The 67,152-nt window shown below is 49.8% G+C and overlaps 9 protein-coding genes and 3 non-coding genes across 19 annotated transcripts in view; 5 read left to right on the forward strand and 7 right to left on the reverse strand.

The window, feature by feature from the left end:
* Positions 1-363: 363 nt before the first annotated feature.
* LOC120646979 (deSI-like protein At4g17486) lies at positions 364-4,673 on the reverse strand. Of its 3 annotated transcripts, none has more exons than XM_039923547.1 (4): positions 4,423-4,673; positions 2,984-3,205; positions 1,416-1,703; positions 364-879 (listed from the first exon to the last, which is right to left on the reverse strand). In XM_039923547.1, the coding sequence occupies exons 2-4, from the start codon at positions 3,195-3,197 to the stop codon at positions 638-640; spliced, it is 744 nt and encodes a 247-aa protein (XP_039779481.1). In that variant the 5' UTR covers positions 3,198-3,205; positions 4,423-4,673; the 3' UTR covers positions 364-637. The 3 variants fall into 3 exon arrangements, with proteins under 3 accessions (XP_039779481.1, XP_039779480.1, XP_039779482.1); XM_039923546.1 differs by lacking the exon at positions 4,423-4,673 and adding an exon at positions 3,995-4,319; XM_039923548.1 differs by lacking the exon at positions 4,423-4,673 and adding an exon at positions 3,801-3,943.
* A 2,303-nt stretch (positions 4,674-6,976) lies between these two features.
* On the reverse strand, positions 6,977-12,215 carry LOC120646981 (serine--tRNA ligase-like). Its single transcript, XM_039923555.1, has 10 exons — positions 11,755-12,215; positions 11,595-11,665; positions 11,335-11,502; positions 10,821-10,926; positions 8,724-8,917; positions 8,185-8,288; positions 7,911-8,094; positions 7,630-7,809; positions 7,303-7,524; positions 6,977-7,212 (listed from the first exon to the last, which is right to left on the reverse strand). The coding sequence occupies exons 1-10, from the start codon at positions 11,885-11,887 to the stop codon at positions 7,198-7,200; spliced, it is 1,377 nt and encodes a 458-aa protein (XP_039779489.1). The 5' UTR covers positions 11,888-12,215; the 3' UTR covers positions 6,977-7,197.
* Positions 12,216-12,537: 322 nt separating this feature from the next.
* On the reverse strand, positions 12,538-18,167 carry LOC120646980 (J domain-containing protein required for chloroplast accumulation response 1-like). 5 transcript variants are annotated; one of them, XM_039923553.1, is made up of 11 exons: positions 17,857-18,166; positions 17,051-17,238; positions 16,074-16,675; positions 15,489-15,811; positions 15,222-15,327; positions 14,785-14,846; positions 14,690-14,713; positions 13,936-13,995; positions 13,767-13,844; positions 13,410-13,586; positions 12,538-12,915 (listed from the first exon to the last, which is right to left on the reverse strand). In XM_039923553.1, exons 1-11 carry the CDS (start codon positions 18,010-18,012, stop codon positions 12,877-12,879), a joined length of 1,815 nt encoding a protein of 604 aa, XP_039779487.1. In that variant the 5' UTR covers positions 18,013-18,166; the 3' UTR covers positions 12,538-12,876. The 5 variants fall into 5 exon arrangements, with proteins under 5 accessions (XP_039779487.1, XP_039779486.1, XP_039779485.1 ...); XM_039923552.1 differs by lacking the exon at positions 14,690-14,713 and having other exon boundaries at positions 14,761-14,846; positions 17,857-18,165; XM_039923551.1 differs by lacking the exon at positions 12,538-12,915 and having other exon boundaries at positions 13,035-13,586; positions 17,857-18,167.
* Positions 18,168-19,079: 912 nt separating this feature from the next.
* On the forward strand, positions 19,080-19,172 carry LOC120653055. The gene has a single exon (XR_005666746.1). It is a non-coding gene; the product is annotated as a small nucleolar RNA R16 (small nucleolar RNA).
* Positions 19,173-19,247: 75 nt separating this feature from the next.
* On the forward strand, positions 19,248-19,332 carry LOC120653056. The gene has a single exon (XR_005666747.1). It is a non-coding gene; the product is annotated as a small nucleolar RNA R16 (small nucleolar RNA).
* A 7,264-nt stretch (positions 19,333-26,596) lies between these two features.
* LOC120646982 (transcription repressor OFP7-like) lies at positions 26,597-27,813 on the forward strand. The gene has a single exon (XM_039923556.1). It carries the CDS (start codon positions 26,683-26,685, stop codon positions 27,550-27,552), a length of 870 nt encoding a protein of 289 aa, XP_039779490.1. The 5' UTR covers positions 26,597-26,682; the 3' UTR covers positions 27,553-27,813.
* Positions 27,814-35,194: 7,381 nt separating this feature from the next.
* TRNAF-GAA lies at positions 35,195-35,267 on the reverse strand. The gene has a single exon. It is a non-coding gene; the product is annotated as a tRNA-Phe (tRNA).
* Positions 35,268-39,452: 4,185 nt separating this feature from the next.
* LOC120648230 (transcription initiation factor TFIID subunit 4-like) lies at positions 39,453-40,016 on the forward strand. Its single transcript, XM_039924964.1, has one exon. It carries the CDS (start codon positions 39,453-39,455, stop codon positions 40,014-40,016), a length of 564 nt encoding a protein of 187 aa, XP_039780898.1.
* A 5,832-nt stretch (positions 40,017-45,848) lies between these two features.
* LOC120646983 (zinc finger protein ENHYDROUS-like) lies at positions 45,849-48,854 on the reverse strand. The gene is made up of 4 exons (XM_039923557.1): positions 48,461-48,854; positions 47,930-48,326; positions 47,598-47,830; positions 45,849-46,981 (listed from the first exon to the last, which is right to left on the reverse strand). The coding sequence occupies exons 1-4, from the start codon at positions 48,570-48,572 to the stop codon at positions 46,098-46,100; spliced, it is 1,626 nt and encodes a 541-aa protein (XP_039779491.1). The 5' UTR covers positions 48,573-48,854; the 3' UTR covers positions 45,849-46,097.
* Positions 48,855-54,853: 5,999 nt separating this feature from the next.
* LOC120646985 (COP9 signalosome complex subunit 4) lies at positions 54,854-59,683 on the forward strand. Of its 2 annotated transcripts, XM_039923561.1 has the most exons (14): positions 54,860-55,145; positions 55,233-55,384; positions 56,587-56,690; positions 56,778-56,838; positions 56,909-57,001; positions 57,099-57,199; positions 57,485-57,593; positions 57,937-57,981; positions 58,078-58,146; positions 58,227-58,318; positions 58,402-58,444; positions 58,833-58,892; positions 59,032-59,091; positions 59,276-59,683. In XM_039923561.1, the coding sequence occupies exons 1-14, from the start codon at positions 55,010-55,012 to the stop codon at positions 59,348-59,350; spliced, it is 1,200 nt and encodes a 399-aa protein (XP_039779495.1). In that variant the 5' UTR covers positions 54,860-55,009; the 3' UTR covers positions 59,351-59,683. The 2 variants fall into 2 exon arrangements, with proteins under 2 accessions (XP_039779494.1, XP_039779495.1); XM_039923560.1 differs by having other exon boundaries at positions 54,854-55,384.
* Positions 59,684-59,838: 155 nt separating this feature from the next.
* On the reverse strand, positions 59,839-62,573 carry LOC120646984 (vicilin-like seed storage protein At2g18540). Its single transcript, XM_039923558.1, has 5 exons — positions 61,967-62,573; positions 61,680-61,870; positions 61,493-61,573; positions 61,062-61,406; positions 59,839-60,953 (listed from the first exon to the last, which is right to left on the reverse strand). Exons 1-5 carry the CDS (start codon positions 62,268-62,270, stop codon positions 60,009-60,011), a joined length of 1,866 nt encoding a protein of 621 aa, XP_039779492.1. The 5' UTR covers positions 62,271-62,573; the 3' UTR covers positions 59,839-60,008.
* Positions 62,574-66,405: 3,832 nt separating this feature from the next.
* LOC120646986 (polyol transporter 5-like) overlaps positions 66,406-67,152 on the reverse strand; it is a 1,947-nt gene continuing 1,200 nt past the window's right edge. Inside the window, exon 2 of the mRNA XM_039923562.1 lies at positions 66,406-67,152. This exon is cut by the window's right edge and continues 845 nt beyond it. Coding sequence (XP_039779496.1) covers positions 66,559-67,152 — 594 coding nt within the window. The 3' untranslated portion in view covers positions 66,406-66,558.

Below are 67,152 nucleotides of genomic sequence, written 5' to 3' on the forward strand. Positions count from 1 at the left end.
GGGGACGCAGGCAGGGCGTGCGGTGCGGACGCCAGCCAAAGCCCAAAGGGACCGTCACCACCAGGCGACCACTGCTACCTTTGCTTACTCCTGGAGGCATTCTTATCCGGTGTGCTTCCCTCCTGGAATTGTGCTATGGGATTGGAACAGGCATCAGAATTTTCGGCACCCATTTCGGTGCTACCGCCCACTCGAGCCTGGTCCCGCCGTCGCAGAATTATGCACTTGTATGATTGGGGTGGAGAACCGGAACTGAATTACTTTTACAGTGCACACGAGTGATGCTACTCTGTAAAGCAAAGCACTGGTAAACACAAGCTGGGTGAGAATTCCAGGGTTGAACATGACAGGGCGTTTTTTTTTCAACGGCTGAAAGAATAATGGATTAATATACAAATCACCGATACATAGGCGGGTAGAATCGAGTGGCATTCACCCCCAACAGATCTTTCCGAGGCGAATCAACACACGTCGCTTGGGTTTTACATGATACAGCAACATCAGGCATCAGAGACTTTTACGGACCAAAATGAAGTACCTGACAGCGAGCTACAAGCACGGGGCGCACCGTGCGGTCCGGATGCTGACACTGCACGAATTAGCACAACTTGGTATCAGAAGTTACACGGGGGCCAGGCTACCTATTTCTCAGGGAAGCGGTGCTGGATTTCCTCGACGAGCAGTGGGCGAGATGCTCCTTCACAGGGGATGGTGGGAAAGGAGAAGATGACGGCAGCTGTCTGTGGCTCGAGATTGAAGAGAAACAGCTAAATGGGTTCCTCAACCGCCTTTTCTCTGAATCTTCAGATTGACTATTCGGATCATGGCCGACTGGAGAGATCTTGAGCGACTCTGGCAGGAGGCAGTTGCAAATGGCACCTACAAGGAAAAGATGCACACGTTCATCATAACATGAACCCCAAATACCAGAAAGCTCACATCAAAATGTCACAACAACAACTCCATGAACATATTGAACAGTCCTACTTAGTCAAGTACAAACACAAAGCCTCAAATAAAACTATATGGTCAAAACTGCCACCGTCCCCTTACTTGGCATGCTGCTGAATGCAACAACCTGCTGAAAACATATAGCAAAATTTCGTAGTGCTCTTTGTGGATGCACATGTCAGGTGTGCAGTTACAGAGTACATTGTTATATGGTGTGACAGAAAAAGTACTCCGCTTTGCAGAATGGCCACATGACATTCATAAAGTCTGTAACCAGGGTAAACCACAGTTCCAGAAAGTAAAGTGGAAACAATTATATAGACCAAAACATGGTGCCAATGACTGTTAAAATTGCTCAATGTATTCTGACTATGCACAATAGGTTGCACTAAAATCACTATCACCTTTGCTACATAATTGTTAAACTAGTTAATCATTAGCACGCATGTATAAAGCTGTAGTACCTATTCTGGCAAGACGGTTCACCCATTTGGGGATTTTGTTACCGGTCAACTTGTAACACATATCCTTGCAAAAATGGTTGCAGTTCTTCGTGATAAGATGGTAAGTATCTCCATTGTAGTTTACTGACTGTAGCTCCATGAATTGCCTAACTTGGATAGGATCCAAGCATGTTGTACCAAGAAATATTGATTTCCTGAATCTGAAACCAGGGCATTGACGAGGTTCTACCTCAAATACTCCACTTGTAGGAAAGTCATGAGCTCCAAATGCATATTCAACACCATGTACTGCAAACAAAAAAATAGAGGCCATCAAAAACAGTGATCTGAGAAATTAGTTCTAAAATCTTATATTTGGGAAAACATCTATAATATAGGCACAGCAGCTACAATACTCTAGCTGCAGCTTTTTGTTTGTGTGTGTGTGGGGGGGGGGGGGGGGGGGGGCTGGATGCTACTCAGTTTATTGCCACCATTTTGGAAGCAGATGTTTGAGGTGGTCAGCAAGGTAACTACAGATATCATTCTCTGTCCAGAATACTCGGAAAATTTGAGAAGCATTCACAGTTCAAAACTCACAACGCTGCTACTCCATTTAGATGTGACAGTTTCAGGGGCGCAAAGACAGCTGAACCTGAAGAGAGATCTATGCTAGGCCCAAAAACCTGCCCGTTGTGAAAAATGTCTTGCAGGATTAGACAAGACCTAAAACCCCAAAATGGATCATGTGGATGTAAGTTTATTAATAGGTAGCTGGTCGTGCCTTATAGACCTCATCCGTATCTGGCCGACACAACTCTAGCTCCTCCTAACAAAACTGGATTCTAGATCTGGAAAGATCTCTACTCAAAAGGTCCATGAGATGCAGCAATGGTATTAATTTCATCTTTTTAACCAAGCTGTTTCAGATTATAAAGAAGTGTTTGGCGCCTGAAATAAATTGGGTGCACCAAAATCAAGAAAAACAACCATCTTCCAAGTTGGGGTATATTCATAAACAATTTTCCCGCCAATTTTGTTTGTTTTCTTGTTTTATAAGGGACCAAAGTAGCATAAACCCAACCATCTTGTCCGTATTTTTCTATATGGTAAACTAATACATGTGTAAATCTAACAATATCAGCTGAACAAATTTATTATCTAGCTCATCTAGGCAAAGTGAAACAACGTATACAAAATTCCCTTTCAGCAACGATTGGATTTAATACTTTTAGGCAGGTTACTACTGTGAACCATCCAAATGCACATAAATTAATTTATGCAACAGAACAAATCGATATGCAGGTACGGATCATTGATGTAGTTAAAGAGTTGTCTTCTCAATACATATAGTTGAGCAAGTAACAACTTCATAGAATGAAATAGCATAGGTCACAGTACTAGATAGCAATCATTTAAAAAAAAGAGTAATGGATAGCCATGTTACTGGATTCTGGATTTCTAGCCCTATAGTTTCTCAAAGATCAAGCTAAAATTACATGAACAACAAAACACCAGAAAACAAACCAGCATTTGGTTATATGTTAAGTGGAAGAAAAAAGATAGACACAAGTGGCAAAGAGAAGAACCTTCAATTCCCGAGTGAAATATGCCAAGGCCTGCCCAATATATATAACCATTCATGGGTGTCAGATCGTACACGTTAAGATAAACTGGAGTATCATCTGGTGATTGACCAGCCGACTGAACCTTGGGGAACAAAAAGAAACACATGGCAGATTTCCTGCTTAGTTGTAGTGGCATGAGGGACTTCCATTCAGGCCGTTTTGTCCTTAGCTTCATAGTCCTCCCTTCACACAATCAAGTGAGATATCAAACATATGAACAACCTACTTCAACAACCACTAGAAATGGTAGCATTGTAACAAAATGAAATAAGGCAATGCTGCCATAGTTGTTATCTGAAATTGATTTCCAAAGAAGCAATTTAAAAAGGTTATACATAAACAAAAGTGAAAAGAGCAATGATTTTGGTAGAATTTTGTAGACACAGAATGTGGTCTTGCAAAAATATCCCTGGAAAAATTGTTATTAGCATAAGTTCTATCAATATTCTTAGAGATTTATACCTTCTAAGAAACAAAAGGAAATTAGCTCACCATAATCTCCAGTTATTAATTAGCTCACTAACTACACTGTATGCATCGCATCATGTGAAATACCAAAAGTATTAGGACATGCTAAGAGCCTATGAGTTCTTCAGTTATCGCCCCAACAAGAATAATTCGCTCCTTGCACACTCATGTGAACCTGTCAGCTTCAGTTTGTAATGAACAATGGGCAGTAAAACCAATACGGGTAGGGTCACACTGCAGTTGCAATTTCGAAATCCAGCACTGCAATGAGTCAATGTTGACAGAAGAGCTTGGAAAATTGCTGACATACCTATGTTTGAAAATTCATAATGCTAACTAAAAGAGACTCGGCAGATCAGATCTGTTTGCCTATTTCCACACATCTGCTAAACAATGCTTTCTTCTCTGCATCTTTGTTGTGGACAATGCAGCATGTTTATTCAATCTAGCAAACAACCAGGGGGGGGGGGGGGGGGGGGGGGGCGTTGCAAGGATGCAACTAACCAGAAGCCAGTAGGTACCAAACTGCCATTCATGTATCGTACCACCCCAGTACCACGAACAAAAGCTTGCAGAGAACCCTAAGACATGCATGTACCCATCATGGCACCACCTAAACTTGAACAACTGTTTCAGTACAAGCAGGTAAGCCGCACTATTGCTAAGAAAGCAACATCTGGTACTGCTACCGAACTAAACCCCCGGAAATAATTCCAGGGCCGTACTCGTTCCGGATGGGGAGACGGAGCACAGCCGACGTTGACACGAGAGACAAAGCCAAATTCCCCCGCCGGACCCAATCCATATAACCAAGAAGCAAGCAGCTGCCCAAGAAATCAAAAAGACCAAGAAATCCAAGAAAGGAGGCGAGCGCAGATCCAATTCAAGATCTTGCGGCATTGCTTTCGCCAAGAAAGCGAGCAGCGGCTTACCGCGGGAGCGGAGGCTGCCGGAGCTCGGAAGACGAACGGCGCTGCCGAAACTGGCAGCACAGTGCAGGCGGCTGCGGGAGGACGACGGCAGCGGGGGAGCCGGGAGCTGGGGAGGGGAAGGAATCCGAGGAGAGTGGAGGGATTCCAGGAGGGAGGCGAGGCGCAGGGAGGTAGCAGTAGTAACTGTGGTGGTGGCGTTGGTTGGTTTCGGCGAGCGTGGGGGAGGTCTCGTGATGGCTGGGGAAAAGCACCGCGGAAGCAGTGGGGGGCCCGTTGGGGGTGGGGTTGTTTTGTAATTTATCACCTTGTCTTTTTTATTTTATCTTTTTCTCGGCCTTTTTTGAAAGCTCTGCAGCATTTTATTTTATTTTTGTATACATCGAGGGGAGAGAGAGTGTAGTGGCTAGTGAGAGAAAGGACAAGTGGTCAGGGTCCATGGGCATGCAGAGCTGTGCTTGGGCGGGTTTCAGGGGCAAAGTGCCAGAATCTCTTGACTCTTCTCTTTTGATTTACTTGCTTGTTTGAACGGAGATTTAAGAAAGTTTTGTCGAAAAGAGCATGCGATCCTTTTATTTTAAAATAAAACGACTCAATTAGTACTAGAAAAGCCGAAATTCTTAGATCAGTCTTAGTGGAGAATATCATCGTACAGTTACCAAGATTGAAAACTGGATAGCCAAACCGGAGGAGTGTCGTGCTGATAAAACTCTTGCACTTTGTCTCCTGAAACTACCCTCCTCTTTCCCCACAAAATGAGATATAAAATTTATTAATTATAACACTCTTATAAAATTCCTGTTGAGATTGACCTTAATATACCGTAGAGATGATAAGAAAAGTAGTATAATACCAACAGAAACTAGTTAATTACTACTACTAGAAACAGCGGAGAAAAGTTTACATGATCTTGAATCCAGCTGGGCGGCACCTTGGTGCACTGATTGTCTTTGTCTGTAGAAGTGATGCGAACGTCACTGCCATTTGGGACTTCGGTGGCTGATCCCACTCTTTCCTTTGAAACAAAAAACCAAGGGAAGCCATTTGGAATCTTCGGCCATGTGAAACTCAATAATTGCAAAAAGAAAGAATCTGAAAATTAATACAACTTTCATCAGAAAATTAACACACTTTATTGTGGTTTGAATTAAAAATTTGTTTTAGAGCAGACCAGAGGAAGTTCCTGAACAATTACTCGCCCACCCATATTCATGCCAAAAAAAAAGGAAAGAAAACTCGCCCTCCAGTTGGTTTAACTTGATTGCATATAGAGTGTAGCTTGCTTGGTTTATACTCCCAAGTCTTAGCATCGTACATTCGTTGTACAAATGACGTTGACAAAGCAGTCTATACCTAGGAGTTGCAAGTTCGTAGCATGGAACGGGAAACAGAATTATTGAGGACGGAACCATCGAAAATCATTTCTGTCTAGAAAAGCCAGACACCATTCCCCTTCCCCACATTAAAATGCCACCTAGTTGACTGATGAGGGGAGCAGGGAGCTATCATCATAACTGGAATCCCGGAACGTGGCCAGCACATCTGCCGAGCTCCCGGACCCCCCAAATCACAAGATCAAATTTGGCCGCCAGTCTTGATAGCACACAGCCTCTCTCCTCTTTTTGTCTCAGCTTTTGCTCAGCATTTCTTTTCTGTTAAAGAATTAACAACATGCCTATTGGAACGAGTTTATATATACTATACATGTAGAGAGAGAGAGAGAGAGAGAGAGAGAGAGAGAGAGAGAGACCCAATCTCTCCTTAATCATGGGCAGTTTATGATCGCTGATCAAGGAGGCCATTACGCTACCTGTGCTGTGCGTCGGTCCTCGGATGGTCCCTTCGTCCCCGTCGGCAAACCATAAATTTCCCTTGGCTTTACCCTGGCCAGCTGGCTGGCTGCAGGCTGCCTACCCTTGCTTCCGGGGAACCTCGTGGATCCGTGATCGCTCCTGACAGGTCTCACCGTCCCAAGCACGTTCATAACAACGCAAATGAATAATCTAACACTGCTTGCAGAACATTGCAGGATCATTAGCAGGGAAATGCCAATGTTTGGATGCTGTCGTCACAGCAATGTACAGCAATTCAAACGTAACCGAGGCACAAGCTTGAATGCTCTTGTTGCAGGCGAGGCGAACAAGATAGAGACGCGGTCAGTTACTCGGTTTGAAAGCTTGCCGAATCCAAGGGCTACAGTCACGCTGAGCAGTGAAAGCCTGAAAAGCATGGCCAGCAGCATTCAGGATTTGGCCTATACGCTTCGCAGTCGTGCACTCGCGTTGCAGGTGCCCAAACAATGCTAGAATCCAAGAGCAAGCGCATGCGGCGTCAGACACCGCAACGCGTTTCTCAGTTCCACCCACAACCGCACTAAAAGCCACTAACACAAGATGACCCTTCAGAATCGACCAAATACACCAACCCACCACCGCTCCAAAAAAAAGAAAAAAGAAAGCAATCTATCCACCGGCAAAACGGAACTGAAGCACTACAAAGGCAAGACAGCAAACACCAATAACAGTGCCTCTAGAGGCACAGCAACAGCAGAGAGGGATGATGGTGCTCAAACATTATAGATTGCAAGAAACCCTATGCAATATCAGTGTGCAAGTACGCAATCAGATAGTGTGGTAAACCAAGAAACCAAAATGGGTACAGAAAAATTGCAACGTCATGGTCATGCTATAAGTACTGTTACTCCCCAAAAATTAATACAAGGATGCACAATGTCCATCACTTCCGCATCGCATGCATTTGACTTGTTCCTCATCCACCTCAAGCAGCATTTCCCTGTCAGGAGGTGCCCCAAAAAGATCAGATAAAATAAAGTTTCAAAAACTGTTTTTTTTTGGAAAGGGGCCAGCAGAGGCAGATAAAGACCTTAGATTTGGACTTGTTTGATTTCGAGTCAGCAGCTTGTTTGACATCCAGAGGTTGCTTGAAAGGAAGGAAATCTATTCCACCCATGTACGGTTGCAGCGCCTTTGGCACTTCAACACCATCCTCCTTCTGGAAGTTTTCCAGAATACAACACAGTGTCCTCTCAGTGGCAGTCAACGTAGAATTGAGCATATGAACAAACTGCTTGGACTGCTCGTCATTCTGAGTTTTCCATAAATTGGTAATGTCAAGTGTCAGAAACTGGGTCAAACATTTATATCTACATTGGATGAACATCTACAAAATCCATGTGGCACGGAATCTTACCTTTTTCTGTCCATAACCAATTCCAAGCCTCCTCGCTTGAAAGTCAGTGCAATTTGAACAGGACACCAATTCTCTAAAGGTTTTCGATGCAGGGAACCATGCTTCTAAATCATATTTTTTAGCTGCAGAATCATTAAGTGCACCAGAGACAATGGAGACAACCTGATATGGTAGGCCAATCTGCAAGGCAAGCATAAAATGAATGTTTATACAAGTTTGTAAAGACAACAGTCCAGTTCGTAAATACAAATATTTAAGATTAGCAATGCGCCAATGCACACCTCCTGATAGAAATCTTCTGAATTTTTTAACATCTCTTCATGCACCTCCCAAGAATCATTGCCATTTGGGCTTGTAACACAGAACTGTTCAATCTTTTCAAATTGGTGGACTCTGAAGATGCCAGCTGTGTCCCTTCCATGCGAACCAGCTTCTTTTCGGAAGCAGGTAGAGTAACCAGCATATCTATACACAAATAATTTATTTACGGTTAAATTACTAGTGCATATCAAGTATCAACAGAAGGAAAACTAACTTAAGTTATAAATTACCCACTTTATTGGAAGCTCAGCAGGGTAAATTCGGTCACCTAAATGATAAGCACACAATGGCTGTTCAGATGTGGCTATGAGGTATTTATCCTCACCGTCACCTGTTACCTGTCAAATTAAACTAAAGGTCATGCACTTGTAACAAAATGTATTCTCTTATCAAAGATCACAGATGAAACATTCGTCCAACTCATCACATAATTGTGAGTACCCACAGTAATCAAAATGTATCTTGGTAAGAGTAATCTTGCTGATATTATTACCCCTCAGCAGTATGCAGGTTGCAGGAATTAGGTTTCCTTAATAGCATGAATTAACCTTAGAGCTGAATGGATAGTTACCAGAGGACAGAATTTACCATTTAATTGATAGTGGAAGAGAATGTGGTATCTTTTCCTCCAAAAAAACTAAGAAAGCATTAATTTATGTACATTAACAAAACTACAAGTTCGTATTTAACATAAAGTCATAAAACTATGAGTGCAGGTACAGTTGCACTGTAAAAGCATGACATGTGTATAGGGAATATTTCATGAGCCTTACCTTGTAAAGCTCCTCATCGAACTGTGCCAGCTGGGCACATTTTCCCATAGTTTCCTTTCTCATGAAAAAAGGAGTTTGCATTGGCTTAAAGCCCCGTTTTCTCAGGAAAGCTAGCCCGAAATTTATCAATGCCAGGTTCAGGAGGACACCTTCATCCTTCAAATAGTAACCCCTACCACCAGCCACGTCAGCACCTGCAGAAATTGAGTAGGGAACAGATTGTGAGAGGCGCCCTCAAGAATAAGAGAAACAAAACGCAACGGCAATCCAAGGTTATATACCAAAGGTTTTATATCCTTAAATTCCACTTATTAATATTAATTATACATAGATAATGTACGGGTATATCCATGAAGGCTCTTGGAGGGAGTCCGACAGAAAATACTATTTCTGTTGGGTGCTTAGATTATTCAAAGTTCCAGATACAACAGGCAGATGAAATACAAGTACATTTCCATGGCAGTAGAGGATATATGTTCCAGAAAAATGTTCTTAAACATGGCAGTGAAGTAAACAAAGAGCATGAATTATTGTTGAATATAAAACCTATGGGCAGGCGGCAGCACACAACCACGTGCAGACATACTAGAATGGCAGCAAAGAACTATGGGTGATGGGTGTGTAATTTTGAAACAGGCTTAGACAAGTAATTATTGGCAGTAGGAAATCAATCATAAATAGAGAAAAGTTGAGCGAATTATAAGTAATTATTGGTTATAGGCAGAATTATCGAGTGCTGACCAGAGGTACAAAGCTACAATCTACCGGCTAATGGAGTGGATTGAAGAGCTAAAGGAGCAGATGTGGTCACATAAGAGCAATTTTAATAATTAGCCAGCTTCCAATCAAGCAAAGAATGCTATCAGAATGAGTAACTGCAAGCCATGCTCATTTATTCTGAAAGGGTAAATAAAGGTTACTTTGTAACACAGGCCAAATGGCACACTATTCTCTACAAAATGCAACGAATAAAGATTGCTACGGCAGAATTATTTTCAAAATTTCCTTTTAGCCTTGCTTACACTTAACTTCATACTTAGCTTAATATCTATCCATCTAACAGTGTTTGAACACAGGAGGGGAAAGTCAGGCAAGTGGCTGGTTCTATGTTTTGACGGTTGCATCATCTACAGCAAGTAAACAAGGTATGAACGCAAAGCCACTCGCTTCTACCGCCGGCTCTTTTATTCAAAGTTCGTGCACTAGCTGCTATGATCTAGAAAAGGATTCTCTATTTACTCATTCGATCACTACAACAACAAACCTAGGAATCTACCTAGCTGTGTAGTAATAGCTATTCCTACACTCATTGACCAGTATTTGCTTCCACAAATGATGGGACTAAAATATTGTTCAGCATCAGGCACTACAATATGGAGGATCCATACAATTTAGAATGGCCACATCTCTACTCCTTCAGCTGGTAGAAAATTTACTAATAAGCTTCGTAGGCACCATTGAGTCCACGTGGTACAAATTTGAACCTTATTTAGTAAGATTCTGGTACAAACTGACAAGCTGTTTATCTCATCAAGACCAGTGAAGAGGATGATCACCTCGACCTGTGATGTGTCCTTTTGTTTTCTGGTATAGTGGTGATAAAATCTTCTGAGTACAACTTCCTTGCCTTAGTGAAAATCTGCAAACCTAACTATTTTTTTGTTCCTCCAAATGCAGTACTACGGTAAAATGGAACTGAACTAAACAGTGCATCTGAGAATTCCTGGATTAGTGTCTGGAAAAGTTCGACCCCAAGAAAAGAGTTTAGGTCTGAAGTTCGATATTATAGCAGTGATCGCCTTCGATAAATAGAGAGAGAAGGATGGTGAATAGAGAGATAAGGATGCATGCTGGAAATACCCTCCGGATTTGATTACTACTGTTCTCATCAATGTAAAATCATCCATTACCTTATGCAAATAAAAAAAATATCTTGTATGTGTTCATCACGCTTACTGTTTCATTCCATATGCATACGATCCAATGATTTCCAACACTACTAACTATATTAAAAACCACATTTATACGGAACAAACATGAGTGTGCGCGATAGCGCGCGTCATTCACTAGTATAGAGAAAAGTTGAGAGACTTATACCCTTCTCCAATGCAACAATGTCAAGCATCCTGCAAAGATCCACGTGATTCTTCAAATTTTCCTCCAGTCTCTTCTCTCCCCATGTCCGTACAATGGCATTATTTGCCTGCAAATAAGGAAGTGGCTACTAAATCAGTTCAGCTAAAATTTACAGCTATTAAGTGGAATTCAGAGGACCAAAATAATCATTGTCATATGCAATTTTGAGCTATTAAAGTAATGCACTGTTGTTCCTTATCCTTGTATAACAGTTATATGACTACCACATTACAGTCCAGTCCCTCAGGTTCTTTTCACAAGCCATATTTCTTTTCGTTAGTTACAACAAGCTTTTTACTGACAATTATACAAAATGTAAAAAAAATATCAATCTTTGTTGCCAAAAAATAATAGAAAAACTGTTAGTCACAAGGTATGGGTAATACTAATAAGTGAATAGTCGTTTATTTGTCAAAAAAAAAGGAATTTGCCTAGACTGTCTCAAGAACAATCACAAACTGAACTGCCAGCGCACCTCGTCGTCGCTGATGGGCACGGACGCATGCACGATGTTGCCAATCGTGGTGAGCTTGGCGTCGAGGGTGCTCTTAGCCTCCTGCACCTCAGCTTCCTTGGCAGCCAGCCTCTTCTTAATCTCGTCCGTGCTCTCCATCAGCTTCTTTGCTTCCTCTTCTTGCTTGCTCTGCAACGAAGCAGACCACCATCACATGAAACCCGAGCCCGCCGAAAAGTAGAGGGCCAAAACGAGCATCGCAAATCGAGACGTATACGTACAGCCTTGAGCTTGCCGATCTTCTTGCTGGTGGCGTTGAGCTCCTGGCGTATCTTGTCCAGCTCGAACTGCCCTGCAGCAGCGGCAAACCCCTGGGGGTGAGAGACCGGCCGGAGATCCAGATGAGTTTGGAGGGGGTTAGGGCAGTGAGGATAGACTTACTTTCGCGCCATGCCTTGTCGAGGGCGATGACCTCGTCGACGAGCTCGACGGGCGCGAACCGGCTGCGCTGGGACTCGCGGATGATGTCCGGGTTGCCGCCCTTGTCGGTGCGGAAGAGGTTGATGTCGAGCATCTTCGCGTGCGGCGGTGATGGGGCGGCGCTTGGACGAGGTGGGGATTGGTGGAGAGGTCGAGGAGAGCAATGGAAACAGCGGCAGCGGCGGCGCAGACCCCCGCAGCGATTAGGGGTTAGGGCAAAGGGGATCCTATTTTTCTTCCGACAGGTGGATAACGAATCATCTATAAAGCCCACCAAGGCCCATGATGGCCCATTCAACCGGCCGCGCCTTCTTCTCTGGCTCCGGCGGCGGCGCAGCACGCGGCGGAGCGTGCGGCGGCGGAGCAGCGGCGGAGCGGGCGCGCCGCTGTGGAGCGCACGGAGCAGGGCCGCGGCGGCGGAGCAAGCGGCGGAGGTGGCGCAGGCGGCGGTTGCGCAGCAGCAGCGGGGCGGGCGGCGGGGGTGGAGGAGGCCGGCGGCGGCGGGGTCAAGAAGGCAAGGGAGGGGAAGGTGGTGTGTGTTAGGGTTAAGTGGATCCAACGGTGAGAGTTGTTTGCACGGAAGAAAAAAAAAAACTCTTCTGAAGATTCCCCGTTTCCCTTTGCTTTGGTTTTACATCGTGGGTGAGCCGGCCGGCCGGGTCGTGTTAGTTGGGCCGACCAGGCCGGGTCGTGATACTACATCTGACAGATATGGAACACGACTAAATACCGACAGGGTACTGATAACATTTTTTTGCCCGATCTTCAACAGTATCGAAAAACCAGCACATGAAGCATTCCTCGTGTGATATTCCAGGCCTCTGGATACAATAGACCTAACAGATACATATTATACATTTATACTTGTTACAATCGAATATTTTCAACAAAGGGCGGAGGGCAGCATTGCCTGTGACCGCAGTAACATCTAAATTCATAACGCTCGACAGCAACTCTCTTGAGTTGCCTTTTGCTATATATTGTCGTAGACTCATAGGCTGTTTCAACCAACCAACTGCTGCAGACACTGGGAAAACATGTCTGTGTGATGGGAGTTGATTGTAATAATTGATTAAGCTACTACTATCCAAAAGTAACTGAATTGAATTCATTCCATGATTCCTGCAGGCATCATAGAAAATATGTCAGCTGTTTTCGTTGATAGGAATGTGTGATATCAATATTTTAGACATCAATACAAATGCACAATAGGTCTACGAATTGAGTGTCACAACATGACATAGACTGGGAATCCATAATTAGACTGCTGGAGTATTTAAACATAGGAAAGGATAATAGCACCTAAAAGGCATTCAGATAAGTATGCTAATACTTAGAAGCTTAGAGCTGGATGGTTATCAACTATCGTAGCTGGGATATGTACATCGCATTTAATATGGTTTCAGGATCATCTACATACTGCTCGAAAAGGAAAAAAAGGTCCATACACCGAAGCTCAATGAAAAAAAAATGTTACTAGATGGTGCCAGATATGACCTGGAGGCAGTGTGTGCCACCATAGTTCCATTGTCAAATACTGTATGTCTCAAATCAGCTCATTCCACTATCCAACTCCTATGTAAATCAGAAATATGCTTGTGATAAATCCAGTGTACCTGTAGAATGTCAAAAACCTTCTCTGCTATATACTTCTGATGCGTGGCAGCTCCTCGTTGCTGTAACTTATCTGGATGGAGGCATAATAATGCTTTCTGGTAAGCCTTCTTGACTCCTGCTCCTTCGATTATATCAACAAGAGGAACTGGTTTCCATCCACTCTCAGGCCACAGGACCTAGAGGGGCTCAAAAGTTTCAGTTTATAGAAGCAGAAGTAGTGGGAGGCATTATTTGTATATACTTCAAATAGATAAAATAACACAAACATTTGGCATTGCTATATCCTATTAGGAAGAAAAAGAGTTAACAATACTATACAGTAAGAAATCACATACGGTTGATAATCTAGCACTTACATATTGCAGTGTCGAAAGCAATGACCTAATATTTCCTTCTTTTCCCCTTGACCATTCACGGATTTTAGATTCAGACATCTACAATCAAGGAAGCAATAAAATTGGACAAAATACAAAAAATGTGAGGCGACCAACACACAGCATCCCCAAGTTGTTGTCCATGCAGTACCTTTATTAGCTCCTTTTCCTGATCAGCCTGAAGAACAGGACATTCAGAGACATGCTCAACCTGGTTGGTAAAATATAGTACATTTGTTAGGCAAAGAATACATAACAAGAGGATTCCATACAGCAGAGAACAGGTTAAAGCGTGCACTTGTCAAAGTGCAAGTCTCTACTTTACAAGCATTGGAAGGTACTGTATGTAATCATCTTCTAAACTACGAACCAGCACTAATTTAGCTAAGATTTCAAATCATATGCATGCTATTTTTATTACTACATAAACCACTGTAGGTTTCTATCACAATTCTCTGCCATAGTGCCCTTCAGTCAATTTGCTAAATACAGCAGTAGATGACACATATAGGGTGCAAATTTTGACTCTTGGGGGAATATTTATAGATTCTCCGGTGCTGGAGGCATATATATCAGAGGTGCACCTGAACCTCAAAACATGGACCATGTATTGGATGTGCAGCAACTAAATGCCAAATGCCCCTACAATGCATATTAAAACACCAGTAGGCTTGGTAGTAAAAACGTCAGAATAGTCCAAATCATCCAGACGTGGAGTTATGGCCAGGAGTTTGTGCCGTTTTAAGATAAGTTGTACATTACAAACATAACGAATTTGTCCAGTCATCCAGAGTTGTAAGTATTTAGAGATAAAATCAGGCCAGTTCCTTGCTGTTATGACCTCTGCTGCTATGTGCTAAAATAATCAACCTCAGTAATATAAAGATTTTGTTGTTTACACATACCACACAACCATCAAGATCTTCAATGTAATAATCAATCTCAGTAATCTAAAGATTTTGCTGTTTACACATACCACACAACCATCAAGATCTTCAATGTATCTTTCATCTTGATCTATTGTGGTGTCTGCTTTGTCTTTTGTATCATCATTTATTGACTCTGGAAACAGAAGAATGAGAAATACTGTATTTGTGATTTGTTCTTGGGATGAAGAACATAAGTTTGTGATAAAAAAGGAACATCATAGAAAGCTTGTAAATTAATCTCAAAGTCACTTATGGGCCATCTACAAACACACAGTTCTGCACAAATAGCTAGTGTAACTGATAACCTATGCACCATGGTCACCAAATGTTCACAGCAAACACAACAATAAGAAAGCATGTTGTGATCTCTGATCTTTCCGTTGATGTACTGAGAAAACAGTACATTGTTAAGCTAACTTTAAAGTTTCTTCTTGAAAGTGAGGCGGATATTTTTACTTGTTCACAAGCACACTTAATCCCTCATTCATTCCTCCCTACCAGGACTCACCATTAAAAGCAGCTTCATTTCTCCCTGAAATTGTATCCATTTTTGTCTCCATTTTACTATCATCGATCAGGACTGGTTTGTCTATCCTCGCTTGCGCATCACTCACCTGAAATAATCCAGATATTAAACCAACATGCATATCTGTCTAATGACAAAAACTCTGTTTTGGCAAAGATAAAATTCAAGGATTTTAATACTTAAGATTCATAAATTAGTATTCGGAGAAATATATGTATCCAGATAATACATAATCCAGATTTGACGTACTGGATAAGGTGCAGGTATAAATGCATTCTGATTGTTCATTTGGGCTATTTCAACATTCTCCTTGGCCTCCAGATTGGAAATGCTAAACTTATCTTGCAGTTCACTTTTGCTTCCATTTTTCCCCACAGATGTCTGGTCTGGTGTTTCTGGTGCTCTTTTGCGCTTCGGTGAACTCTCAGGGCTGAATAATTTTATGAAACCCTTCACCTTTTCCTTTACCCTGCTACTACGACTTTTATCTCCTGAAGGTGATCGAGAACTTTTAGTGCTCAGGCTAGCTGATGAAGCGTCATTCTTTGTAGAATCATTGCCCTGTTTCATTCCTGCACAGAACTCTCATCAGCTGGATTCCATTTAGTCATGAGGAGGGGGGAGCCCTTGGCTACCACAAGAGGTAGATAAGCTTAATGCATTTTTTACTCTAGCTTAATAATACAAATCCTGTTACTGCTCTTTCTAACTATGCAAAGGGACAAAATATTGCATAGGGTTCAGTGTTCTTAGCTTCTGAAAACATAGTTCATTAATGAAACGTGTCCAGCATTCTGAATATAAAAAAAACACATGCTTCTTCCGTATTATCACCTTGCATGTAGTCATCAAAGAATAAAGGAATAGCTCCTTCCTTGGTTGCTGAATTTGTACTATGTTTTCCTGATTTGGAATCTTCATAGTTTGGTTGACTCTTTGATGCTCCAGTGGCAGTCGACATGGTATCTTCGTCATCGACTAGGTCAATGCCTTGCACAACAACTTGAGGAAAGTTTCTCAGTCCAATAATGTCTCCAGAGTTTTCTCCTGCTGTAGCTGGCAGCACTAACAAGGCTCCTTTGCCCGCCCACTTATAGAATGAAAAATGGAACCTGTCATTAGCCATAATACTTTCCAAGCTAATAGGAGTCCCTTCATATTCACTGTCAATGGAGCTGACATAATTAGATGTGTTTTCCTTTTTTCCACTTTGAGAACGGAACCTAGATAGGAATGGATAGCGATGCCATGAAAAGGGCTTATTCCTTGAATCTTGTTGGGGTGCCCCTTGGGCTAAATAATTGTCCATGGATTCATTCGGTGAAGTCGGAACACTGTAATCATAAGAAGTCCCGTCATCATTTCTGTTGGATGTTTGCGGAGAGGGAGAAGTAGGCATTGAACTGTCTGTGCCTCTGTTGAGCCTCATGGAGAAGCTGCAGGAGGGAGGTGTGGGTAGAGTCAAGTTAATAAGCACATAACACTATTTGAATTCGAAATATTAAATGTTAGAGCTTGATCTGTCATTTTGTACAGAAGCAAAGCTAAGACGTGGTTTAAAAAAGACTTAAGGAAATGATCAGCTACTAGTGATGGACTCATCGTCTCCATTGCCTCCCTCTTGAATTTGGAATTTGGGTTCCAATTCCCGAGGCCTTCAGAATTTAACACCCATATCACAATGACATGTGAGGTTAATCTCAGTCATTGATACGTGTATGAGGGGTGTGAAATCCTGAAAGGATTGCGAATTGAAACCCAAATTCTAAAATTTCTCTGGCATCACTTCGCTGAAAAAACTCGCTCGTTACCTCGATCGCGGGTGGGCCGTGGAGCCAGGCGACGCCGGCCCGCCGAACACATCCCCCCAATCCCCGACGCCGCCCCGTCTGGGCGACGCCGCCTCGTTCCCGGGGAATATGTCCTTGTAGAAGTCCTTCCCGAGCTGCCTCCTCCTGTCGGAGCTGACGCGCTCCCCGAACACGGGCGTCTCCGATCCCCCGTGTTAGGAATAATCACGCCATGGCATGTTCGTGGTGTGTGTATGCCGCGCTGCGTCGTGTCGCGCCGGGTGTGTTCGCGCGTGCGTGTCTGTAGGCAGCTGCGGGGTCGTCGAGTCCAGGGCTGGTGCGGCGTCGCGGTGCGTCCGTGACGTGTAGAGAGTCCAGGTCCTGTACGTGTGTGTCACGTACAAGAGCCCTGTTAGTGTACGTGTGTGTCACGTATAGGTCTAGGTTGTGTTTGTTTAGGTTGAGTCCAAGTCCGTTGAGAGGGATGGGGTGCGTGTCCTGATCTGCAGGGAGGAGTGCCGCGACGTGCGGAACGAGCGAGTGGATCTCGTGCCGTCGCTGAGCCGTTCATGCAGTTCGTGGGCACAAGGGCCGGCTTGGAGATGAGCTTCCCCTAGCCTATTTAGCCTGTGTACTCCTACGGTTGTGACTTGCCGAGTCCATTTTTAGTTGAATCAAGGCCAAGATACAGGAGCTATTGCCTCCAAGGCGTTCGTCGCCGAAAATCACTGTTCATCTTCCTCCTCGGGTTCCCTGTGTGTGAGCGTTAGACAGAGCGAGGCAAGGTGTAGGCAGGTGGAACTTGCGTTCCTGGGCGTAGCCAACACCCCGCTCCGCGCCCTGGCGAGCGCGGACGACCCGAACGACGACCTGTCCAGCGAGCCGCGGCTCGAGCGGTGCTCGTTCCCCGACGAGCGGCGCGGCGGGCCGCCGAAGACGTCGGCGAAGTCGAGGTCCGACCTCAGCGGCGGCGCGCCGGCCATGGTGGCGCTGGCGCGGCGGCTGCGGTGCTCGAGCGCGTGCGGCGGAGCTGCCTCTGGAGGGGCGAGGCCGTGGCGGTTTCTCGGGCATGTGGCGGGGAGCGGCGCTGGGGATTTCGCATGGCTGGCGTTCCTGCAGCGGCGCCCCGGCCGCCCCCATCGGCGGCCCGGATTCGCTTATCCGTTGCGCGTCCCGTCTGCGTCGGATGGCGAAACGGCCACCTGCGGCTCAGCGGCCGCGCAAATTTCTTCGCGGTGTTTTGGCAACAAAAGGCCCATTCGGCGTGGGCTTAATCTTCGCGTGACCTTTTGGGCCTCCAAAAGACGGCCCATCATCTGAAACCCTAATCTATGACCTCTATATACACACACCCAGGCGCCGAGACGCCTTCCGGCCGCCTCCGTCCTCCGTCTCCTCCCCGCGGCGCGCGCTCTGTTCCTCGTCTTTGCCATTGCTATTTGCTATTCCATCGATTCGCATACCGAGGTTTTGCTGTTGGATCTTTATAGTCGTGTGCGAGTTTTGCTGTTGGTTCTTTCTCTGTGAAGAGAGTCCAAGCAGACGGGCGGTCTGAATCTGATGCCGTGTTGATTCGTCTGCAACTTCCGTGCCTTCCTTCCGGGTGGCATCCGAGAGAAAGCAGCAAAATTATCTCGTTCCATCTGCTTGTTAATTTCTTTTCCTTCGATCTTCATACTTATGTGTTTTTTTTTGAACGAATGTGCTGTGATGAAGATGCTTAATTATTTCTATGTCTGGACATCTGAGATCAATCTGTGATTGGTTTATGCATCAATCTGAGCCCTGAACAAGTTGTCTTTTTTTTCTTTTACTTCAATTTATTGTTGCGCCTAGCTTAACTTCTTCTTGGGTAGGATTCAGTCGTTGATTGAACCCGAGGAATCTAAGAAAACAAAGCTGGTGCCGAGAGTCAGATGGTTAACTTACCAACCCTTTGCACCCTTTGCATTGCTCTGGAGTCAAATGGTTTAATCAAAATTTCTTCTGAATTTATATCCTATTCAGCTCTTGACTATTTGTTGCATTTTGAGATTATGCGCTTAGATATGCTGGCAAATGATGTGCAAAACTTTATCCTACACACTTAATGGAATTACTGCCATGTGTGGACAATAATCTCCGCTTATTATCTGATGCCTGATGTTAAAGCGCTACTTTTCTCTTCTTTTTTACGTAGTTTTTTTTTTGTTGAAATCCTTTTAAATGCAAAGGCGATAGTGGCAAGTGACGATGAAATTATTTATATGCTAAACACTGAATCTTTTGTGGACTAAAAACTCCGCTTATTATCTGATGCCACTTCCCCGCTACAAATAGCTTTTGACCGTACTCTCTGGTCTTATAAATCCTACTTCTATTGCTTATGTTTTTGTACAGCCCGATCTGATTCGACACTGGCACTGAGTAGCCTGACAATGTCCATCAGTAAACATGAAGCCGATGGCCAGTTTTTCCAAATAATATCCAAATAATAATAATAATTGACCGCCAAGTTCTGGGGCTATTCGCCAAGCCATCAGTAAATTCAGACATCCTGGTGGAGCATCCTCACAGCTCCGTTCGGGAGCGCGTGCGGAATCTGGCTAGGGAAGGAGAACTTCGTTCGTGCCCGATCCACTCGCGCTGCTTCGTCCGGAGCTCGGTAGGATGGGCGACGTCGGAAATTACTTAGTTCATGCGCCTCAACACGTTCTCCCTCCGGCATTGGTCAGAGGCCACCACTAGTTCACGGCCGGCACGACCAGTGCCACTCCGGCTTGTCATTCCCTCGGAACAAATTGATCATCCGATCCTGCCGGCTGCAGTTTATTTACACCCAACTAGAATGCTTGTTGCAATGATGACGTAGAAAGATGAACGTCTTTTCACAGGCAGTAAACTCCGATGGAATCTGCTTTTGTATAAAAGAGCCAACCAGTTCAAGCTCCCGGCCCATTAGCCCAGAACTAAGAGTCTAAGAAGCCCGCGGAGCACACGTAAAAAAATAGGTTAATTGTCCTGCCTAACAGAGCTGAAGTGTTGAAATGAACCCATAGCTATCAATTGAGAGGCTGATTTTGGGTTCATGAACTTCATGCCCTAATTTTTTTTTCGTTAGATTAGATTCAAGAAATGGTAAATCCTTTGGGGAAAAAATAGTTCAGTACAGGGGGTTGGTATATTGATTTTGCCATGCCCATCAAATTTTGCAGCAGCGATGAAACGCATTGAACATGTTTTCCGTGTTTTTTGCAGGGATTCTGTGATAGGGAATTACGAATTAGGTAGGGATGACATCAAACAATGTATGGCATTGACGTTCATGCAAAGAAGGATGGATAATTTTTTTCCTTGATCCAAATATTTGATGTTTATCTGAGAAGACCATCGCTGTGGTTCTTCTTTCTTGTTTACCTTGTTCGTAGGACACAACTCTTCTGTTTTCTGCGTTGCATTGGGTGTAAAATGATCCAAATAGTGACTTTTATTGATCTTTCTGTGGCTTTTCAAATGTCGTATAGAAATCATTGGGTGTAAAATGGCTGGTAACCCAAGATACTTGATGATGTATGTGCCGTAAATCCTTCTCACACACACTGCAGTTCTAGCTGCAGCTGACCAATGTCCTTGGGCAACTAGGTGCCACAACAAGGCATGCAAATCCTTGCGCTTTCGCTGCTGTTCTTGAAAAAAAGGATCTACTTTTTGGTATTTTAAACTAAATTCTTTTATTCCTCGATGCTCAATAACACCATGTTTTTTTAAGATGGATTCTTCCTCCAGGTTCCTATATTCGTCTTCTGAGTCTTCTTATTAGTCCTATATTCCTTTTCTAAACCATATATTCCTTTTCTAAGCCATCTTTAGAGTTCCCATGTAAGTCTTTGTCTAGAATCCTATATTTGTCTTCTAGAATTTCATATTCGCACTCTCCCTCTCATGTCTTATATTCGTTCTCTAAACTATCGTATTTTTCCTCTTAAGTCTTTCTCTAGAGTCCTATATTCGTCCTCTAGGATCCCATATTCATCTTCTAGGGTTTCATATTCGTTCTTTAGAGTTTATTTGTCTTCTAGGATTTTATATTCACACTCGCCCTTTGTCCTACGTTCGTTCTCTGTGCTCTTATTCGTCCTCTCTACCAGGGGCGGGCTCAGTATTGATTTTGGTAAAAAAAAAATTATATACATAGTATATAACATGAATATGAATAAAAATAGAAAATAACATCGCAAAACAAATTTTTCAATCTCATATTGCCTCTTGGGTTCAAATAGCTCACTTCTCAATCTCATTTTGGTATTTAATTATGTGCTATAAATCTATACTTTGCTATCATTTTTTCACCCTTTGAAAATTTTGAATACCCAAACCACAAATCATGAGCTCTGCTCTCATCCTTCCTGCTCTTCCTCTAGTGTCCTACACTCTTTCTCTCGAGTCCTATACTCTCTCGGTCACGGGTGTTCAAAATCCCGCGGGCTGTGGATGGAGGAACACCCATTCTATTGCCTTCATCTCAAAAAATTTTCAACGAACCAACGGGGGGCAAGATGCCCACCTGAAATTGTATTCGAACAATAGTTGCCGGGATAGCTGATTGTTTACAAGCAGTCACCCGTTTGTTCTGGGCAAGCGCAGGATCCTGTGCTAGAGAATATAGTAGGGGGGAGGAGTGAACCCGGAGGAGGGTCACGTTACATTACTAAGAGAGCTACACCAGAGCAAGAGGGGGCGGTGTCGACCCGTCGTGGAGCTTGGTGGACCCAAAGCCGGAGGTGCGAGCTCATTGACGCAATGATGCCATCCGTGCCTAGGGTGATGTTGTCGAATATCATCCGGCTGCTCTTCCACACACACCAAAGGACGAGGAGCATTGTTGTGTGAGTGGAGTCTTCATTCAGGCCAAGAAGAAGGCATGAGAGGTGAGCAATCAAGCCAACCCGATCGGGGCGTGGTGACAAGGGAAGACCCGCCCCCAGAGCCCCAAGAGGTGAGGGCATATCACGAAGAGGTGTTCAGCATCTTCAGCCGAGGGACAGAAGGGGCAGATGTTGTCGTCGAGGCAGTTATGCAAGGGGGCCCTTGCCCCCACCCTCCCCCCAAAAAAAACTCAAAAAAAAAGAAGAGAAAAAAATCCAACTCAGCATCTTTATTGTCATTAAATTTGTGATCTCATGGTTAATCAAGGTATCTAATTTACCCTCGTTGGAAATACGTGTTGTTCTGCAAATTTGAGGTAAATTTAGCCTACCCATGGTAGTCCGGAAAAAATAGAGTTTTCGTCTAATTGTGTTAATCTCCAAGTTTGAGGTAAATTTAGCCTACTTGTGTTAGTCTAGATAAAATAGATGTTCTCGCCTCTCAACTTTACCTTAAGGTTACTTCGTTCATCAACTTTTACATCAGCCGGTCTAATTCCTTAACTTTCATTTTTCATTTTGTCAAACTACTCATCCTACGTGGATCTTCACGTTAGTATGAGAATAGTATGAAATGTGCTTTTTGCTCTTTCGTCCTTTCTACCCTCCACAAATTCCAATGGCGTAATGTGTATACGTAAGGTTACACATTTTATTAGTTGCGTTAATTTACCTTTAATCTCATCCATCCGTGTGGTACGTATAAATACTGTAAGGGCGTGATTGGTTCACGTTGGAATTCAGCCAGGCTCGTACCTACCCAGCCTGTCTCTCCAGCGCTAGGCTCGTTACATGCAATCAGTTTGTTTGTTTGGATGGGAAGTCGAGCGGAGCCAGGCCAGAACGCGCAGCTGTATGGATGGACGCACGAAGCAGCTTTTTGGCTCGACGACTGAAGAAATCGGACGCCCATATACGCAAGCTGCGCCCGCGCGAGCCTGGCCCGGAGGAAACGGACTTCGATCTCGTTCCTCCTCAGCCAGGCCGAGAGGCGGCTTTTGCATGCGCGCAGCCAGACCCGAGCGGCTGCACAGGCATCCAAACACCGAAATTCTGCATGCCATGAGCCAGGTTGGGCCTCATTCGAGCAACCAAACACGCCCTAACATCGAATATTTCGAACACATACATAAAACATTAAATATATTTTGAAAATATAACTAATTACATAGTCTAATTGATTAGCACGAGATAAATCTTTTAAATCTAATTAGTCTATGATTTAATATTATTTGTCAAGTAAAAAGAAATATGCGACAGGAACAAAACCAGCAATTTTTCACCGACTAGACAGGACCTGGTGGCAGCCAGCCCAGCCCGGGATCGGTGGACCTTGATTGACACGAGAGCTAACCTCGAAACTCCATCACTGACGGGCGCGCCAATCAAACCACCATGAGTACTCTGATCGACGCCCGGCAGGGTCGTGCTGCCCGCGAACGCACGGTGGTTCTCCGGGTGCCGCCGCCCGGAATCTGGATTGACCCCGTCCCCTGCGGCCGGCGTACGCACGAAGCGACCCGCCCGATAAACCCGGACACGGCCCCCCGGGTCGAAGGCTCCATCCACTTGGAGAACCGCGAGCGCGCGCTGGCCTGGCACATTGACGTGGGCGCGCCCGACAAGCGAGCGCGGACAAGAGGCTCGCGACAGGTCGGGGATCCGGGGCCGCGTCCGCGTGCACGTGTGCTCTCCTGCGCCTGCGCCAGCGCGCGCACGGGCGCTCGCACTGTCGCGCTCCGGTCGCTGGGGCACGAGTGCTGGCCGAACCTGAGCGCCGGGCGGCCCATCCCGCGCTGCACCCGGCGCCGGCCGGTCACGAGCTCACGCCCCGGGAAGCGGGAGGCATGGCAAAGGAGGCGACGTCGTCGCGGTGTGCTGCCTCGTTCTCGCAAGGAAAGGATCGCGGGACGGACTGATCGTGGGCATTCGTGCGTGCGTGGAGATGGCGACCGTCGTCGGAGCTCGACTCGGATCCAGCGAGGCCGTCGTTTCTTTTAAGGGCAGCTCCAGTCTAGTCATCTAAAATGTACCGAGGAAGACACATCAGCTTTCAATTTTATAGCTCAAAATGGTCCAACGTGTAGCACCACCATAGCACCACCACGCACCTTATGTGGGGCCCGCGCCGCAGCTTTCCCCTTTCTTCCTCCTCCCCAGTTCCTCCGCATCTCATGTCTTCCCCTCCCCTGCTTCTGCTGCGCCGGTGGCAGCGCTGCAGGCCGCGACCGCCTCGTCGCGCTTGGGGGATCCAGCTCAGCTCGAAGCCGAGTGCGCGGACCAACACGTGCGAGGCAGCCAGGCGCGGGACTGACCCGGCGCGCAGGCGCGACGCGAGCCGGAGGCTGCGCACTGGCGAGCCCAGGACCGGCGGGGCGGCTCGCTTTAGGGCAAAGCGGGCGCACGCTTGGGTCCGGCGGCAGGCAGCACAGGAGGCACGAGGAGGAGCAGGGGAGCAAGCCCAGGCTACGCGAGGGACAGGACGTGGAGGGGGTCGTGCGCCTGCTCTGAGCAGGCTTGGCGCAGGAGCAGAGGAGGAGCGTCGCGAGCTCGGGAAGGAAGCTATGGGCCGGCGGCGGCTCATCGACAGTGGCGCGCAAGACACGGGCATGTCCAGCACTGACGATGCCGCGGCCTTTGGAACGGTCGGCGGGGGCAGCCCGTGGGCCGGTGGGGAGGCGGCGAGCGAATGGCACTCAAGGCCGGCGGGGAGGCAGCGCCGCAGCGGAGGTCATCGGGGATGGCAGGGGGCACACAGGGCTTCCTCTCTCTCCTCTTGCACCGGGTGCCAGAATAGGCTACCGGTGCAAGGAATTGCCAAGCTAGCACCCTTGCTCCAACGTATTGCACCCACTTTGCTTCTTTCTCTCTCTTCTTGGCATCTCCTTAGTCACAACGCTGGAGCTGCCCTAAGTGACGGTACGCGATGCGTTGCGTGTTGGTGATAGCATCTGACGATATCGCTGTCCAGGGAGCAGGTCGGTATGCGTGACGTGCTGTGTTTAGTTATAAAATTTCTCTCTCCAAACTTTACTATTCATCTATCATATCAAATTTTTTTGTCTCATGCATGGAGCATTAAATATAGGTAAATAAAAAAACTAATTACATAGTTTTGATGTACACGACAAGACGAATCTTTTGAGTCTAGTTAGGTCATAGTAGGACAACAATTACCACAAACAAATAAAAAGTGCTACAGTGCGGTATAGTATTCGATGTGACCCTTTTTACTACTATTTTACGGATCTAAACACAGCCCTGCTGGGAATTGTCGTGTGGTGGCACTGCCGGTGTCCGAAATTCTGGTTTGGTGAGGCAGAGCTGACAAATGGGTTCTTGTTTTATAAAATAAAGGTTCTCGATGGTCTCCATTAATCAAATGTTCTGCGTGGGCTGGAAGACAACCGGTGCAAGTAGTAGACGGCGATCTGAAAGGTGCAGCGCAGCGAAGTTCGCCGGCAGGCAGTGTCGCTGCTAGTCGGAATTCAGATGCGATTTCCCCTCGTTCAAGTACGTCTAGGCTTGGTCAGTCGTATTCCACGCACGGTCGCGGGTCGCAGCAGGCAGCACCAAGCAGTAGTGATAACCGTTACGGACGCGCCGGATTCTGTACGGGGGCTCATGCTGACATCCACGTATCTTGTGCAGTAGGCATCCTTTAGAAAGAGAGGGCGGAAACATCGAATTTAATCTCGTGAAAACCTACTAGCAGATTCTTACCCGAAAGCACAGCATTTCTACTACGAGTTCAGTTGCTTGGGAATTGCCTGTCATGGAGCCCGATCGCAACGCTACAGTCAGTCCCGGGTGTGGCACCGTCAGAAGCAGCCACAAGATTGGGTACCCAACCCAACACGGTCAGCTCGTCCAGGGCCCCAGCCTCGGATGCCGCCATGCCGGGAACTAATCCATCGGAGAAGAAGCATGGAACGATGGAAGCATCAGTTTACGGGATTCTCTGCGCCACCAGGACCACGGCTAGCTAGATCGATGCAAACTCGTTTTCTCGGTTACAGGTTGCTGTGCCCAACGGAAATGCTCCGGGCAATCTGGGCACCAATTTGATGGTAAAATTTAGCTTAGCTTGGGGGTAGTGCAAGAGTATATACAAGGCTCGATGATTGTATCCATTGTGTTTGTGGTGTACAGGGTCTATTTTTAGGCAGATTACAAGCGCAGGGGATGGCCGGGACTTGAGCTGCGCGGATGAAGTCAAGGCTCCCTGAAGAACAGCTCTTGCCAACAGGTGGTAGCACACCCTTCACCTGAGCCAGCGGAACCGTTCGCCGCCTGTCTCGCACCATCCGCGCTCGGCTCCACGGCAGCTTCGGAGTTAGGAACCAAACAAAACAGTAGAGCACGGCTTTCTTATACGACAAAACCGTGTGTATTCATGCTGCTGTACTGATGCGGAGCCACAACGAACAAATCCGTTCCGCTTAATGTTAACTAACTGAAGAAACATCATCTGGCTCTGAATCCTGACGATTAAACACACGGAAGATCCTTCTGCGGAATCGCAGATCGCTTCGCAGCACTCCGACCACAATTACAGTCGCCATCCCAGATCAGTTGTACTCCAGTACACCACACTCTACGCCCCACCACACCCCGAAGGCAGCAGGCTTCCCAATCCCAATATAAACCCGCCAACCCAACCACCACCTCATTTACGCCTCCGCACTGGCCATCGCCACCGGCACGCCGAGCCCGTCGCGCCGCCACCGATCCGCAACGCATCCGCCCATGGCCAAGCGCCTCTTCCACTCCTGCCGCTCGCCCTCCGCCGCCGCCGCGGTCACCCCGACAGCCCTCTTCCGCAGCGAGCGCCCGCCCGTCGTCCCGGCCCCCGCGGGCGGCGCGTGCCTCCCGCGCCGCGGCCATCGGCGGCGCCGTCCCCAGCCCCCGGCATCCTGCGTCCCCGGGGGCTGCGCCGTCGACTACGGCGCCGACGACCTCCCGCCGGCGCCTGGCACGCCCGCGTACCGCTGGCTCAAGAGCTCCCGCTGGCACGTCGTCGAGGCCGCGGACGCGTACGCCTCCGACGGCAACGGCGACGACACGCCCCGCGTGAAGATCGACGCGCGGCGTCGGGTGCGGCACTCGCGCCGGCGGCGGCGCAGGGTGCTCCACCGCCGGGCGCCTGGCCCCGGGAGCTGGTCTTCGGGTGACAGCGGCTGGTTCAGCAGCGACGGCGACGACGACGGGCCGTTCGAAGCGGAGCCGTCGTCATCGGCGCTGCAGGTGGCGTCGACCACGACGACCGAGTCCTCGTCGACGGGGGCGAGCGGGAACAGCGCCGGCGCCGTCGCCTGCGCCACGGCGGGGCGGAAGGAGGAGGCAGCGGCCGCTTTCGCCGGGGGCTTCGCGGTGGTGAAGCGCTCCGACGACCCGCGCGGCGATTTCCGGCGGTCCATGGCGGAGATGGTCGTCGGGCGCGGCATCTACGACGCGGACGGCCTGGAGCGCCTGCTGCGGTGCTTCCTGGCGCTCAACGACCGGCGCCACCGCCGGGACATCGTAGGGGCGTTCGGCGACGTGTGGGAGGCCATCTTCGCAAACCCACCGCCCTCCCACGCTTCAAGCTTCGAGGCTACCGCCGCGACTCATCCCTAGACAGCTACAAGACCGACGTGCTTGTTGCACCCGTAGGATTATATCATGTAAAAATGCGATTAATTTGTACATGTAGGCGTCTGTAAATTACGTTTTCTTGCTTGGGCTCGCGGCTCCTGCTCGGCTGCTCGTTTCCCGCCTCCTTCATGCTAGCGCTGCTGCTCTTTTTCAGCTGTGGAAATTGGCGTCGCGACCCTGACGCCTGACCTGATGTGATGTAACCTGGAGACTGGAGAGTGAGTGTATGGCACTATTTCTCGATCCCAATCCCTCTGCCCTTTCTCCTTTATGGTTTTTTTTTTGTTGTTGTAGTAGTGGAACGTGAACTGCCAGACGAACTGCTCCTTCAGACTTGTTCGCTGAATTCTATTTTCGTGCAGCTTTGGCGTACGCGTCTCGCATTGGCATTGCTTGCCTGCCATTTCGTGCACGCCGTGAAGAAGAAAGCAGAGTGTTTTTAGTTGCTGAAAAGTTTGGATTTTGGAATGGTAGTATATTTCATTGTTATTTGACAAATAATGTTTAATCATATACTATTTAGATTTAAAAATTCATCTCGTGCTAATTAGTTAGACTATATAATTAGTTATTTTTTCCAACTCCGTTTAATGCTCCATCCTTGTCTATTTATCTGCACAGCTGCTAACACTATTTTCTGACGCGCAGGCAGCCATGGCCCTCGCGACCCAACATGGATGTGACGCGCACTAGCCCTGGCTTCCATTTGGCGCTCGCGGTCAGCTCCATTTTGGTGGGAAATAACAAAGAATTCAAACAAAAATACAAAGATAATCTGTTCGGCCGGTTCAGTGAATGCTAAGTTATGTCTTTTCCGTAAATTTGTATTGCTTAATCGTTCTTAAGAAATACTAGAGAGAAACCATTCACGTCTGGGCATGATTCACTTGAAGGAAAAGGCTGTCCAGAAAGAAGGCAAACAGGTGACGTGATATGATTTGATGCGACATACATTTACTGATAGACTAGTACGTACGTACTCCTCCTTGTGAGTGAAATTGGATTTTGAAGGATCTCAAAGCGTCTTTATTCACGCCAGCCTTGACCTAGAGGCGCTTGGATTCTCTTCCAGCTCTCGCACACCTTTTTAGCAGGTTTCTTCGGTTCCTTTCAGCGGCTAGAAAGAGAGGCACCATGGTCCATGGATCGAGCTAGAGGCACCAGGGCTAGAGGGGCAGCATGTAACTCTTGGATTTTTCCTACAATCTCATTTTGCCATGCAGTCTAGAGCTCCACCCTAGCTAGGTTAGTGAAGTGATCGGGAAGTACTAGTTTATTCAGTTTGAAATGTTAGTCTTTCAAAAAGGAGCAGTTCGTGTTGTACTGAATTACCTACGGCTCAGCATTTAGTCTGTCCTCACCGGAAAGATACGTACCTCGTGAGATGGCTGCACGCCGATCACCTGACGGTGCTGGTTGCAGTAAATAAACGACTGCAAATGCAGGCCCATGTTGGTTTGCAGTTCGAATTCGAATTTGGTCGTGTCGGCAGTTGACTTTGCTCCACGCTTGCTCTATGCTTGCGAATAAATTCTACATGGGCTGTGTTTAGATCTGTAAAATGGTGGTAAAAAGAATCACATCGGACACTATAGCATAATGTAGCACTTTTCGTTTGTTTGTGGCAATTGTTGTTCTACCATGATCTAGCTAGACTCAAAAGATTCGTCTCGTCGTGTACATGAAAACTATGCAATTAGTTTTTTTATTTAACTATATTTAATATTCCATGCATGAGACAAAAGATTTGATGTGATAAGTGAATAGTAAAATTTGGAGAGAGAAATTTTGGAACTAAACACAGCCATGGTCCTGATCCTGCATGCTTAATTCAGGGATGTGCATGCTGCTCCGGTATCTGACGCGTGTCCTTGCGAAATTTGATAGAGGCAGTGTAGAGCTAGCCACTTCTTGGTATGTTTACATGTCGCCGAGTTCTGAAATCGACACTGTTTTTTTTTAAAAAAGAGAGAAATCGACACTGTTTATGAAGCATATCTTGCCATCGCAGGACGACTGACATGTGACTGAAGTGCTGTGCTACTGTTAATTATCAAATCAGACACCTTTACCCCTCTTGTAAGTACAGTGGTACACTGGCAATCTGGCATTGCCGACGCGGTTCCAATTGTCCGGCGGGAGCGGCAGGCGGCCGGGAACCGCCGCCCCGCCTTGGCGCCTTTGCGCTCAGACGTGCTGATTGCTCGACTCGCTCTGAAGATGTTGGCAAAAGCTGGGAGCTGGAGGGCCCCCGAGCCACGCGTTGGATTAGTCCACATGGTGCCATGGTGGCCGCTACTACTCGCTAGGGCCGCGGGTGCGTCCATAATTAGCGATAAGCACGCAGAAAGCCTTTGACGGTGGGAGTGCCCTCCTGATTTTGAGGGTCTCGTTCAGGAGGGGCGGCAACATCATGGCGAAGGAGCTCGCTTCCGAAGTGGAAGTATCAATTATCATGGAGCAGCACGAAGGTCAGGAGCCCAGGACCTTGCCGGGTCAGGAAAGGATGTGCTAAAAATGGCCAAAATGTGATGGAATTGCAGCTTGGTTTGCAGCCGTAGGCCGGAACAGGGGGTGGCGCGATGCGGCTGAAGAAGACCGTGGCAGAGGCACCCAGAACAGGCCCGCGTCACCCTACATATGGGGTTGGAAACCAAACTATACCCACACCACCCTATTCTTATAAGAGAAATTATATGAACCCATTTCACCCCAAACCACCACTACTACACACCAATCCAACCCAAATATTTGAACTCATGATGTAATAACTATTAGTCAAACTATAGTTACAACCCAATAAAAACCCGTTTCTAAAAAAATTACAATATAGATCCTGTCACACTGTTTTGCACAGAGTAGTTGCCAATTATACTAAGTCATCTCAAAAAAATTCGGTCAATTTTGATTTAATTTTATAGTGTAAACGCGATGTTTTAATTCCAGGGTCCGGCTCTTGACATGGGGCCCACATGTAGATTGTCGGTACCTCTGGACTAGGGTACCCCTCTTGCTGTGTCAAGACTCGTAGTTATCCGTAACTATGCCTAGGGGAGCTGAGCAACCGGACCCCTAGGGTCCGACTCCATCTCACCTGACCAATGGTCTCGGACCCGCATCCCGCTCGGGGTCGGGTCCGGTGTCACCACGTGTCCTGGAGAAGGGAGCACTCATACAAAACAGCCGGGGGGCCCAGACCTCCCACGGGGTCCCGGATCCCCATATACTATACGGACCGCTCGGCAGGGAGGGAACAGACAACCCGCCTGGGGGGTCCGGAGCCGCCGCGTGTCCGCAGACGCAGATACGCGCGCGGCTGCCAAGCTTCCCCGGGAAGACATGGCCACCTACCGCATTCAATGCGGGAGGCGTTAAGTGCGCTCTGCCACAGCAGAGCCCGAGGAGACTTTCGTCAGGCTGTACTGTTGACCGCGCGTTACCAAGGTACACTGTACAGCCGCTGGCGCCACTCACGTCAGTCTGCTACACCAATTAGACACGATAACTCGGCGACGGAGTATCATAACGCCTACACGGTAGACCCAACAGTCTACGCCGCAACCTACACTGCCTCAACGGGCGCCTCGCCAATGAGACAGCATGATGTCGGCTCAAGGCTTTCTCTCAACACGAAGTCTGGAGCCAACAACTGTCGCCCGCGGGAAGTTGACCGTCGACTCCTCCCTCCCCGGGACCGAGTCTCTCTCGGTGCTGCTGCAGACAGGACTCCGCCACCAGGCACGGGGGCCCAACACCAGCACCAAGGTCGAGCCGGCGAACGACCGCCCTTCTACACGCTCCGTGCTCATTCAAACGAGCACCCAGCTCGTGATGGGCGGTCATCGGGCCGGCCTCTGACGGCAGACGGCAACAACTGGCAACGGCAGTGCCACTCCCATTCAAAGCCAAATAATTTGTTCCCATGCTATCTGAGCATAGGACAATTCTTGTGTTGGGAGGAGCCCCGCAAGCTCCCGAGGTGATGCTGGATGATGCTGTACAAGCACGTCCAGGACGCCATCGCCCCAATGACTCAGAAGAGCCCCCAAGATGGCAGCTCCACTACTGCCAGCAATGTGCACGCCTTACGGGGCGACGGCTGTAGGTTATCACTAAATAGGATAGAGTGTGTTTCTCCTTTGTAATGATTTGGTGCCTACGTGTGGTCCAGAGCGGTAAAGGTCCGTCCTTGTAAACCCGATCTCTGGCTTCATCACACAAACAGGCGACACCAGCAAGTGGTCCAGAGCGGTAGAGGTCCGCCCTCGTAATCCCGACCTCTTATGTACACCACGAGTCGAGCAATAGAGGAGATTTGCTTTCTCAGTCCTTTTTTTTACTTTAACCTAATAGCATTTGTTTGTTCAACCTGCATGTTTCTTTCTCCCACACGGAGTTTTTTCTTTGGTTGCTAACAATCCAAATTGAGTTGCTAGCTTGTGGTCTTGTTGGGACACCCCTTATAGCTGGAAGGCAGTTCGGATCCCTAGGCACCTGCTCAGGAGAAGTGGTGCCCGTATCCTGGGGTAGAGAAGTTCTGCGTAGCTTAGCCTGGTAATGTACCCTAAGCCTACGTACTTCACTGCCCTGTTACGAGTCCCCTAGTATCCGAGTCTGCTGTCCCTAGAGGTCCCGGGCTCCTTTCTAGTATAAGGCTTGGTTTCCTACACCTTGCTGCAAGGCCCGGTGACGTAATTCAGGGGATGGTCAGCAACGATCCAAGTCCTCTCCGGTGGCCCGCTCTGGCGGAGACCGCTCGCCACGGTCGCTCCAAGTCCACTCCGGTGGCCCGCTCCGGCAGAGACCGCGCGCCATGGTCGCTCCAAGTCCACTCCAGTGGCCCGCTCCGGCGGAGACCGCTCGCCACGGTCGCTCCAAGTCCACTCCGGTGGCCCGCTTCGGCGGAGACCGCGCGCCACGGTCGCTCCAAATCCACTCCGGTGGCCCGCTCCGGCGGAGACCGCTCGCCACTGTCGCTCCAAGTCCACTCCGGTGGCCCGCTCCGCGCGGAGACCGCTCGCCACGGTCGCTCCAAGTCCACTCCAGTGGCCCGCTCCGGCGGAGACCACTCGCCACGGTCGCCTGGAGCCGGGTCCGGGGAAGTAGTGCTGGCTCCCTGGGCAGTTCAAGGTCCGAGCAGCCGCTTAGCTCGGTTCCGTACCCTAAGCCTGCACCTTCGCCGCCCTGCGGAGAGCGCTCTAGTACCTGAACCTGGCAACAAGTGCTACAGCCTTGAAGGGGTCCGGAGCACTCGCTCTCAACATGAGCACGCCAACGCAATCAGCATTGCGTCACAATAATGGCGCCACCTGCGGGTTCGTACCTCTCCCAAGGTGGGCCCGGGGGGCCATTGTCGGTACCTCTGGACTAGGGTACCCCCTCTTGCTGTGTCAAGACTCGTAGTTATCCGTTACTATGCCCAGGGGAGCTGAGCAACCGGACCCCTGGGGTCCGACTCCATCTCACCGGACCATTGGTCTCGGACCCGCATCCCGCTCGGGGTCGGGTCCGGTGTCACCACGTGTCCCGGAGAAGGGAGCACTCAGACAAAACAGCCGGGGGCCCCGGACCTCCCACGGGGTCCCGGACCCCCATATACTATCCGGACCCCTCGGCAGAGAGGAAACAGACACCCCGCCTGGGGGGTCCGGAGCCGCCGCGTGTCCGCAGACGCAGATACGCGCGCGGCTGTCAAGCTTCCCCAGGAAAACTTGGCCACCTACCGCATTCAATGCGGGAGGCGTTAAGTGCGCTCTGCCACAGCGGAGCCCGAGGAGACTTTCGCCAGGCTGTACTGTTGACCGTGCGTTACCAAGGTACACTGTACAGCCGCTGGCGCCACTCACGCCACGCACGTCAGTCTGCTACACCAGTTAGACACGACAACTCGACGACGGAGTATCATAACGCCTATACGGTAGACCCAACAGTCTACGCCGCAACCTACACTGCCTCAACGGGCGCCTCGCCAATGAGACAGGAGAAGACCCCCCCTCGGTCAGAGAGTCTACAGGACGGTTAAGTGTATCCGGCAAGAGATTCTCCATCACTGTAGTACCACTACTGTCTAGTAAAATATACATCCTTGTTGGGCCCACTTGTCGGGGTCCGACGCCTGTGTACGCGTCTTCCTTGCTCTATAAAAGGGAGACGCCCGTTAGAGAAAGCCAGGGCCAAGAGAGACTTGGGGGGGGCAGAGGATAGACTCATTCATTCCTAGTGCAATACACCACACAGTGGATGTAGGGTATTACGCTCCGGCGGCCCGAACCACTCAAAATCCGTGTGTTTTTGCGTTCTTGCCCCGAAGCTAGATCGGCCTAATAGCTTAGCACTTCCCCGAGTACTCCCCCTCGGGGAAAAAGCGGGTGCGTTCCGCCACCCGGCTGTGGGTACCCCCAAAAACCCACGACATAGGTCTAGCGATACTGCTTTGCACAAAGTAGCTGCCAGTCATACTGAGTCATCTCCAACAAATTTCGGTCAATTTCGATAAAATTTTATAGTGTGAACGCGTGGTTTTAATTTCAGGGTCCGGCTCTATAAAAAAATCCATTTCAACCCAACCCAACCCAACCCAACCCGCATTTATATAGAATCTGCTCCACCCTACCCCATTAAGTAATATAACACATTTCAATCCACTCAAATACACTTCATATCAAAACCCAATTCATTAAGCCCATTTAAACCCACACACTTTGCATTGCAGGGTGGGTGAGGGTGAGGCCCGCGAGATTTCAAATCAACACAATTCTAAGAAATTCGCTTTGTTGATCGAGTTAACAACATCTGTCAATAACACTGCGATCCCACGGACAGATCTCTTCAAAAGAAGAGGGACACGTACAAGAGTACAAGACTCGGCATCTTACACCTCGCTGTCACGAATACTACTACGCATGTCCACTCCACAATCAACATGACTACAGAGTTCTAGAGGTCAGAGCGAGGGAGGGCATGTTCTCCCTTTAACTACAGACTAAGAATGGCAAGAGATTCAGACACGCTCACCGTGAACTCAAGTCACGAATACAACCACCAGTGCCCAGATGCAAGCGCAAACGAGCCTCGCAAGTTGCAACAACGCAGCCACAGCCCCGACGCGCTCCGGGAGACGGCGGCGCCGGGGGCGGGCAAGGACGGGCACGAGCACTCCCCGGCGGCCATTCGCCATGGCCGCGGCCGCTGCAGCCGGGACCAGCGCCACGAGAAGGCCTCGTGGGACCGCTTCGACGTACCGCCGGCGGCCGACTACGTCCATCTCTGTTCCGCTCTGCCTCAGCGTAGCCGTCGCGCGCGGTTCACCGATTGATCGCCGGTGGTGGGTCGTTTGTGCTTGGGCGTGATGAAGCCCCATTGGCGGCAGTTAAAAACTCGGGCGCGACGGGACGCGTCTGGTGCCGCGGCTTGCCGCCGTTTCCTCGTCGGCAGTTTGGTGTTTTGGCCCAACTACTCATGGCAAAACTTGCTGCTGCTCGTCAGTTTTCGTTGGATCTTGTTTATTTATTATCAGGGGGGAGAAAGCCCACAATGGGATGGGTTGCAGCTCGCTCCGCTCATGGGCCGGCCCAAGCAAAATGAAATCGCGCTCAGCAAAGAAAAATGGAGAATGGGAAAAACGTGCGGTGAGCGTGGATCGAACACGGGACCTTCAGATCTTCAGTCTGACGCTCTCCCAACTGAGCTATCCCCGCTGAATAAGCCATTGGTTATAGTATTTATATCTGATAATTGAGCAAGCCCTTCTAGCATCTGCGAGGTCAACGCACCTGGAGGTCAGGTTTGTAGCTGCAAGTCCCAAGCCATCAACTAGTAGTCTAGTACTAGTAGTAGACTACGTTCCTCCAAAGACCACGAGCAGAAGGGACCGCAGATGATTGATGCTGATGCCCGGTGGTGCAGATATGCAAAGAATACATCTATATATCGAGCGTGTTTGCTGTCGTACCGCCAACGCCTAGCCTATGTGGCTATGTTGACGCACTTGCGCTTGGGCACGCACTGGAACGTCTCGTTTTCACCCGAAGTCGTTTCTGGCGAAATTCTTACGCTGCGGGGAACTTCCAGTCCGATCGGATACCCCGTAGGACGCTGCCGTTTCCACGATGAGCACGCGACCGAAATAGTGCAGGAAGCTGCACCATCGCCGGGTCACTGTTGCCGGCCCTGATCCGGCACGCCGCCGGAGCGCCCCCGCCGAACGGAAGACCAGGCCACAGTAGCCGGCCGGCAGCGCCGCACGTATCCGTCCGTCAAGGTCCATGCGAATGCGATGCTCCCACGGCCACCGTGTAGACGCAACATCTGCACGTCCAACCAACGCGCACGTACGGCCGGCCGCCGGCCGCAGACGGGCACGAACGGCAATAACTTCGGCACGTGGGCATGGCTCGGGGTGGGGCCCCCGCCGGCTGCATGATTCCAGCATTCACTGGCTCTCTCACGCACTGTTCCCCTGCTCGTTCGCTCGACGCGATCGATCCCTTCCCACTTGACGACTTGACGTCGCGCGCAGGCAGGGGCCACCAGGGCCAGCCGCGCCGTGGGGCACGGCACCACGGCATTCACTTCGTTCGAGCTGACGCGTTTGACCGGACCAGTCCCAGTCCCAGTACTAGTACGTCACAGGCTGCATGTGAGCGCTCTGCCAGCGCCCCGTGCGCCGGGCGCGCACGCGCCCGCGACGCGCCGGGACGTCGCGCGTTCCGGTGACCGCCGCAGGGTGCCTGCCCCGGCCGCAGACGGAGTCGAGGAGCTGCGCCTGCGAGGTTGTCCGCGCCGTGCCGTGCGCGCGCGTGCGCCAGCGCCCAACACTCCAGCAGCCTCCCGTCAGCGCGGCCGGATTACGCGCGCTCCGTCCTCCGTGTCCCCGACTTAGGAGCGGGAAACCGGGAGCTCGGATCTGAAACTCTGAACTGAACCGGGAGCTCGTTCGTCTCCACACGCGACGGGGACCGTCGTGTAGGGGCCTGGCCTGGACGCTGGGGCTACCAAGCAACCAGTGCAGCGGCACGCGAGTCGCCGGACCCTGGCCAATCCTTGTCGCGCCGTGTCCAAAACTCCAAACAAGGGCGCGTGGGGAGTGCCCCCTGTCCTGGATTCAGCGCCTGGCCACAAAATCTGACTCCCGGCCACTGACCGCTCTCCCTGTGAGCACGTCTGGAACGGGCACGCCCCGGCATGGTGACCCACGCGCCTGACCACGTTACGATGCGCGGCGCCGCCGAGTCTGATGAGGTCTGAACACTTCGCGCCCGCTCCCGTCGCGTGGCGGCGCCTGCGCGGCGGGGCGTGGATCGGAGGTGGAGCGGGCCAAAGCGCGCGCTGAAATCCGGGACGACGGTCACTGCACGCTGATGGAACCCCCCGGTCCCCGTCACACGCCGCAGGGCGCGCTTAAGGACAAGATTGACAGCCGTTGGAGTGTTCTTGGTCTCTTGGAGCTGATAATAGAGGCTCTGTTTAGTTCCCACACCGTAAACACAAAAAACCGTAAACACATTAAAGTGAACAGATATCTTGTTAATTTGAAGTATTAAATGAAGTCTATTTACAAAACTTTTTGTATGGTTGAGTTGTAAATCGCGAGACGAATCTAATGAGCCTACTTAATCTACGATTTGCAACAATGATGCTACAGTAACCATCCGCTAATTATTGATTAATCATGAATTAATTAGCATCATTAGATTCGTCTCGCGATTTACAACTCATCTGTGTAAAAAAATTTGTAAATAGACTTCATTTAATACTTCAAATTGGCAAGATTCTCTCGAAAAAAATTTTGCGTTTACAGGAGCGCCAACTAAACACGGCCAGAATATTAGTTCTAGTTGGTGACAAAAGTACTATTGTACTATCCTACCAATAGTGACAATACTTCGCTTTGGCTCGATTCCTTTGGCTGCCTAACATGTAAGCTCCCTCTTCTCTAATGCCGGTGTACATGGATTTCCCTACTCGCTTCCGGTCATCTCCCATGGCATTCACCGTTTGTATCCGTCATTATATATTTGAACTTTTCTAAAAGTAACCTGGATGAAACTTTATCTACTTTTTTAGTACAGTACAATGCAGACGCTCACAACACGCACGCACACTCACCCCTATGAACACACGTACGCAAACCCTACTCTTATGAGCACCTCCGAATGACTGGACCGGTAGATCTGGAGATTCTCGAAGTCACCATTGGCGTCTCGTTGTCGATGGGAACGTCGCTTACCACTTAACGCATAACGCAGTACAATGCAGACGCTCACAACACGCACGCACACTCACCCCTATGAACACACGTACGCAAACCCTATCCTTATGAGCACCTCCGAAGGACTGGACCGGCAGATCTGGAGATTCCCGAAGTCACCATTGACGCATCGTTGTCGATGGGAACGTCGCTTACCACTTAACGCATAACGCCGGAAAATTCTGAAATAAATACAGAAAAGTGCAAGCACCCATGCCAAGTCGAGGACTTGAATCTGTGTGGATAGGTTCCACCACAAGAGACCAAAACAACTGATCTATGATCAGTTCGCAGATGAAACTTTATCTACTTTGTGCAAGTCTTTCGGTCACGTCGTGCCGCGATAGGCTACGACGATGCGAGATATTGAACCGCGAAGCCGAATTAGCAGTCGCTCATCCCGAAACTTGCTAGCGCGCGACAGACGCCGGGTTCACGTGCCGCCCACGTCGCACCCACAGCAGCACAGGTTCGTACTTGATCTTTTTTCTTTTGTTTTTTGTTTTTCCATTCAATAGTTTTTTTATAGTAACATTTAACATTTGTACTCATGTTGATCCTTTATGTGCATAATCTATATACGTAAGTTGTCTAATACAATTCTAATCCAAGTTATAACAAAAGCTATATGTAACAAGTTGGGAGGAAACAGTTGTGTATAAATCGAATGTTGTTTAGAAGCTATATGTATAAGTTACGCGTATAAGTTATATATGCTTTGGAAGTATGCTAAACTCATAGTCTAGAAAAATGTTAGCAACAAGTTATGTGTTAAAGTTATATATATAAGTCATCATATGTTTTTTTTAAAAGCTATGGTATTAAAAAATTAAAAGTGCAAAGTTCACTGCTGTCGGGAATCGCTCACTCGGAGACCTGGTGGCGAGCGGCCGCTAATTAGCATGGCCCTATTAAACAAGCTTCATCGGCATGTGTCCTCACACCACCCTCTTCATGCTCATTTGGCATTGTAGCACATTTCGTTGTTACTTGTCAAAAAAATATCCAATTATATACTAATTAGGCTTAAAAGATTCATTTCGTGTTAATCAATTAGACTGTGTAATTAGTTATTTTTGTCAATTATATTTAATGCTCTATGCATGTGTCCGAACATTCGATGTGACGGCAACCCTAGAAAACTTTTTGGGAACTAAACAGGGCCATAGCCACCTCACGCTCACCATACCGCACTTGTACACGCAAACCGGCAACCACCATGGGTCGCTTCTGCTTCCCATGCCTTTCTCTAATTGCATGAAATGTTATTCTTAAAAATTATGTGTCAACAAAAAAAAGGGAAAAAAAGTCCTACGACTACTGGTTTGCAAAGAAAGGAGTAAAATGCATCGCCGGCCCTTGAACTTGGCAACGGGTGTCATCTAGGTCCCCGAACTCCCAAAATGCACATCTGCATCCCCAAACTTGTTAGTTGGTTCACGTGAGATCCTCAAACTTGTTAATTGGTTCACGTGAAGTCCAAATCAATATTAATCTTGTTAAACCACCAGCATGTCAAGCTGATTAGGCGCTGTGACATGTGGGACCCACTTGTCATATTTATATCCTCCCTCCTCTTCCTTCCTCGGTGCGGTGGCCAGGGCTGCGGAATGCCGCGCCGCGCCAGTGGCCGATGGCCACGAACACGTGCCGGTGGCTAGGGCCGGGGTGCCGCGCCACCCCGGCGGCTGACAGCCCCGCCCGCGCGCCGGAGGCCGGGTGGGGGCGGCGGCCACGCCGGCGGCTTGCAGGGACGGCGGCCTACCACGCCGCGGCTCCACCCACGAGCAGGAGGCGGCGGGGCGCAGGGTGCCGCGCCACGCCGGTGGCCAGGGCCGGGGGTGCTACGCCGCCCCGGCAGCCGAGGGCCACGCCTCCTCCGGCCGGCCCCGCCTCGGCCGCCGCACGGCGGCCTCCACCGCCTCACGCCGCCCCCTCCGGCTGCCGCCCCTTCGTGAGGCACCGCACGGCCAGGGGCACCGCACGGGCGCCTCATGGCCAGGCCACGGCCGCCGGTGCGGCCAGGGCGCTCTCTCTGCACCTCGCCCTCGCCGGCGGTCGATGGGCGGCGCCGCCTGGAGCAGAAACCGCCGCTCCGCACCGGACAGCGGGAGCGAGCTCCACCGCGGCTCCACCCCACGCTGCGAGCGGGAGCCGCTGCGTGCGTACTTCGCAGGGCGCCACCGCCACCGCATGAAGCGTCCCCACATAAGTAGAGACGAAATGTAATACAAATATCAGTCCCAAGAGGCTGATAACATATTTATTACATCAGATGGTTCATTACCATACAAACCGTCGAGGTAGTGGGCACTGAAGCGCCACTATCACGAGGGACAACATAAGTACTACAAGCCATACTAAAATGTCAACGAAATCTAAGATAGCATCAGAGTCTTGCGCCATTAGTAGCTTCCCGTGGAGACCCCGAACCACAGGCAAGGTTGGGTGCAGGACGATCACCTACTCAACATCTTCAATGAAGTCGGGATCCTCTTCTGAAGAAAAACCACAAATATGTATCGGGTGAGTACAAAAGTACTCAACAAGTCCAACCCCATCCACGGAGGGGGATAACACAGATATGCACAGGATAATTCAAGGATAAGGCTGAGGTTCATTTGCAGTAAAGCTAGATTTTACACATGCAAGGATTTATTTTTAAAAAGGATTTTCTCAAGGCGATTCTTTACTAACCGAGTAGTAAGCGGGGTTGATCCTACACAAAGGATCTAAGTTTTAATGCTAATGGGCTCCTCATCCGCAGTAGCTCATGGCATAACTGCCGGACACTCTTCCCAAAACACTCACGCCAACCCAACCCAATCCCAGAAGAAGTGCTAGTTGTGTGACCAAACCGTAACTCGCCCAGTACCGTGGGCACGGCTATTCGAATAGGTTTTAAACTCTGCAGAAGTGTGTAACTTTACCCACAAGCGGGATACCACAGCACGATCACCTTAGTGTCGGTGCAGATCCCAACAAAGCCATTACCCACCTTAGTTAGACCTGACTAGGCAACACGGACTCCACCAAGGGGTCATTGACCTTTCACTGAGGTTTAGCCGAGGCATAAGTCACCACGACTTTATCCCTTCTCCTAGATCACCTGTTGCTCTCAGCTCTCCTGATGGCTATCAGACTAACTAGTGGAGTTTATGCTAAGCCGTTGCCACACATAATAGTCGAGTGGTTTGCATGATTGTTGGGTTAGGCAAGATGACACATCAACTTGGTCCTTAGTTGTGACAGGATGATATCTCCCAACCTTCTTGCTCTACCACAACGGTACGAGCCTCCAACAGATGACAATCCACCCAGGGAATGCCATTCATCAATCCCATCTGAACATCCTTTTCTTTAGTTTCCAAAAATTTCACGTTTTCCCTTCTCACACACTCACACATTTTCCTTTTATAAAACCAATTGAACCACGTTTGTTGTGTCGTAATTTAAACGCAAGGTCCTAAGCATTATAGCAGCGATTAACATCCAAATAGAATAAATCATATTTAGACATTAATCTGTGTGGTCAAGGAATGGTTATAACAAATCAAGTGGTGGCTATCCAACCATGTTTTCAGCAATAAAAGCATATGCAATTTGTAAAACAAGCCATTAGATTGTGTTTATAAAACTAGGTCCAAATATGCAATCCAAAGATGAGATTGAACTTGCCATCTTCAAAGCCTTCCGGGAGTTTCTGCTCGCGGTACGGTTCTTCGGGCTCCGGCTCGCGGTACTACTCGGCAAACTCGTCGACGGTTTCTCCCTCGTTCACTCCGGTATCTACGGCGCACACAAACAAACACACAATAAATAAAAAGAATTGCATGTTTTACCGTTGAGCTCGAATCAGAAGAATTTTAGATATAAAGATAGGAAGAATATTTTATGGGAGATTTTCTAATGGCATGGCTAAAATAATGTTGGAAATGGTATGGTTGAGTTTCAGGATAATTGGAGGATTTTTTGCGCATGAAATGATAGGCTAACGAGGGGTTTAGTCTAAACCGGGGTTCAAGGAGAGATGAAAATAGGATGAATGTATAGTATATGATTTTATAGGAATTTAGAAAGAAGAATCATTGAAATTGGAGTCTGTATGCATGAGATATTGTGGTTACAGTATAGGGCTTTGATTAATTCCGAAAATAGATTAACACAAATGAAAGGGAGCTGTACGTGGTTAGCTGGTGGGCTGCATGTTCATTTGCGGGATGGGCTGGTGGACTCGTTCATTTGTGGGCTGCGTTAAAAACAAAAGATGCAACTGAAGGAGGGAGGGGGTCACGGGGACAGGGACGTCCTAGTCGTCCCCTTCCCTCAGCGCCTCCATGGCTGGGAGCACGAGCTCACGGAGCTCGGCCGGAATGGTGCTCCCGACCTCCGTCCTCGAATCCGAGGGCATGGGGAGAGAGACAATGGCGGAGCCAGGGGGTGCAGGGGTGCTCAAGCCCCCCTACCACCTTGGCTTCCATGGAAGCCCCCCTACAAATTTTGTGGATGAAGAAGAAGGAAGGACAAAATTTTGAGGAGGAAGAAGGAATGAGAGAAGGGAGGAGGGAGAAGTAAAGGAGAGCCCCCTAGCTCTGGATCCTGGCTCCGCCGCTGGAGAGAGAGGAGGGAGAGGGGATTCGACTTTGGTGACTCCGGGCATGGGAAACGAGGGTTGGCTTCGGCGGCCGCGGCGGCCATGACTACGGCGTCCTGCAGCTCGTGGGGAGCTCATTGGTGGCAGGGAGAGTGAAGACCACGTATTGGGGATGGTAGAGGAGGGCGTGGAGCTGCTTACCCTGGAAGGAATCGAACCAAGACGGCTCGACGAAGGAGATCGATGGGTAGTCTGTCCTATGTACGAAAACAGTGGAAAACGAAATTGGAGCGACGGGGAGGATGGGCGGCGTGGCTGGATAGTTCGGCGAGTTCGATGGTGGCGAGGAGCTGCATGAGGGCCTATTTATAGGCGCTGGAAGGCGGTGGAGGGGAGGGGGCAGTGGTGGCCGGCCGGCGAGCATCTCGGGCGGCCAATAATGGTGCTCGGAGTTGGCGTGGCGTCGCGGAGCGGCGGCGCGAGCGGCAAGGCGGCACAGGGTGACGGGACGGCTTGGGCAGGCGCAAGCGGGGGAGGCGGCGCTGTACTTGACGACGGGCGGCGCGGCGAGCGTCCGGGGCGCGTGGTTCACGTGGGAGCAGGGGCATGCGTGCGCGCGGGGGCAGGGAACATAGGGAAGAAGGAGAGAAGGATAAAGGAAAGGAGAAGGGAAAAAGAAAAGGAGAAAAGAGAAAAGAGAAAGAAAAGGGGGCGCCGGCGGGATTCGCGGCGACGGTCGTGATCATGCGACGGCCTCGGCGGTACGCGACGCACGTGGAACGAGGAGAACAGAGAGATGAGACGGTGATTGGTGCGGATGTCAGGGCGGCGAATCGCCGGAAAGGATTTCGGGAGATTAGGAGCTCGGACGAGAAGGGGTTTAGAAATGATTTGAGCTCAATGATGGAAATAATTTTGAAAATTATTTTTAGCGCGTGATTTATCTTGGCTAATTTTTGGTTTGCTACACCACAGCCGTGCCGCCGCGGCGTGGTAGGCCGCCGTCGCCGCTGCACCGCACGGGGGGAGGAAGGCAAAGGAAGGAGGAGGACGGATCTGACATGTGGGCCCCACAAGTTAGGTCCACGTCAGCGTCCAGTTAGGTTGACACGTTGGTGGTTTAACAAGAGTAATAGTGATTTGGACCAAACGTGAACCAACTAACAAGTTTGGGGATCCAGATGCGCATTTTGAGAGGTTGGGGACCTGGATGACACCCCCTGCCAAGTTTAAGAGCCGCCAGCGCATTTTACTCAAAAAAGTATCTTCTTCAGTGCTTACACCGAAAAATACTCCTGTCATTGGCCTTGTTTGGTTCAAGCTAGCATTCCTAGTGCACATAAGCCGAGAAAAAAAATCTCATATGCATGGAGTGCTAAATGAAGTCTATTTGCTAAACCTTTATGAGGATGGGTATAACTTTTTGCGACGAATCTAATGACGGTAATTAATTGATGATTGACTACAGTGATGCTACAATAATCGTTCTCTAATCACGCGGCCCAAGGTCTCATTAAATTCTTGAGAGTTCTTAGCGTAAGGGTTTCGTAGTTAGTTTTGTAAACTGACTTTATTTAACACTGTAATTAGCGGTCAAAGTTTTCTAGTACTTAGAGAACCAAACAGGACCATTATGATCCCAATAAGTTGCTGTGAGTGCACCTGCTCCTGCTGGGCAGAAATGCCGCAAATACCAGACCAGTGATGTTAGCTCCCGCGGACAAATGTTCCCTTCCACGGCATAACCACAAGCCAGATCGAGCAAACGCGCGATGCAACGGATCGGAGTCGCGCCTCTTCAGCCACCCACCGCCGGGATTCAAAGTTTGCGGCCGATCAGAGAACGCCAACCAAGTACAGGCACAGCGACCAGCTGCCACGCACATGCGGCGCACTCGAGCGCACGCGAAAAGTCTGCGCGTCTCAGGCCGGCGCACACACGAGTTGAAAGCAATCCAACGAGATGCTGACTACTGTGGCGGTCGAAAGAGCTGTGGCCTGCCATTTCAGAAGGCATCCATGAACCATGTTCCGTCCAACAGATGTTCGGAGGGATTTTCAGGTACTAATTAAAAAACTAATTTCAGAACTCACTTGAAACCACGAGACGAATCTTTTGAGGCATTTGACCGCGTCATTAGCACATGTGGGTTACTGTAGCACTTATGGCTAATCATGCACTAATTAGGCTTAAAAGATTCGTCTCGTCATGTACATCCAAACTGTGTAATTAGTTTTGTTATTTAATTATATTTAGTGCTTCATACATGTGTTTAAAGGTGAGGTGAAAATTTTTGGGAACTAAACGGCCCCTAGTCAGCCAGTTCAAAGATTCCAAACGGGCACGACGACACGAGAGCACACGAAGTCCATGAGCACAGCACAAAGGCAGTCGTACGAGCACGATGTGCCCCCATCATTTTCTGTCGATGATCCACACACACGGACACACCTTCGCCCGTTCCCTCCGTTTGCTTGCACATCCTTCCCAGATTGCGATACAACCTCGTCATTTCATGACAGTTGACAGGAACGACGCGTGCTTCGCTGCCTTTCGCAGATGTTTCTGTTTCAACCACTAATTGGTCTGTGATCTGAGCAACGACCTGTCCCTGTAGACTGTAGAGTTGTTCGTCCCTGATGTCTCTCTACATTGCCGCGGTTGTTGCTTCGGACCGAGACATGTCAAGCAGTCTTACCAAATGTTCATACGTCTGCTGTCTGCCAAATGGATTCTCCTATCAGTTGTTCGGAAAGAAGTGAACCGCCAGTCAAGCTGCTGGTAGCAGGGATTGCATTATCGTTCGATAATCAACGATTATCGACTCATAATCGAAGCCGATTTTAGCGATAGTCGCGATTATCATGATAATCGAAGCCAATATCAACGATAATCTGTATTGATTATCGCTACCGGGCTCCACTGATAAATACCTTACCGTTGGTAAGGTATTCCCTGGCTGGTAGTACAAACGAGTACTAAAGAAATTGTTGATGAGTAAGGATGCTGCAATAATCATCAGAATCTGGAGGCCTAAACAATAAGCGGTCAGCGGTCGACGAGTCATGGAGCCAACCACCGCGAAAGAATACACTGCTACACCTACATGGAGGTGTGATAACCTATTAAAAGCAGATACCGGTGACACATGCATGTACCTGGCGCCACAGAGCCGGCATTGATACAGTGAGGAGAAGAACACAGTGCCGTGAGGAACGGCGTCAGCCTAATGACACGGACGCTTAAACCATTCAGGGGAACACGGCCTGAATGTTCATCATCACGTGCTGCGGAATCGTGTCCCAGGCGGCACCAATTCCCATTTAATTTCGCGATCAACCTTTGCGTTGCCCCCAGCGCCGCGATTAATGCCGAGGAGGCAGCGATCAGCTAGACGACACGCGCATGGAAGCAATCGGAAAGAGACAAGGGCGTGCGACAAGGGCGAGAGCCGAGAACACAACAGAAAGAACTGATATGATCCTTTCAGCTTACTTGCTGTAACATGCTCCCAAATCTAAAAAAACAAAAGAACAGCGAGAACAGACAGCGGGAAACTCTAGCTGCTAATCGAACCTGGCGTCTACTGTTTGTTTCCTCCGACAATCCTTCCATCCTTTTGCCCAAAATCACAGCGCTTGGGGGTTGGGGTTCAGTGGTTCACTACCTGCTAGCTAGTGTTGCTACAGGATGGGCGAGGTGCTCGGATTCCTCTCCCACGGCGTCGCCTGCGGGCCACGGCCGGCGACGAACGTCTCGGCGGCGCCGGCGCCGGTACCGGCTATCTCGACGGCGCCGCCGATGGGCTGCATGAACGCGGGGAGCCCTCTGCTTGCCGACGCGCCGGTCGGGCTCACCCCTAGCCCCAGGAAGTCCAGGGTAGCCGGCTTGCCGCCGAACAGCGACGTCTGGCCCATCATGAGCTCCGGCAGGCACACCGGCGCGCCGGTGGAGTCGTACGGCAGGCTGAGGCCGAGCCCGGCCGACAGCACCGGCGCCGGCTCCTGTTCCAGCCGCGGGGGCCATTGCTGCAGCGACGTCTCCGCGAGCGACACTTGCATGGCGTCGTGGTAGTGCTGCTGGCCGGACGACGAGGCCCCCGGCGATGACGAGGATGCGTCGAGGCCCAGCCCTCGGAGGAACGAGGAGGTTGACGACGTAGCGCCCATCTGCGCGGCCTTCTGGAGCAGCGCGGTGGCGGACATGTGCGGCGACGGGGAAGGCGGCGGGGGTGGCGCGAATTGTTGCCGGTCAGCGGCTACTGGTGCCGAGAAGATCGAGGACGACGCGTCCGTGGCGAGGCACAGTGATGGGGGCTTGCCAGGCATCGCGCGCTCTGGGCGGCCGACCCCGCCGCCGAGGTCCGGGAAATGCGGCGCTGGGGCCATCGACGACGGTGCGAACATGCCGCCGATCAGGCCCTGCGATGTCCCCGCGACGCTGCTGCTGCTGCTGGCGCTGACATTCGCAGCTGTGACCGAATTATGCGAAAGCACCGGCACCGCCGCCGCCGGAGAGGGCAGCGGCGGCGCAAACTGAGTGGGCTCAGGCGCCTTGGTCTCCGGCTCTGCATGCATTGCAACAAAGCATTAGCAAATCACGAGCAAGGACTAGATTCAGACCGGATTGATTACTGTAAATTGTAGTAAAGCGCTAAAAGCCCGAGCAATAAAGACAGATGCAGAAAGCAGCGAGCGCCATGATGGGATCTTTCCCATGTGTTCGTGGGCGCACTTTTTTATCATCTGATTCAATGTTCTGAGAAGTTCAGAAAAGCCGCGGTGGATGTCGTAATCAGAAGCACCTTTGCATGATCCCAGACAGAAACCAAGAACAATCCAGCCCCGAGATTTTAATCGCCGCCATCTCCCTCGTGTGAAGTAGTCATGGCGGCAGCATGTGAGAAATGGTGTGATCGAGTTCGGGGACGCGTGCAAGAACGCAGCCCTTCACCCTGGCTCTGGGACAAGGGTGCATTTTTTTGTAGCCCTCCTAGATCCTGACAAAAACCATGAGGCCCCTCTAGTGGTTGCAGCTAGGCCTGAGAGAAACCTTCTCCTATTTCCACCCGCCAACCCAAGCATGCATTGAAGGTGTACATCTTGCTACAAGGACTATCGAATTTGACCACAATAAGACAAGCACACAGCTACTCATGGTGACAAGCATAGAAGTGGACTGACCATTACGTTGGTCCGCACGGTGAGGAGGAGCAGGCGGCGGCGGGGGCGGTTGCTGCCTCAGCGGCCCCGGCGCGGCAGGTACTGGCGCCTGAGTTGGCGGGGCGGCCGGTGGCGGACCGACGGCGGCAGCCGAGCCCCCGTCGTCCTCGGCGGGAGGCGCCTCCGCGCGCGCCTTGGCGCTCTCCTCGGCGAGCGCGTCGCAGAAGGCGCGGTGAGTGATGAAGCTGTCCCTCCTGCATCGGGCGCACGGCGAGTCAGTCAACGGAATTGGTGGGTGGAGGAGCAATTGCCAATTGATGAGGAGGGAGGTGTGGCCGCCCCGGCGGACGGACCTGGAGAAGAGGGTGCCGCAGTCGCAGCGGTACTCCCGGGAGCCGCAGGTCTTGACGTGCGCCTTCCAGTCCGACTGCACGGCGTACTTCTTGGAGCACTTGTCGCACTTCCACTTCTTCTCGCCGTGCTTGCGGCAGAAGTGCTTCTTGATGCCGGTGAGGTCGCCGAGCGCGCGCGACGGGTCGTGGTGAACGCAGCTGGGTTCCGGGCACACGTACACCCGCTTCCGGGGCTCCTTGCCGCTCCGCTGCCGGAGCTTCCACGGTAGGTTGTGGCCCCGGCGGTGGAGCTGCAGGTTCTGGTCCCGCTGGAACCCCTTGTTGCAGATCTCGCACACGAACCGGTTCGTCGCCAGCAGCGTCTTGGGCGACAGCGCGATCACCTCCGCGTCAGGATCTGCACCACCACCGGCGCCACCGGCGCCACCATCAGCCCCGTCGCCGTCGCCATCGATCACGACAAAGAGCTACACCCGGCACGCACCTCGGACCACTAGACGACGACTAAACAGAATAGAAAAGATCACTCACCTGGCATGCCGGGGAGGGCACGCTTCTTCTTGGCGGGCGGGCCGGGCGGCGGCAGCTGCGCGGCCCCGCCGGAAGACGACACGGCCGCCGTGGGCGTCGCCTCCACCTCCATACCGGAATCTTCGCTCCCGCAGAAAGGTCCGTGGCCGAGAGGATCGCAGCGCACTACCGGAGCCCACGAACCGAGCAGCCGCGAGCATAAAAGGCGCGGGGTGGCGGCGATGGCCGCGGCGGCAACCACCGGTCGTCGCCGGCTGGTTCGCTCCGCCCGAGTGCTTGTGATGGAAGCAAGCTAGGGACAGCGGCGTCTGACGAGAGCGAGCGAAAGAGAGAAGGGGAAGGGTGGGAGCAGCCGCAGAAGCGGATAAAAAAGACGGGGGATAAGGGAGGGGAAAGCCAAGAGAGGGCAGTGGCATTAAGTGGGGGAAGGTGAGCACACCGGGGCGGTGAGGGGCGACGTGTAGCGATCGGCGCCGTACACGTGTCCGCAGGCGGCGGACGGGATGGGCATCTCCGCTAGTGGAGTCAAGCGGGGCGCCCAGCCCGGCAGGGGCCTTGTCGTGTAGTGCGGGGGCTAATATTCTTGGGGGTTTTCCTGCGCAGGCGGAAAAGGGTGGGGGCGAGCACTGTTTGCAGGGAGTGATCCAAACAGATCACAACCTTTAAAACCCGTAAACACAAAAAAAAATCATAACGAATATTTAGACACATGTATGGAGTACTAAATGAAATTTATTTATAAAATTTTTTGCATGGATAGGCTGTAAATCGCGAGACGAATCTAATGAGCCTACATAATCCATGATTTGCAACAGTGGTGCTATAATAATCATCTACTAATTATAAATTAATTATAGATTAATTAGCATTATTAGATTCGTCTCGCGATTTGCAACCTATCTGTGCAAAAAAATTTGTAAATAGATTTCATTTAGTACTTCAAATTAGCAATATTTCATGCCAAAAAAAATTTGCGTTCCAACTAAACACGGCCTCAGCTTTGATTGCGTTGCTTGTAATGGAATTCTGGTGCTTGTGCTGGAACCTGAGGTACCGTCAGCTCGTAAAGCAACTTGCCCCTCCTCGCGTCCATGTGCGATTTGGTGAAAGGGCATGATACGACCGTCTTATTGCCACACATGTGATTCATACTCCGAAGTCCGAACTTGACAACACGTTTGAATTTGGTTTAGGTTTGGTGCATCTTTCTTTTTTTTTTCAAATCGGCGTTACATTCAGTTACTGCGTTTTCGTACTAATGCGGCAAGGTCTGCGTTATAATGAACGAAAGACTAGTGCATCGACCTCCAAGATAGAGTAGGAGGACCGAGGACGTGCGTCGGTCAGATGATGATCACTGCATTCGGCAGGCCGGAGCTGGAGGCTGTAGCTAGAGTGGTATGAGAGAAAAACACTATTACCTGGCTGGTGGCTGGAGACTAATGTTGGAACGATGTGAGAAAGAAATACTATAGACTGGAGGCTGGTGCACCAGCCGAACAGTGTGGACGAGGATAACCAGAGCCTGCTGGGGGCGCCGCCGCCGGGTACATCAGTATCCTGTATCCGAGAGACGGAGAGGGCTAGCTAGTGGACGTGTAGACGCAAGACGCAAGATAGGTTCCTGGGCGTCGCCATCCATAAAGGACGGTTGTTTTGTCTCGTTTCCACGAGTTTTGGTTTTGGCCGGGCTGCCATAGTGTCATCAAAGGGGGTCGCTGGGAAATGGCATCTTACTTCCACGGCGTTGAACTGCTTGGTTGGCTGGTTGACCCCTGTTTTTTTTTTGGAAGAAATTACACCGGGACCGTGCTTCAGTTCCATATTTCTACGCCATCGCCGGTGTGATATAAATAAAAGAGCAAAGAGCAAAGCAGAAAAGTCGACCTGTGAAAGCTAAAACCTTTTGTGTTGTACTGAAAAAGCTTATCTCAGATCTTTTTCTCATTGTCATACGGCCTCACACTTTTTGCAGATACCATGTGGACGGTTGCTTCCAACAAAGGCCCAAGCCGTATATGACCATCTTGACTCCAGGTCCAAAAATATTTGATGCGGACCATGCACGTTGCCCAAAATGAAGTTCCCCGTTTAAAACTGCACGGCCAGAAACGTAAAAAAATCAAAACAGAATTATCCCGTTCAAGTTAAGGCCCTGATCGGATCCAAGTATCCAATCAGGTTTTTAAGCTGCACTGAAAAACTGAATTGTTAAAAGCTGTAGATTGGTGCTTTCATATGTCAACATTTTATTTTTTTTAAAAAAAAAGTCAATGGTCTATTATATATACAGTGCTTATTTTGGTCCTTTTGCAGTCCGCGGCCGGCAACAAGATAAAGATTAGGTTCGTACTTCTATAGTGTGGTGAAAGTCCACGTTCTGGAATGGACATCAAGTAGGGCCTTACAGTGATGAAGTCTCTTTGCATGATTGCATCTTAAAGAAAATCAAAAGAATAGGAAAAAAAACAGCACCGCTCGCCTAGTGTGGCAGGTGACTGCAATCAACCACGATGGCGTCTTCGCAAACCGCAGCTCGGTCAGTCGCTCTCGCAGCTTGAGGAAAAGAACAAAATCGAACCCAACACGTCCGTTGTTTTTATAATCCGAGCGGCCAAAGCCTAGCTCGCATAGCATTTGAAAAACGCACCGCCCCTGAGGCACCCTGCCACGCCGCGAAGCTGACTGAGATGACACGGTACGGTGGAGGAGGAGGCAGATACGCATGGGTTGGGTTCGCTCCTCCCGGCCCGGGGCGTCGCATCATCACACCTTCTTTTTTTTTCGTCCGATCCTTCCAGCTGGATTTCTCTATCCAGTTTAGCTCACTTTAACCCCTCCGGGAGAGTGTTGTTGGGGGCAGGCAGGCCGGTTAGCTTATCATAACCCCGGCCCTTATCTTTAACCTGTTGCTGTCTGCCCCCTCCCTCCGTGGCTCCGTCAGAGCGCCGCCGCTGATCGCCGGCGACGATGGGCGGTGGGACCTCGGGGACGGCCTGGCCCACCTGGTGGTATCGCGGAGTTCGGGGGAAGAGTTTGCCTTTTTTTCGTTTGCTGGTGTGATTGCGAACCGGCTCTTTTGTCAGCGTCTTCTTATTTTAAGCGTTTGATTTGGCCAGCGTGTTTGTTTATCGAGGACAGGGTGGATTCCGAGTTTGTTCAGCGATGCGCGGCGTTCAATTAATTAAAGAGAGCGGTGGGGTGAATCTTGGCAAGTGCTCGTCGCACATGAGTGTTACGTAAATCACGTACTCGTAGTGCGGAAACAAGGCACTGTTTGGTTTGCTCTACCACAAGTAGCACAAAAATTTTGATCAATAATTAGGGATACTAAATAAAGTCAATTGGTAAAACTAACTCCACAGCTCTGCGCTACTTCGCGAGACGAACCTAATGAGGCCTTTGACCGCACGATTAGAGGTTGGTTACTGTAGTATTAATGTAGCCAATCATCGATTAATTACTGTCATTAGATTCGTCTCGAAAAGTTACACCCATCCGTGAAAAGGTTTTACAAATAAACTTCGTTTAGTACTCCATGCATTAAAGATTCTTTTCTCGGGAATTGCGCGTGCTACTCATGCTACCGGAACCAGGCCAGGTGGTAGCTCCGGTTGTAGCCTTTTCGGCCCATCACTCTGTAGCCTGAAATTTTTAACTAGTAGTTAGTACCGGGGCACCGGCTGATGGACCTTATTATCTTGGAAAATTCTTTTTTTTTCGACGAACATATTGGGAAATTTCTCGTGTCCCTTCACGGCCAGGGTTCCGGTGCCTGGATCCGACGGCCGAGATGCGTCGAGCCATGGACTGGCCGGGACAGGGCTTTTCTTTTTGGCACGATTCTTCTTGAGTCCAACTAGTAGTCGTAGGTGTCAAACACATGGTCACGGTTGTGGTTGCTCATGCACCCCATGCAGTCAATTTCGGCATGCAGTTTTGCTTTGACCAACTGGTGCGAGCGTACGCCAGCGTGTCCATATTACAGGCATCGTCGCGCCGCATCACTGTTGCATTAGATGCTTCCGTGCGCTTGTCGGCTGGTAACTTGTAAACGTGCACACATAACAATTGATCTGATCGCCATGTTTGGTTAACCGTAATGATGCTTCTGGTAACTTTTTTTTTCTTTTTCTTTTTGGTGCGGTTAGCTTTCGTAATCATGTCAGGTGTCAAAGGCGCCCTTCCCGTTTCAGCTAACACCTCGCGCGGCCTCGGTGTTCTTGCAGTCTGCCACGCCCATGCTTGCTGTTGTCCATCAAAATTGATGGGTCGTACCTGAAAGCCTTTCGTGGGTTCTTTCCCACGTTTCCGTTCTTAGAGAAAAGCTTCAGCTGGAGCCTGGAGGGCAGGAGCTCGCGGAGAGCCGAGTCCACGATGCTATTCCGGAATAACTTGGGGGTCCAGGTCCACCAACTGGATTAACTCCACCTCGCCCATCACTGTTCAGGATCAGTGACAAAGTGATAGCCCCCCCCCCCCCCACCTCACCTACTGCAAAACTTGACCCGAAAACACTCGTATCCGGAAAGACACTCTGATTGTGTTGGTCTCACTCGCCGATTTGCCGGGCCTTCTCGGCGCGCGCCGTTCTTGGCAAACTTGCCGCCCTGGACGAATGGTGGTGGGCACCTTGTCACGGGCGGCAGACCAGTCCGTTCCGTCCCAGCGGGCTCGCCTTGTACCAATGCTTTGCACGGTTACACTGGACACGGTCTGGAGTACGGAGCTATACTACTAGTAGTACGTCACTAGTGGCCGTCCGACCGTTGATACAGTCCGCGCGAGCAGGAGATCCGCCCGGAACGCCGAGACCAAAGAGTGTCCGTGTGAGATGAGCAACTGTCTGAGCTTCTGGTGTACAGCACGTGCGCACGCGCCGTGGGGTGTGGTGGCGCTTGGGTTGTCACCACATCAGATGTTTCTGCGCTGTGTGGTGTGGTGGGCGCCGTGGGTTGTCACCACATCAGAATTTGCTGTCTGGGTTGTCACCAATCATCAGATGCTTCTGCGCGCTGCCGCCTCCGCCCCCGCCGGGGCGCCCTGTAGTGTAGGCTGTGTAGCCTGCCGCCCGTCTGCAGCTGCTCGGAAAGAGTCGCTCGCGTCGGCGTCGGGATCGCTGGCTCCCGCACGGGGTCTCGGACCACCGTGCCACGGGCCTATGGCGCGGGAGCGGGGACGGGGTAGCATTGAACTCGCCGGCGAGGTGATTGGAGAGCCGTCGCTGCTTCGGCCTGCCGCTTCTGCCGCCGCGTGCCGGCGAGGTGGTCCAGGGAGCCAGCCAGGGCGGGGGGTGCGCGCATGCACATTGATGAGGTTTCGCGCTGGACAAGGAAGCGTGCAGCTTTTATCGGGGCCGGGGAGTTATGAAGCGGCCCGGCCGGAGGGCAGCAAGGGCGGCCACGGGCCACCAGGTGGAATGGTGGTGGTGCGTGTGTCGGATTCCTACCCGGTCGCAGCCGCGCCGGTGGTACCGGCAGCCGGAGTTAACAGCTTGTTGGCCGCCCGTATCGGAGGTCGTCGTTCAGCTATACTGTACGTACGGCGCTGGTGGTGGCTGTGGTGGTGCATGTACTGATCTGCATGATTGAAGACGGCTTTGCGATCGTACACCGATTCTACTCGTGCCCAAAGAACGTACGATAAGGTGCAACGCGGACCGGTCCGAAACATTCCAACTTAGTAGTATACCATTTTAGTTCCTTCAGATTTTAGTGACGTGCGTGCACTCACCATAGCCGCCGGGCCCCCCTCCCTACCAACCCTCCCTCCCATTTCTAAACCCGGAGACCACAGGAAACTCCGGCAACCCCCTCCTCAAATATTGGCAGGAGAAGAGGGATCACGCATGCGCGCGGCCTTAATATTTGCGGCAATCACCGGGGCATCTTTGTGCTACTCTCCGTCTTCTTTTCTTTTTTTTTTTGGCAAAACACTCTCACCATCTTTTCTACAAGGCATATATTTCAATTTGTTGTGATATTACACTGTCCAAAATAACCTCCAAAAAATATAAAGACATTGATAGTGCCGTGTCAGAAAAATAACGGATCAATAAAGTAATTGATAGAGAAAAGACTTGGTCTAACGAACGAAATAAGCCATTTGATTTCAAACAGAAAAAATATTTTAGATACAAAGAAAACTATGCAACATCAGTACGAGCCATAACATGTATTCCCGCCGTTAAATTATAAATTATTTTAGCTTTTCCAGATATACTATTTTCCAGTCGTTCAAATGGGCCAGTAAGCAGCTCATTTTGTACGCAAATTTGAAGCCCAACAGAAATATATCGGAGCAAAAATTAGGCCCAAAAATATTATGTCCCTGCCAAAAACCAGGCCCGAAGCCCGTTTGGCCGTATCATCAAATCCACCGTCCCACGACTCCTTCCGCAAAACCCAACAGAGAATTCCTCCCATCGCCACCGTCGCCGCAGATTCGAAGCCCCCAAAACCCTAGCTCCCCTCTCCGTCGCCGTCGCCGGCGGCCATACCCATCAACCCCTTCCCTCCGGCTACCTGCGCCAGGGGGACGCACGAAGCCATGGATAGCGCCCTCGCGAGCGCGGCGGCGATCGCCGACCAGCGCCAGAAGATCGAGCAGTATCGCCACATCCTCGCCTCCGTCCTCTCGTCTTCTCCGCCGGACATCGCTCAGGCCAAGCGCTTCCTGGATCACAGTAATGCTCTATATTCTAACTCTTGCTGTAGATTTCGCGAGATTTTGCTCTCCGTTGGCTTAATTGTAGGAATTGGTATGAATGCAGTGGTGTCCGATGAGGTGCCTCTCGTGGTGTCGCGGCAGCTGCTGCAGACGTTTGCGCAGGACCTTGGGAAGCTGGAGTCCGACGCGCAGAAGGAGGTCGCCCACTACGCGCTCACGCAGATTCAACCGCGCGTGGTCTCCTTCGAGGAGCAGGTAGGGCAACTTGGTTTCATCCTGCGAATATTACTTTAAGACCCAGATAATACTATTAGCTTCTACATATTGAACTGATAGCTTACTGCAAGGTTCACTGAACACTTTTAGAATTCTAAATTATTTTGTGTCATAATGATTTGGGAATTTGAATAACAATAGTTGAGCTGCCCCAGTATGCTAGCCGCCATTATTTCTGTATGGTTAGTTCCCAAAATGAAGATATGGCAAGTTTTAGGGCCAGGGGTAAGCTCTCAAATTTTCCAGCCTTTCCCGCCAAATTTTATAGTTTGGTTGATGTTAGGTATAGAATAGAAAGGTCTATGGACTTAGTGTATTATCTGTGAATCTACTCATGTTTATTGATCTAGTAAACTGTGAATTTATAGGAATACAGATAATGGACGAAAACTAAATTGTGGCGTAGCATTCATTTGGGAAGTTGGGTGTTTTGTTTTGTTTTGTGTGGCCACGTTTCCACTTTCTGTAAATTCATTGCTGCATTTATCCATCGTGTTCTTCATAACCGTATCTTTTAACAATCATGGTAAGTACTACACAGCACATTCATATGGAAAATACATGCACGAGTAGATTACTCTTTTCGTTACTGTTAAATTGTTGTACTTGTGCAAGTTATAATTTATACTTTATGGAAGGGCCTGATGTGTGTCTAGCTGTGGGATGAACCTGTTACTACAAGCAACTCGGGTGCTTTATCAATTCCTTTGGATTATTTTTGTGATCAATTTCCTGCTTAACTATAACATCTACACCATGTCCTGATAAAAGTCAAAAGGAAAAAGAAAAGGAATGATGACAATTACCTCAATTTGCGAAGCGATGTTTACTTGGCGTGTCCTGATCTATGCTATCACAATGATAGAAGCCAAAATGTGTCTACATGTAAAGAAGTTAGTCTTTGAACTTGTAAACATTAGATCTGCTTGATGTTAAACCAGCAGTGGAAAAACATCAATAATTTGCTCCTGAATTCTAGTAGCATTCATAGAATGAAATGCTCCAGTATTTTTGTGCTGCTGTACTCATATGTTATCGATTCTACAAACATTCGTTTGTTTCTGTATGTTTGGTGTCTGAAATAACTTCTGGTTCACTATATGAAAGACCTTTGTTTGGTGAGTTGCAAAGATTTGCTATAACAATTTTTATATCTAACTTGGCGGATTATTCAACCACAGGTTGTAGTGATTAGAGAGAAGCTTGCAGATCTATATGAATCTGAACAACAGTGGTCAAAAGCAGCGCAAATGCTTAGTGGGATTGACTTGGACTCAGGAATAAGGTAGGCTTTTATCTTTACTGTTTTCAAATATATCAATGAGAGTTTTACCTGCTGTAGTGGCGGTTCTAACCTGTTCCTTTTTATCAGAATGCTTGATGACACCAACAAATTATCCAAGTGTGTCCAGATTGCGCGACTTTATTTAGAGGTTAGCCCTATTTGGTTGTTCAATTGTCAGTGTGTTATGTGTCCTTAACTCTTAATTCTGCATTTTGTAGGATGATGATGCAGTGAATGCTGAGGCTTTTATCAACAAGGCTTCATTTTTGGTCACCAACAGTCAGCAGGAAGTTCTAAACTTACAGTACAAGGTTTGTTATTTTAGGAACAGTTATTTATTTATTTATTTCTGGTGCATTTTTGAGGACCAATGCCTGATTCTACTTGATATTTTCCTACATTTCCAAGGTCTGCTATGCAAGGATTTTGGATCTAAAAAGAAGATTCCTGGAAGCTGCCCTTCGATATTATGATATCTCCCAGATTGAACAGCGCAAAATTGGAGATGAGTAAGAGTTTTTGGCCATACTGCAATCTGTTTTGTTCTTTGCAATCTTAAAAAAAATTGATGTTCATGGGTATCCATTATCTTGCTGGTTCCTAGTTTCGATCACTTCGCGCTTCTGATGTCTTATTTCACTTAATAATTCATATATTAGCAAGATTTTTATGTTTTATATACTGGTCGTGCGTGATTGAGTATGCATATGAGATGGCGATGATGTTTTCTTATTTTCTTTGAAACCTGCCATAAGTTGTCATTCTGATGGGGCCCTCTTTGCATGTGATGTCAGAGAGATTGATGAAAATGCTCTAGAGCAAGCTCTTAGTGCTGCCGTAACGTGCACCATATTGGCTGGTGCTGGTCCACAGCGCTCTCGTGTTCTTGCTACGCTGTACAAGGTATTGATTTCGCATGCACATCTCAATGTCCTTGGTTTGTGCCCCAGTACTATCTGACCTCAGCTGTGCAGTTTAATTGTGAATAACTGAATACAAGCATACAACTTTCTAGAGACATTGCTTTATTAGTGCTTTACTCAAGTTATATCATTTTAAAATGCGTTGGGCTTATTTATTTCAGTTAGTAACCAACATGTTTTGCAGATTTAAGGCCGGGATCCATATCTATCATGCTTTTATCTTTTCTCTCAGTGTGTTTTATTTTGCATCTTATTCGTATTATGCAAATCTTGTTTAAATTCTGACTTTGGGATGCATCATAACTTTATTTTGCCCCTTTCAGGATGAAAGATGCTCAAAGCTGAAGATATACCCAATACTGCAGAAGGTTTGTGATAGTAGTGTTATCTTTCTGGGTATTGTAACTTGGATTGTAATTTCACTTTACTGATAATATTTGTACTTTCTGTTGCCCAAACTTCAGGTTTATCTTGAAAGGATTTTGAGGAAACCAGAAATCGATGCGTTTGCAGAGGAGTTGAGGCCGCATCAAGTTAGCGAATCTCTATACCCTCTATTTAAATAGTTCTTATCTATGATGTCCTTGTCAGTTTGTTTTCTATGAAACTACAGAAAGCTCTATTGCCAGATAAGTCCACTGTGCTTGACCGGGCAATGATTGAGCATAATCTCCTTAGTGCCAGTAAACTTTACACAAATATCAGGTGAATTATTTGTCCTATGTCTACTGAGATTAATTAGGATCTATATTTTCCAAGTTCCTAACCAACCCACCTTATTTCTGCAGCTTTGATGAGCTTGGTACATTATTGGGCATTGATCCAAGGAAGGTAGGTCCCTATGCTGAGATGTTTATTACCTTGTTAGTTTGATTGATTCCAAAGAGAAAATTGATGTGAAGAGCTGGAATTATAAAATGTATTATATTCTCATTTTCAAGAAGCTAAGAATGTTTGTTTAGCCTTGCAAGCTTCAAGTCTCAGTATCTGATGATACATAATTACCTGATTGCTTGATTACATCACTTTATATACATGTTTTCTTGATGAAGAAATGATATGAATCATTCAAGTTGCTTGATTATGTAACTTATGTATACTTTTCTGAACGTCTGGATACAGATGTTCATGTCATGTGTATTCACTGAATCCAGATTCAAGTGTATGTTTTGGAATTTTCTGAATTTGATCCTACTTACCAATACTTTGACACCGTTAGGCTGAGAAGATAGCATCTCGGATGATTTATGAGGATAGAATGCGGGGTTCAATTGATCAGGTACTTGGCATATTCGTCTTTCATTGAGACTTTTTTCTGTTGATGCATGTGGTTCTGCAACAGATTTATCCTATTTCGTTGTAGGGATTTGAAGTTTTGAACTGCGCTCAACCTGACATTTTTCTGTTGGTTCCCATAGGTTGAAGCTGTGATACATTTTGACGATGACACCGAAGAGCTACAACAATGGGATCAACAGGTTAGTTCTGCTGTTCAATATGTTAACTCTGTAGTATTATGTCATGGGAATATGCACAAAACGGAGTTGCACGCTTGCACTCGCCACAGCTTGCCTCCAGGACGTGACACCAAACCAATTAATTATTATTGGTCCTGAGAACTTTCCTACCTGAGGCCGGGCTATTTTTGCTTTATGCTTGCAGATTTCTGGGCTGTGCCAAGCTCTGAACGACATCCTTGACAGCATGTCAAGCAAAGGAATAGCTATTCCGGTGTGAGTCAAGTCTTCTCGTCCTGGCGGTGGATGGTACTTGCCCGAACTGCTTTATCGGCTCCAGAATTGACATTCTGTACAGTTTGCTGCTGCAAATGCTTGCCATGTGGTGCTTATGGAACCAATCTTTTACCATACATTCGTCTGGTGCAAATTCTGGGGTACCGCGCTTGTTCAAGTGCCGTCGTCTGGGTGTTCATGGGTTAGGCGCCTAAATGCTTCTCTGGGCAAACCGTGCGCCGTGCGCCGTGCGCGTTGACTGAAAACTTGAACTACTGACATACAGCTCAGGAGGACACTTATGGTTTGGGATCCTTTATGGTTTTCTTTTCCTCTATCGTCGTTCTTCACATCACCCGTACCTTGGGCACCCGTCTGTTGCTTCGCGTACGGTGGGATGCCAGCCTTAACGAATAACGGCTTTGAAAGTGGATTTCATATTTGCAATGCGGCATATCATTTTAATTGCAATTTGCAAGGAACAACATTCTCAACCCAAAGAGAGGCTTATTTGCTTATTTACGGTGCCGTTCATACATGCGGGATCATGCCGCTAAACAAAAACGCAGTGAACATATACAGCAAGCTACACAGGTCGACTGGTCGGCCCTCTACGAGCGAGGGGCCCTTTTATTTGTACGTGACAAGGGCTAGAACATTGCTCAGCCACTCCTGAACGTGCCAACGCGGTAGCGGTTCTTCAGTTCCTTGGACAAGCGATACGGCCGCACGTCGCCTCCCTCTTCTTCCTCTTCCCTCTCTGGCTCGTCGCCACGTCCACCGCCACCCTCCTCCCTCCTCCGTTCTTCCTCTTCCCTTGCCCTTTCTTCCTCCTCCCGCTGCCTTTCTTCCTCCTCTCTCCTTGCACGCTCTTCCTCCTCCCTCCTCTGCTGCTTCTCTTGCTCTTTCCTTGCCCTCTCTTCTTCCTTTCTCCTCTGCCGCTCCTCTTCCTCCTTCCTCTCCCGCTCCTCTTGCTCTCTCCTCCGTTCTTCCTCCTCTCTCTCCTTCCTCTCCCTTTCCTCCTGCTCTCTCCTCCGTTCTTCCTCCTCGCGCTCCCTCCTCTCCCTTTCCTCCTGCTCTCTCCTCTCTTCCTCCTCCCGGCGTCTCTTCTCCTCCTCCGCGGCCTTCTCCTCCAGGTCCTCGGCGCACGAGGTGCACGACAGGATCGTCGAGTCCCGCTGCGCCGACAGCAGCTTCTCCACGGCCGTCGAGTTGGGCTGCCCCAGCGACAGGGCCAGCACCTCCTTGCCGATGGCCTGCAGCACCGACCCCTTCCCGGCCAGGAACTGCGGGTGGTTCTCGCCCATGTGGGTGCTGAACCCCACGAACACGAACGAGTCGTTGTTGAACGACATGTGCGCCATCGGGTGGAACCGCGGCACCACGAACACGTCGCCTTCCTTCACCCGGAACACCGAGCTCCTGCACCGCGCCCCGCCGCCGCCTTCGCCTCCCTCGTCGCCGCGCTTGTCGCCGCGGTGGCCTCTCCTGCTCTCGCCCGACGGCGGGCTGCTGCTCGGGCACACCGTCTGCACGATCCCGGAACCGTCCGTCACGATGGCGATCTCCGTCGCCTTCGGGTTCCAGTGAGGCCCCACCATCGAACCCTGCAGATCGAGTCCGTGGACAATCGATGCCATAGCACAATGACACCGGCAATCGAAGTGCTGTCAAGCGCATGCGGCAACCTGAAGCTAATCGCGTGCTTCCATTACCGTGGTCAGGTTGACCATGAACATGCCAATGTCGGAGCCGTGCAGGGCGTCGAGGTCCTTGTTGGTCATCGTCCGGCTCCACCCGTAGCAGTTGTGGACGTCGGGCTTGCCGGAGTAGAAGTTGAACGCCTTGCTCTTGGACTTCTTGTCCTTGCTCTTGCCCTTGTGCTTGTCCTTCTTCTTCTTGTTCAGGAACTCCTCCGGGTCTCGTATCCCCAACAGAGCGTCGACGATGTCCTCAGTCCAGTTGGGCTTGTCCTTGTCCCCCTTCTCCTGTGGGTTGTAGGGTATGATCGGTGGCGGGGTCTTGGCCGATTTGATCGCTTCTGCCACCTCCCGTTGGACCTTGCAAACGATGGCACCGATTAGTTTGCTGATCGTCAGGATTACGTGTACCATATGCAAAACATCATCACAGATTTTTCACTTACCCCAAAACCTCGACGAAGAACTTCCGTTTCGAACCCTTTGAGCAGATTACTGACGCTGGAATAAGCTTCAACCTTTGGCTTCTTTGTAGATGATACATGTACAATAATTATCACAAGTATATATGAACAAGTGTATCGATCTTCCGGCAAGTTTAGAATCATGCAGCGGAAAAGGGAGGTCTCTTACCGAGGGGCCCTCGCCGTTGATGCCGTCGCTGGTGAAGATGGCGTAGATCCGGAGACGCTGTCTGGTGGCGTTGGGGTAGCTCTGGATGTACAGGATGCTGCCCTGCTCCAAGTTGTAGACGTCCCCACGCTCAACCTCCAGGGAACTCTTTTCACCGCTGTCTTCTTCTAGGTAAGTCACCTTGCCCCGTCCTGTCCCAATGCAAGATCAATAATCACAGTTTCAAAAATGCTAGTCACATGAACAGTACACTTATATTATTATTTGTAGATGTGGCACCTACGTACCGCTGTGAACGTAGAACACCATGTCGGCGTGCAGCTGCACGGGCAGGAACAGCGCGCCGGGATCCATGGCGATGAAGTGCAGCCGGTACGCCGCGCCCGCCGCGTCGGCCACGTCCACGGCCGTCACCGTCCCGGCCTCGGAGTCCGCCACCACCCTCCGCCTCTCCTTCTCCACCACCTGGCCGCCGACGACCGCGCCGCTCATCCCCCTCCGTCTTTCATGCTTCCCGTCCGCCGCCGCCGACGCCGCCGAGACGGCGACCAGAAGCAGAACGAGCCACCGAGCAGTCGCCCCCGCCGCCATGCCCCCCAATCTAGCTGGCTAGTCACAATCTTCGCTGCTCCCCCGGCCGGTCCCGGTCTGCGGAGTGGCGGAGCGCTCGGGCTGCTTGATAAGCAGCTGGGCCTGGGCTTTTGGGGTGTTGCGGGCGCGCGACGTGGGGGGCGGTGGCATTGCGTCCGTGCATGGGCGAGACGTGGCGAGGTCGCGACGGATGGTAGTGGACGCTGCTGCGCCGTGGCTCCTGAGGTAGTGAGGTGTGCGGTGCGCCCGGCCGCCTGCGGCCGCTTGGCCCGGGCTGCGCGGTGAGGTGGACTGCACGGTGTGTTCGGATAATGTCTGGCAGACGGGAAGACCGGCGGCGGCGGCAGAGGGCTCCTATATATCTGGTGGAAGATGATTAAACAATTTATTTATAAAGCCCATAAAGGCTCGACTAATGGTCCATTCAACATTTTATTAAAAAAAATGGTTGAACTAGCATTCAAAAATATTGAATCAACATTTCGAAAATGTTGAACAATATTTGGAAAATGTTGAATCTCGACATTTTTTCTAGCATCTTCTCCGGCGCCGGTGGACGGCACGGGCGGCAGCGGCAGCCAACCGGCCGCGTGAGAGGCGGTGACGTGCGGCTGGTCGAGGCGGCGCGCGGATAGGCCGCGGGGCAGCGGCGCGGCGGTAGGGCTGGCCGGGGTGGAGCGGGGCAACGCGGTGGCCGCGCGGCAGCAAGGCGCGCAGGGGAAGACCGCCGACGGCGAGCGCGCCGGGGAAGGCCAGCGGAGGCATGTGCCCGCGTCGGGGTGGCGGCGGAGCGCTCCAGGGAAGGCCGGCGGCGGCGGCGCGGGCCCGCATAGAGGCTGCGGCGGAGCTCTCCAGGGAAGGCCGCCGCCCGTCGGCAGTGCGCGTGCCCACGTCGGGGCGGCGACGCAGGGTACACTGGGAGGGAGAAGCTGAGAGAGAAGGTGATGGATCAAAGAAGGTGATGCCAACACCAAGTTATTCCATCTCCGAGCCATGGCAAGACGCCGAAAGAACTTCATACATTCTCTTGCAACGGCAAATGGCATGGTCACGGCACAGCAAGACAAGGCCAGCGCACTACTGTCGCACTACACGGAACAGCTCGGCTCTTCCCCGACCCGAGCACACACGCTCAATTGGGAGCTGTTGGATATACAACGCCATAACCTCGACCATTTGGACGCGCCGCTGACAGAGGAGGAAGTCAGAGGGTCTATCTTTGACTCGCCGGCGGAAAAGGCACCTGGGCCGGATGGATACATCGGGTTGTTCTACAAAACCTGCTGGGCAGTGATTCGCAATGATCTAATGCAAGCACTGCGTCAATTGTACAACTTAAGAGCTCAGCACTGGAATCTTCTCAACTCCGCAAACATCGTGCTACTACCTAAAAAGGAAGACCCGACAACAATTTCTGATTACAGGCCGATCAGCTTGATGCACAGTGTTGCTAAAATCCTAGGGAAGGTGCTAGCAAACCGCCTTGCACCTCACCTAAACGACATTGTATCCCGCAGCCAGTGTGCTTTCATCAAGGGCCGCAGCATACATGACAACTTCCAGTACATTCATGGGGCAATCAACCATTTCCACAGGTCAAAAACACCGATGCTATTCATGAAGCTAGACATTGCTAAAGCCTTTGACAACGTCCGCTGGGAATACATGTTGGAGATCATGGAACGACTTGGGTTCGGACAGCGCTGGAGAGACATCATCTCGCTTATCTGGTCAACCACTTCCTCGCGCATCATCCTCAATGGAGAGCTAGGGAGGCCAATCAAACACCGGCGTGGACTCCGGCAAGGTGATCCATTATCACCGATGCTCTTCATCCTTGCCATGGACCCATTGCAACAGGTCCTCGACAAAGCCACAACACAAGGGCTCCTACACCCAATTGGCTCAGACCCGATCAAGTTCAGAACGAGCCTTTACGCCGACGATGCAGCAATCTTCCTTCGCCCCTTAGCACAAGATGTGACAAATCTCCAGCTAATTCTGCAAACATTTGGAGAAGCGACAGGCCTCTTTACCAACATGCAAAAATCAGAACTGTTTCCCATCCAGTGTGCAACAACTGACTTGGCAGAAATCACAGCAGCTTTCCCGGGGCGGTCCTGTCAATTCCCATGCCGTTACCTCGGCTTACCACTTCGCATTGGCCGAACACAGCGAGCAGATGAACAAATCCTCATTGACAAGATTGGGGCTCGGTTACCAGGATGGAAGGGCAGATTGCTCACCAAGGCAGGCCGTCTGACCCTTGTCAATGCTGTTCTCTCATCCATCCCCACCTACCACCTAACAATTTTCCCTCTTTCCAAGTGGGCAATCAAGCGCATTGACAAGCTTCGCCGCAGTTTTCTCTGGCGAGGCGAGGAGTCTGCAAAAGGGGGTCACTGCAAAGTTAATTGGAAACGGGTGTGCCGGCCAAAGAAATTGGGCGGTCTTGGCATCCCAAACCTTGAGAAATTCTCCAGAGCACTCAGACTCCGATGGCTTTGGTTCCAATGGACAGACTCAGCGCGACCGTGGTCGGGCTTTCCGGCGCGAGTAACACAGACAGACCTCGCACTTTTCAGAGCTTGCACTTCTATCAGCATCGGCAATGGCGCGAAGACTAGTTTCTGGAAGGACAGATGGCTCAATGGGCAGGCTCCCATGGATATTGCTCCATTGTGTTTCGCTCTGGCCTGGCGAAAAAACATGACTGTGGCTTGCAGCTTGCCACAAGGGAGATGGATGCGGGGCCTGAACCGCATCAGCACTAGTGCCCAGCTTCATCAGTTCGTGTCCCTATGGGAGCAGCTCCAGACGGTTCAACTCAATCAGGAGCCGGACCAGATAAAGTGGAACTCCACGGCAGACGGTAGCTACTCATCCCGTTCGGCATATGCAGTCCAATTCCACGGATCCTATCCGGATTTCAACTGGTCCAAGGTCTGGAACCTCAAGGTGGAGAACAAATGCAAATTCTTTCTGTGGCTACTCCTCCAACAGAAGTTAATGACTGCAGATCGCATAATCAAGAGGGGTGGACAGGCAAACCCCATTTGTCAACTCTGGAGAACGAGAGAAGAATCCACCCTGCACCTCGCTGTCAACTGCTCCTTCACGCAGTCGGTCTGGTCCCTGGTTTCACAGCAGACGGGACAACACAACCTCACGAGCACAGCAACAGACCTCAAGAAATGGTGGTTAGATCTGTTGTCTCACTCACAAGAACGAAACCAAATCATCACCTACACCGTCTGGAATGTGTGGAAGGAACGCTGCCGACGTTTCTATGACAACAAAGCTCTCAATGCTTTACAGCTAACCAGTTTGATCCGCCAGGATATTGCTACGCTGAGTGCAGCGCTCATCGTTCAAGTTGTAAATTAGTTTCTCCTTTCTAGTAGCGCCCGTGCTGCCGCTTTTGGTAGCCGGCGCTAGTTGTTTGTTTTTTGTTGTGCTTCTGGTTCCTGTTTTTGTTTCTGTTCTTCATGCTTCCTACTATTAATGAAAAGGCAGAGCACCTGCTATTTCCTTCAAAAAAAAGGGTTTGAGTGTATGAGATCCAATGGTTGCAGATGATTACACAAATCTCAAACACTAAAAGATGTAGAAGAAAAAATCTACCGGAAGATATATAGGATTGGCGGCAGCGGCACCCTAGAGTGCCAGAACTGGAGAACATGCATTTTCTCAAGCAAATTTTGGGCCGTCAAGCGTTGTAGTGTATCCTGTTTGGGCTGGCAGGGATTAAGCCCGTCTTCATCAAAAGTTGCGGCCCGAGTTGGCGTCGCCGGATGAGCATGCAGCAAGCTCTGCGTCGCCATGGAACTGGAAGAGTCGAAGAGACACCAAGCAGCCGTCGCCACTCGCCAGCATACCAAGTCTTTACAGGACGTGCTACCACGCACCGTTTCGCTGTTGCACATGTGGTGTTTACACGCGTCAAGTAAGCATCGAGTTTGCTTGCAGAATCAACACCAGCTCTGCAGATTTGGTTTTTTAAAGTCGTTACTCGCGACGCAATTTAGCCTGTTTTTTATACTCCGCAGGGTTGAAAGGACCATCACGTATTAGTGTATTATTACTCTGCTCCTCGTGACTCTTAATTTCTACGAGGGCCTTCTGTGCAGTGCAGTTGCTCAATTTGCCCAGCTCGCCGGCTGACAGGTTTAGCTTGTGCTCCCGTCCCACACTGACAAATGCGACCACAAATCACCATCAGTTTCGTGTTATTGATGACTACGGAGTGGTACATATTTGCTGTGCGTGTCACTCATCAGGTAGCTATTCACTGTTGACTGCTAGTCAACTCCGTGGACTTCTTCGGCGCATCACGTTCATCTTCCCTGCTGCTGTCCTGGCCGCCGCCGCCGAAGAGCTTCTCGGTGTCCTCCAAGATGCTGCCCCTCGTCTCCGGCAGGAAGAAGAACATGAACACCCACCCCGCGGCGGCGATGCCGGCGTAGAGGTAGAAGCTCCCGGCCAAGGTGATGGCCTTGTAGAGCGAGATGAAGGACATGGTGATGGCGCCGCTCATGATCCGGTTCATCCCCGTGCCCAGCGCGCACCCCTGCGCGCGCAGCCGCAGCGGGAAGATCTCCGAGCTGTACACCCACGCGATCGGGCCCATGCCGATCGAGAAGGACGCCACGAACGCCAGCACCGCCGCGATGCTCACGCCCGCCAGCGGCGTCGCCTGCCCCACGGGCCGCTGGTCGATGGCGTGCAGCGCCGAGGCCAGCGTCACCAGCGAGACCACCATCCCGCCCGCGCTCGTCAGGAGCAGCGGCCTCCGCCCCACGCGGTCCAGGAAGAAGGTGGCCACCAGGATGAACAGCGTCTTGCACGCGCCCACCGCCATGGTGGCGCCCAACGAGTTGTT

Source organism: Panicum virgatum, chromosome 9K (assembly GCF_016808335.1).
Source record: "Panicum virgatum strain AP13 chromosome 9K, P.virgatum_v5, whole genome shotgun sequence".
In the NCBI taxonomy this organism is placed as follows: domain Eukaryota; kingdom Viridiplantae; phylum Streptophyta; class Magnoliopsida; order Poales; family Poaceae; genus Panicum; species Panicum virgatum.

Coding starts and splice junctions, on each gene's coding strand:
- LOC120646979 (XM_039923546.1), bottom strand. CDS start 4,022: ATGGCAGTTTGGTACCTACTGGCTTCTG. Junction 3,206..3,994: donor TTGGTACCTACTGGCTTCTG/GTTAGTTGCATC, acceptor GATTGTGTGAAG/GGAGGACTATGAAGCTAAGG. Junction 880..1,415: donor GAACCGTCTTGCCAGAATAG/GTACTACAGCTT, acceptor TTTTCCTTGTAG/GTGCCATTTGCAACTGCCTC.
- LOC120646981 (XM_039923555.1), bottom strand. CDS start 11,887: ATGCTCGACATCAACCTCTTCCGCACCGACAAGGGCGGCAACCCGGAC. Junction 11,666..11,754: donor CGACAAGGCATGGCGCGAAA/GTAAGTCTATCC, acceptor CCGCTGCTGCAG/GGCAGTTCGAGCTGGACAAG. Junction 8,918..10,820: donor CATTGTTGCATTGGAGAAGG/GTATAAGTCTCT, acceptor CAATTTCTGCAG/GTGCTGACGTGGCTGGTGGT.
- LOC120646984 (XM_039923558.1), bottom strand. CDS start 62,270: ATGGCGGCGGGGGCGACTGCTCGGTGGCTCGTTCTGCTTCTGGTCGCC. Junction 61,407..61,492: donor TTCTTCGTCGAGGTTTTGGG/GTAAGTGAAAAA, acceptor ATCGTTTGCAAG/GTCCAACGGGAGGTGGCAGA. Junction 60,954..61,061: donor TCATGGTCAACCTGACCACG/GTAATGGAAGCA, acceptor CTCGATCTGCAG/GGTTCGATGGTGGGGCCTCA.
- LOC120646985 (XM_039923560.1), top strand. CDS start 55,010: ATGGATAGCGCCCTCGCGAGCGCGGCGGCGATCGCCGACCAGCGCCAG. Junction 57,200..57,484: donor CAGCGCAAAATTGGAGATGA/GTAAGAGTTTTT, acceptor ATGTGATGTCAG/AGAGATTGATGAAAATGCTC. Junction 58,893..59,031: donor TGCGGGGTTCAATTGATCAG/GTACTTGGCATA, acceptor TGGTTCCCATAG/GTTGAAGCTGTGATACATTT.
- LOC120646982 (XM_039923556.1), top strand. CDS start 26,683: ATGGCCAAGCGCCTCTTCCACTCCTGCCGCTCGCCCTCCGCCGCCGCC.
- LOC120646983 (XM_039923557.1), bottom strand. CDS start 48,572: ATGGAGGTGGAGGCGACGCCCACGGCGGCCGTGTCGTCTTCCGGCGGG. Junction 48,327..48,460: donor TGCCCTCCCCGGCATGCCAG/GTGAGTGATCTT, acceptor GTGGTGGTGCAG/ATCCTGACGCGGAGGTGATC. Junction 46,982..47,597: donor CCGTGCGGACCAACGTAATG/GTCAGTCCACTT, acceptor CAATGCATGCAG/AGCCGGAGACCAAGGCGCCT.
- LOC120648230 (XM_039924964.1), top strand. CDS start 39,453: ATGGCCACGAACACGTGCCGGTGGCTAGGGCCGGGGTGCCGCGCCACC.
- LOC120646980 (XM_039923551.1), bottom strand. CDS start 18,012: ATGGCCGGCGCGCCGCCGCTGAGGTCGGACCTCGACTTCGCCGACGTC. Junction 14,847..15,221: donor AAATGAAGCTGCTTTTAATG/GTGAGTCCTGGT, acceptor TTCTGTTTCCAG/AGTCAATAAATGATGATACA. Junction 14,714..14,784: donor TAGATCAAGATGAAAGATAC/ATTGAAGATCTT, acceptor ATTGATTATTAC/ATTGAAGATCTTGATGGTTG.